At 39.7% G+C, this 72,089-nt stretch overlaps 1 protein-coding gene across 1 annotated transcript; it reads right to left on the bottom strand.

Annotated features, from left to right (window-relative positions):
• Window positions 1-58,279: 58,279 nt before the first annotated feature.
• GPR50 (G protein-coupled receptor 50) lies at window positions 58,280-64,745 on the bottom strand. The gene is made up of 4 exons (XM_087813377.1): window positions 64,559-64,745; window positions 63,835-64,089; window positions 61,203-61,816; window positions 58,280-60,644 (listed from the first exon to the last, which is right to left on the bottom strand). Exons 1-4 carry the CDS (start codon window positions 64,743-64,745, stop codon window positions 60,153-60,155), a joined length of 1,548 nt encoding a protein of 515 aa, XP_087669503.1. The 3' UTR covers window positions 58,280-60,152.
• Window positions 64,746-72,089: the final 7,344 nt, after the last annotated feature.

Raw genomic sequence — 72,089 nt, 5'->3', positions numbered from 1 at the left:
GGGACCCCTTCCTCCTCCAGGAAACCTCCGCCACCGAGATTCCCTTCCAGGTTTCAACCGCGGCACCAGGTGTGGGCCCGCAGCACATCTTTGAGATTCAGCCCCGATCCGCCCGCGTCTGCGCACCTCCTACTGGTCTCGGTGCTTCTTCAGGTCCCTGGTTGTGGGGCTTCTGTTCAGCCAGATTTCAGGAGGCTCAAAGTGATGGTGGTTCTGTATTTTAGTTGTAATTTTGATATGGCTGCGGGAGGCAGAAGGTGCAGCTGTTACCTACGCCGCCATCTTGTTGTTCCTCCTCTTCTTTATTGATTTCAAAGAGAGCACATATGTATCTTTGTTGATGTCTTTTTAACCATTTAAATTATTTCATGGCTATCTGTTCATCAAAACAATCCTAGATTGAGACATTATTAGAAAAAAAACACCTTTTATATGCCAAATTTCAAGTAAGTAAAGGAACCAGCTCATGCTTGATTAATTCAACCAGGCCGATTAAGGCAGACAGAAACCCTTACTCTAGAAACTGATGGTTCAGCTAGTATTTTTTTCTGGCTGGAGCTCAAGCCACACCAATGACCAGTGGTTCCTGGCCCCTGAGATATCAGTGGAAGCATGTGCTACAGAGCACAATACAGGTCTGGTTCCCTGCCTGAAATCATCCCAGCTTCCCAAGCCCCTCATGACCAACTTTGAAGCTCTTAAAGGAAGGGCATAGGCCCTCCATGCCCTAGTTTTCCTGCACACACCACAGTGTTTTCTATATCCAATATCTTACTAACGCTGCTCCATCTATCTGAAATGCTTTCCTCCTGGATTCTCCTGGCTTGCATCATTTTTTGACTCAGCTCAAGCTTCTGGTAAAGATGGTGGTATGGTCATGTACCTCTAATTTAACACTGTCTTTTAAACATGGAGACTTACAATGGCAGGAAGAATAGAAATGGAGACAAATACAGCAACATTGTAAAATCTGAGGGATGAACCAGTGGTAGCTTACTTAGCAGACATAAAGCTGAATCCAGTTTAGCAGTGGGGACTGCTAAGAACCAATCTAGCCTACATCACAGAATCCTTAATAGGCAGTCCCAGATATTTCTGGAACTGGGTTGTGGATAAGTTAAGCCCTGGAGAGAACTGAACAGAGGATCTCTGGACTGGAGGACACCATGAATAGTTGAGGACAGTGGATTTTGTAAATATATGTGACCTGAATGTTGAAAGCAGAGGTATCTGCCACCTTTGTCCAGATTGTCTCCCAGAACACCGGCACCTAAGCTCTTACCTTCTGAGGCAGGAGACTGGAGAAGTCAGATTGGCTGTAGCATGGCATGCACAAAAGGGAAAAGAGGTGAGTAAGTGCAGACTGAGCTCAGAAGTATGGCTTTTATTTTCCATGAAGAGAGTTGGTACTAAAGGTTTTGAACAGGGAGGAGACAGAATGAATGAAAAAGAGAAGAGATGTGGACACTCAGGTATATTTTAAGTTCAGTGGCATTAAGTACATTCACACTATTGTGCAACCGCCCCTACTATTGATCTTCAGAACTCTTTTCATCTTCCTAAGCTGAAATCTGTCCCTATTAAACACCAACATCCCATCCCCCTTTCCTTCAGCCCATGACAGTGACCATTCTACTTTCTGTCTCTGCTAATTTGAGTCTCTAGGGACCTCATATAAGTGAGATTATACAGTATTTGTCCTTTGTGACTGGCTTGCTTCGCTTAGGATAATATCCTTAAGGTGCATCTATGTTGTAGCATTTGTCAGAATTTCCTTCCTTTGTAAGGCTGAATAGTATTTCATTATATGGATGGATCAGTTTTTGTTTGTCTGTTCCTCTTTCAATAAACACGTGTTGCTTTTACCTTCATGTTATTGTGAATTATGCTGCTATGAATATGGGTGTCCAAATATCAAGGTATTCTTTTACCATGGAGTATTTGTACCCTGTGATTCCAGTGAAGACTTGATCACAGCAACAATAACAAAATACAAGTTTTTTGGAATCTCTAGGAGGGCCCAGAATTCCTGAGGATGCAGGATGCAGCAGGGAGGCAGAGAGCATGGCCTAGAAGTCTTAGTTTTGTAAACTGATGCTCATGAGTCAGGCTCTGCCATCCACCCAGGGCTGTTGAGAGGTCACAGGGCTAACATGTATATGACTCTTATAAATCCAAAAGTGTGGCCCAGCTGGGCGTGGCTCAGTAGTTGAGCGTCGACCTGGGATCCAGGTGATCGGGGTTTGATTCCTGGTCAGGGCACATGCCCGGCTTGTGGGCTCGATCAATGACTCTCTCATCATTGATGTTTCTGTCTCTCTCTCTCCCTCTCCTTCCCTTTCTCTGAAATCAATAAAGATATATTTAAAAAAAAAAAAAGTGTGGGACATGGGGACTCTAGTACTGCTGCTGCCTAAGGGAGGTAGCAAGGGAGCTCCAGTGAAGCATGAGAGTAGCAGCGCTGGGAGTAGGTGTGAACAGGTGATGCAAGCTTACAAATAGCTCTGGGAATCTTTCTGGGAGTAGGACTCTGGGACACAGCAAGTTTTGAGATCAGGGTACAATTTGAGAAAGTTGTGTGGAATGACATGTCAAAAGCAATTGATTATCTTAATTGCTCCATAGTTAGCTTGTTCTTTTACTTCTTAAATAAAAGAAACTAGTACATATGCACTTACTATAATTTGGACCAAAATCAATGGTACCCAGAGGACAAATGGAAATATGGACCTCACAGAAGGGAGGTCTTCATGACATGGTGACATTCCCCTTTTAGGGCACAGACTCAGGAAATAATAGCTTTGTGGCTGAGCTGCCTTTACCCGTGGTCTGCTGCAAGATGCTGTCATCTGAGATGTCCTCTCTCCTGGATGGAGGACATGGACTTAAGGCTATGGAGTAAGATATGTTCTTGACCATGTCCTGAACACTTTCCTTCAATTAAAAAAAATTAGTGGCTCCTTTACTGCCTAAAAACCGTCAAAAGTTTTGGAACCTAAAATAGGTAAATGAAGCCCAGTTCTCTCCTTTCCTTTCCTGTCAGGGAAAGGAAGGGTGTTGGCAGACATTCTTTATTTCTTGAGAGCAGCTGTCCAGGCAACACACCAGCTCCCCAGCCAGGCCCTGGCTATAGACTCTCAGTTCTGCTCAGAGGCCTTCAGAACTTAGGGCTCTGACAATACCAGCTTTACCAGGTGTGGGACATCCAGCCTGGACTCAGGCCATGCATCCATGTCCAGCACATGTCTCTGATTTCCTTGGTGAACTTGAGCAAGCAGCTCCCTCTCTGAGTCTCACTTTTCCCATCTCCTTGGAGCCAGGGATCTCTAAGGCCCTTGTCCGCTCACCTGCCCCAACAGCCTTTTAGCCCAATGGAAATTCAACTTGTTTTCTATTATCCTTATAATAACTTTAAGGAGTAGACATGACTATCTCATTTGAAGAGAAGAAAAGGGAAGCTCAGAGGTGTTAGGCCATGATGTCACCCAAAAGTTAAGTGGTTGGAGTGGTATTGGACTGCAGGGCTCTGGCCTTCTGTTACTGGCTTAGGTCCCTCTTGCACCACTCTTTTGCTTCCCTGGGAATGAAAACAGCAGGTGAAAGCTGTTGAGGCATGGTTGTTCCACAAATGTTTTTAAACTAAGATTAGAAAAGAGTTTGCTTTCTTGTCCCCAAAGCCATATGTCCCATATGTTCAGATTGTTTGTAGTCTCAGACAATGGATGTTCTTTGGATGGAAACTGGTCCTGCCCCTCTCCCTACATTTACCTTAGATGTGACGTCCCTATGGCCTATATCTCCAAACAAGGCTTTTCCTTTCTCTACAAATTAGTGAAAGGATCAAGTCTGCAATCAGTACTTCCCTCTCCTATGTAAACACAGAGAAGAGACTTGGAAACCCTGCCCCAGGCCTCTCTGCTCAGACTAGCTTTTCAGGTCATCAAATGTTATATGAGGTCCTCTGCCCACATTTATCCCTAAGGCAAGGAGCTCAGAGCAGTCTTTCAGTGTTAGAGGCATCGTGCTTTCTATCTGAGGGACACACATCATTACTGGAACCTTAGTTCCAATAATATGTGTATTTGTGTGTGTGTGTGTGTGTGTGTGTGTGTGTGTGTGTGTGTGTAGAGGTGGGGTGGGTGTAGAGTAAGGGGAGTAGTAAATTCCCTCACTGCACTGTGCTGTGGTGAGTGGTTAATTACCTGGGTGCTGTACAGCCCCTCTCAGGGTCAATTTACTTTGAGATAAATGAGTGCAGGGAAAGGGCTGCCACACTAAAGGACAGATTTTTGTCCAGTCTAGCCATTGCATGATCATGGAGAAGCCAATTTACTGCTCTCATTTTGTCCACCTGTAAAAGTGGAGGCAGAGGGTATCCTAACCACCTCATGGATAGTTAAGAGGGTCTAAAAAACTCACATGAGAAAATGCTCGACGTCGCTAATCATCAGAGAGATGCAAATTAAAACCACAATGAGGTATCACTTCACACCTGCCAGAATGGCTGCCATCACCAAATCAACAAACAACATGTGCTGGCGAGGGTGTGGAGAAAGGGGAACCCTAGTACACTGCTGGTGGGAATGCAGACTGGTGCAGCCACTATGGAAAGCAGTATGAAAGTTCCTCAAAAAATTAAAAATGGAGCTGCCGTTCGACCCAGTGATTCCACTCCTAGGAATGTATCCTAAGAATCCTGAAACATTCATCAGAAAGGATATATGTACCCCGATGTTCATAGCAGCACAGTTTACAATAGCTAAGATCTGGAAACAGCCCAAGTGCCCATCAGTAGATGAGTGGATAAAAAAGCTATGGGACATTTACACCATGGAATACTACGCAGCTGTAAAGAAGAAGAATCTCGTACCCTTTGGGACAGTATGGATGGACCTGGAGAATATTATGCTAAGTGAAATAAGCCAGACAGCGAAAGACAAATTTCACATGATCTCACTTATACATGGAATCTAAAGAACTTAATAAACTGATGAACAGAATAGATTCAATGGCATGGAAGCATAGATGAGACTGATGAATGTCAGAGGGATGGAGGAGGGTGGGTGGGTGGAGGGGGAGAGAGTAACCAAAGAATTTATGTGCATATATACACAACCCAAGGGCGTGGACAATGGTGGGGAGAGGGACTGGGGAGGGGGAAGGAACGGGGTGGAACAGGTCATTGGGGAGAAAAAGGGACATCTGTAATACTTTAAACGATAATAAAACTTAAAATAAATAAATAAATAAAAAACTACTGACCTAGTGGATGTGAATCCATTTTGAAACTCCTAGACCTTATCCCAATGTTTACCCTCCTCCCTGGTGCCCTTCACAGTAGCTTGCACTTTCCATCCCTGGGCTTAATGACAAGTTAATTATTCAACCATCATTATCATCAAGAGGCAAGTATGGGGCTCAATTCCTTTTCCCTGCTACATCTCAATGCTTCAGCGGGTTGCCTTGGAGTTGCCTCTCTTTTCCATTAAGTTCTTGATCTTTCTTGATATCTTTCCAAACACTGAAGTTAGCTAATTGGCTTTGACCCACACTTTTTCTCATTAAATACACACTCTGGCACCATTTTCTTTTTAAAGGGTAATGCAAGATTATATTTTTTATGTATTATTAAGAAGAAAGCAGATAACACATATATACAATATTCTTGGTATGAGAGGCAAGAGGGATCACTGCTTTTGCACCATTCCAGAAGCGTCATTCACATTGTATTACACGTGAATGGTGTCCTGGTGAACATCTGTATTACCGGGACAGATTAGAGTTAAAGGAAAGGCTCTGAGCCCAGATTTGTTGGATTCCTTTATTTCCTATCCCTTTTCTCCATGTCTGAGTTATGTAAACCTGGGCAAGTTATTTTTACCTCACATGGTTGATGTGGAGATTAAATGAGCTCCTTCAAACAAATGCATATCAAAATCTCATGCTTGACACCCCTATGTGTTAGTTAGCTATTATTTTTATTCTTCATTGTAAGTCCATTTTCAATCCTCAGGGTTCTAACATGCCTGTTTGCAAGCTTTCATTGCATCTACTTCTAAATGTTAGTATTTCTTAGCCCATCTTTACCCCCCTTCCCTCCTTGCTCTTTTCCCATTTACTTATTTTCCTGTTCTTTGGGGATCTTTGATTTTTCTATGCAATGATTTCTTCTCATTTCTTCATCTTATATTCTTTGTCATTCCTATTTCTAAAATAGTTATAATGACTACTTTTCTTCTAATTCTTTTCTTGTTAGGAGAAAAAAAGACAAAATGTTTTTCTTATACATTTGATAGTGGGGTGCTTTTCATACAATTTTTCTGAACTTCTATTTTTCATGAGTTGTTCACAGGAGTCCATATTTCGATACAGTTTTAAAGGTGTATTTCTAATTGCCTTTTACTTTTCCATAGTAACTAAAAACCACAGGCTGGAAACTGGGAATTTACGAATGGCACTGGCTCAGGCTATAACAACAAATCAAGCTTCTAAGATCAAAATGACCTGTTTTGGTGTATAACTGCAAAATGTGTGGGTCAATTTTATCCTATTTTATGTTTTAAATTTTAATAAAGTTTATTTTTCTATAGTTAAAGTAACAAATGCTCATTACAGAAAATTTGAAAAACACAGAAACATAGGACCAAAACAACTCTAGTTTAACCTCTCAAAAGTAACCACAGTTATTAACACTTTGTATTTTCCCTGTGTGTCACTATTTAAAAGAACTTGTGACAAATTCACAAGGCTGTAAACTTTGTGAGGTAGAAATCATGTCTTCATGTCTTATTCATCTAGAATACTGCATAGAACAAAAAAAGGAAACTCTACAAATGTCTATTGAACAGCCAAGTATCAATCCTGGGTCCCTGACCTAGGTAACTGAGGTGGTGTGTCATTAGCCATGGTAGGAAATATGAGAGAATCAGTTATGGGACAAGATGAGGCTGAAAAGATAGGCAAGGGCCTAGTTGGGGAAAGCCATGTTAATAGAAGCAAGACTGGAACATGAAAGTCCCTGAAAGTCAGATTATTGGGGAATGTGAACAGTTTTAATCAAGAGTGTGATATTATATTTTATTTTGGACTATTCTCCCTGACTGCTGTATTAAAGTGGAATCTGCAGAGCAAGTGCTGAAGTGAGGGGGATGGAGGAGTCAGATGACTCTCAAGTTTCTGACTTGGGCACCTGAGTAGTTAGTGGAATTATTCACTGATACTAGGAACACAAGAAAAAAGGGCACATTGGGAGGGGAAAACATTGAGTTCAGTTTGGAATATGTTGAGTCTACAAAGACTAAGATCAAAAAAGAGATTTCAGTAGGTGATTGGATCTATGGGTCTGGATCTCAGGATAGAGGCCTGGGGTTTTATATAGATTTATATCATAGAGTTGTTGATGCCATGGACTTGATTAGATCTCCCATGATCAAGGAGACAAATATTCAGAAAGTTAAGTATAAGGACTTATAAAGGAGACTGATAACAAGTTGGAGGACAACCAGGAACATGGTTTTATGACATAAAGGAGGAAAAAGTTTTTTCAAGAATATGGAGGTCACCTCGGCTGGCATGGCTCAGTGGTTGAGCATCTACCTATGACCCAGGAGATTGCAGCTTGATTCCCGGTCAGGACACATGCCCAGGTTTTGGGCTCGATCGCCAGTGGGGAGACGTGCAGGAAGCAGTTGATCAATGACTCTCATCATTGATGTTTATATCTCTCTCTCTCCCTCTCCCTTCCTCTCTCTGAAATCAATTAAGATATATACATACACACATATATATATATATATATACATTTTTTAAAAGATTATGGAAGTGGTCAATAATATTCAATGCCACAAAAATTAAGACCTGGAATTTGTCCATTTGACTTTTTCACTTGGGAGCTATAAATAAGACTAGTGTTAGTAGAATAATAAGGTAAGAGCCTAATTACAATGGGTTAGAAGGCAAATGATGGCAACACACATTTAAAAAATATAATTTAAAAATATACCATTTATAATAGTAACAGAAATTATAAGATATTTATTTATAAATAAAATTCTACAATTTTGTTTAAGAAACCATAAAAAATGACCTAAGTAATGTGAAGATACATTATGCTGATGAACACAAAAACTCAATATCATAAAGATGTCAATTCTCCAGGTTACTCTATATATTTAGTCAAAGTCTTAACTTTTTTTCTCATGGAACTTGAGGAGGTAATTTTAAAAATTCATACAAAAGAACAAAGGGCCAAAAATAAACAGCAAAATATTGAAGAAAGAAACAAGGTGGGAGATTTTCCTTACTAGATATCAAGTCTTATTATGAACAATGTAATATTACACAGGCAATGAACAGTATAATGAGCTCAGACACAGATCCACACATGTATGGGAACTTGATATACAATAGAGGTAGCACTACAAATTATTGAAGAAAAGAAAAAATTTCAATAAATAATAATGTGAAAATTGGTTATCTACATAAAAGCAAATATAAATGTATATATCCTTATATCAAACCAAGTACAGAAACAAATCCAAGCAAGATAGAGTGCTAAATATGAAAAGCAAATTTTAAACTTTTATGAGAAAATATAAGGGGATATCATTATGGCATTAAATTAAGGAAGGGGTTCTTAATCAAGTCACAAAAACACAAACTATAAAGAAAAAGAATGATAACTTTTACCATATTACAATGTAAAATATCTACTCAACAGACTACACCATTAACAGAATGAAAAAGAAAAGCCACAAACTTGAAGAACATATGTATAATGCATATAACTTGTAAATATTAATATTCTGAATTAATAAATAACTCATAATATCAACAAGAAAAAGATGAACAGCTAAATATGGGTAACAAATAGTAACAGAAATAATAGTAGATGCTTAATGGCTACTGCACTTAAGAGAATATGCTCAACCTCACAAGTAATCAGAGAAATGCAAAGTAAAACAACCATAAAACACCATTCTACACTTGTATAATTAACACATATTTAAAAGTCTTATTATACTAAGTATTTCAAGGAAGTGGAGGAATAGCAACTCATAAACAGCTGGTAAAAGGATAAAATATACAATCTAGAAGAGCAGTATGAAAATGTTTGGTAAAGCTGAAAATAAACACATAGCAATTCCAGATCTAAGAAAGAAATATCCTATAAAAACACTTTCCCACAGTGCAAAAGGAGACATACATGAATTTTCATTACAACCTTTTCTGTAATAGCAAAAGAAATTGAAATAAGAAACAGGATAATAGACAAATACATTAAGGCACATTCATAAAACAGAATATGATAGAACAATAAAAATAAATGAATTATAAGCTATATGTATCAACATGAAAAAAAATCACAAGAACATAACATTGAGTGAGGAAAGCACATTGTGAAAGCTAGAGTGTATTACCATTTACATAAAGTTGAAAAGTATACAATAAAATATTATATATAGCTTATAGAAATATAATCTTGTAGAAAGGTTAGAAAACAACAGATGGGGATAGTAAAAACCAACTAGGTCTTAATTATTCCCACCACAAAAAAAGAAATGATAAATATGTAACATAATGCAGGTAGTAACTGCTACAATGGCAATGATATTACAACATATAAATGTATCAAATCAACATGCTGTATATCTTAAATTTACAATGTTACATGTCAAATATATTTCAATAAAAAAATAAGATAGTAGCCCTGGCCAGGTGGCTCCATTGGTTGGAGTGTCATCCCGTATAACAAAAGGTTGCGGGTTCGATTTCTGGTCAGGGCACATACCTAGGTTGAGTGTTCTATCCTCAGTCAGGCACATAAGAGAGGCAACCAATTGATGTTTCTCTCTCACATTGATGTTTCTCTCCCTTTCTCTCTAAAAGAATCAATAAACATATCCTCGGGTGAGGATTGATAAAAAAAGAAGACAGTGGTTAACTCTTGAGACAAAGGAGAAGTGAGGAGAGGATTCCCAATACTTCAACTGGATCTTCAACATTTTGTGTCTTTAACAAAAAGATCTGAAGTAAATATGTTAAGTTCTTAGGATCTCAAAAAGCCATGGGCACATGGATATTTTCTATGTATTTCTCCATATTTTCTATATACCTGAAATATTTTATAATTTTAAAAAAGAATTAAGAAAGTTGAATAGTGGAAGATAATTTACAAAAATAGTTGGGAATGAAATATAAAAGAATTTAGACTTAATTCAGTAGGAAATGGGGTGTCATAGAAGGTTTCTAGGATCAGAGTTATGCTATAGAAAGAGTCGCATAAGAAGAGTAGTTAGAAACCTACTGCAATGGTCTAAATATGAAATGATAAAGGTGTGAGCATGAGCAGAGGCATTGAGATTGGAGAAGAGAAAATGATGAATTTGGGAGACATTACAGAGATAAGAAGAAATGGGATTTGGTTTTCGAATCCAAGCTAAGAGAGCCTGCCAAATTATTTTGTATCTTGAAAACCTTAGCAGAAAGTAAAAGAGCAAACACCATCATAAATTATGGAACCAAGCTTTGGGGCTCTGATAGTTGCAGTAATAAAAAGAAATATTTATTGAACAGCTCAGTTTTAGTCTGACAACTTATACAGAATCAGGAAGAAAAACACATGTTTTCTTTGCTGCCCGGTAAGAGGGACTGCAAGCAGCCTAACAACACAGTTAGCTAAAAAATCTTTTCCTGGGTAAGATTCCAGGCTGAACACACCCCAGAGATCACTTCCACGTGAGTAGCTCTTTTCTTGTTACTTACCTACCCTAATTTTTCACCACTACCCCCATTGGCCTAATGGAGATACCAAGGCTTAGAAGTACTATGGTCTCTCCTAGATCACAGAGTGAGTTAATGGCCATACCAGGACTAGAAATTGGCTATTCCAACATTCAGTTTGAAGGTCATTTCACCAAGCACACTGTCTCCCCTTTATGTCTTTCACCATAATTCTTTAAGCGACAACAATATATTCAAATGTACAGCATGACTCATCTAATAACAAGTCACCAAATCAAACATTTAAAAAGTTAAAAACAAAATTTAAACATCATCTCACTGCTTAAAAGATTTACTGAGTTATCTCACTTACCATAATGTTCTGAGAGTTTATCTATGTTGCTGCAAATGGCAGGATTTCTTTCTTTCTTAAGGCTAAACAATATTCCATTGTGTATATATACCACACCTTCTTTATCTACTCATCTGTGGATAGACAGTTGGGATGCTTCCAAATTTTGGCTACTTTGTGATATCACTTATATGGGGAATGTAAGAAAACTGAACTTGTAAAAACAGGGTAGAATGGTGGTTACCAGGGGCTTGGGAGGGGTGTTGTTTAAGGGTACAAACTTGCAACTAGTAGATAAATAAATTCTGAAGATCTAATGTACAACATAGTGATTACTGTCAACAATACTATATTATAAACTTCAAAGTTGCTAAGAGACTAGATCAAAATTGTTCTCAACATAAAAAAGAAAGATAATTATGCGTTGTGATAAAGATGTTAACTAACATTACTGTAGTAATTATATTGCAATATATAAATATATCAAAACAACACACTGTACACCTCAAACTTACCCAATGTTATATATCAATTATATCTCAATTTCAAACACACACACTTGACTGAGGAACTGAAAGGAAATGATGGCAGAGCAACAGGGACCTCATAACATAACAAGGGAATATGTAACAAGGGAAGACTTGAGAAGATCCATTGAGTCAGTAGCTAAGCAACTTTTCAAGCAGTTCTCCTGGTGGTGGAGACAGGAAAGTAGGGGACACCAAGGGGGTCTAGAAATAATATTGCCCCTCCCTGGGAAGGACCTTCAAAGAATATATGAAACTTGTTCAACCACAATTAAAATTTCAAGTGGCTTTTCCTATTTCTTCATTCCTTCCTCCCTCCTTCCACTCAGTGATGGTTTGGTAGGCAGCTACAGAAAGTAACTTTTGTATGACTTGAAATGTGGTGTCTTTGGAAGATCTAAGTTTGATCACTCCTTTTATTGTACTTATTGGCAAATTGCAATAATTTTATGTATTTTACTAGGTATTTGCTTTTGTCCATTTTCTCATTACCATCCTCACCCCACCTTCATAGCTGCCCTGCAGTATATACATGCCTGGCTGTAGGCTTAATAACAACAGGTACTGTGATCTGCCTTGTCTGCAACTGTAGCCTCAGAACATAGAACAACATCTGGCACATGATAAGTACTCCTTATATGATGTAACTAAACAATAAAAAAGACCCCCAGAATCATATTTTTAAAAATGTTTTTAGGGAGAGGAAACAAGCCTAGGTAACAGCTGTACCCACCACCTCCCACAACCACAGCAAAATTATAACTAAAATATAGAACAACCATCACTCAAAACCTCCTGAAATCTGGCTGAACAGAAGTCCTACAACAAGAACACTGAAAAAGCATCGAGACTGGTAGGAGGTGCAGAAACGCAGGCAGATAGGGGCTGAATCTCGAAGACATGGTTGCAGGCCCACACCTGGTGTCGCGGTTTAAACCTGGGAGGGATATCTCAGCGGTGGAGGTTTCCTGGAGAAATCAGGGGTCCCAAGCCCACAGCAGGCCCTCAGCCCAGGGCTCCAGGGCCAGGAAGAGAAATTCCCACAATCTCAGGCTGTGAAAACCAGCGGGGGCTGTGGCTGAGGGTGGAGGAGGCTTCAGGAGTCCCAGGCAGCTCCTCTTAAAGGGCCGGTGCACAGACTCACTCAGATGCACTCCCTATGAGCACCAGCACCGAGAAGCAGCTAGAAAGGAATCTGGGACACTTGGGGAGGAACTAACCTCCCTGAAACTGAGGTGAGAGCTGGAGGGGCAGCTTTCTCCCAGGGAGAAGAGCTGGCAGAGGCCATTGCTCCTACGGCAAGCCCTTCCCCCATACAGCCATCAGGCAGGTGCCATATTTGAATCACCAGCACATGACTCACACCTTTCACCCTGCCCCGGTGATCCCAGAGGCCCCTACCTGCAAGCTCATCCAAGCCATTTCCAGTGGCTTTTCTGACCAAGTGGTCTCTCAAACCTTATGCTTAGGACTTTCCTAAAATCTCTCAAACAAGCAGCAGCATGCCCCGTGCATCTTGATAAGTGGCCCCAGGCCTGGCACTAAGTGGCAGCTGCATTGATTCATAGCTTGGCCTCTCCTGGACACCTCCAAGTCCAGCACAAGTAGCAGCCAACTACGGTTTGCTGTGTAGCTCATGCTGGGTGGCTCTGGGCAAGGCACTGGCACAGGCTGACTTTGCACCTCCCTGGAGGCCCCAGAGGCAATGCGCCTGGTGGTTAGACTCAACCATGCTGGATTACAACCCTACCACATCCATGAGTGACACACTCAAGGGTGCACTTAGTGAACACCAAAGTTCCACTGAAGTAAATCCTGATTCATAAGGGTGTCTCCAGCACAGCAGCTCTTTGGCTGTAGTTGCAGCTGGTCCTCACAGCTGATTGCCCTGGGGAGTCAATTCCTCCCAGGGATGCCAACAGCAACCAAGGTTCAATTACAACAGGGCAGTGCACACAGCCCACACAGGGGAGCACCTAGAAGGCCCAGTTCAGGTGAGTGGGGAGGCTGAGCCACTGGACCCTACAGGACACCTACTACACAAAGCCATTCTACCAATTCCAGGAGATGTAGCAGCTCTTCCTAATACATAGAAACAAACACCAGGAAGCAGCCAAAATGTGGAGGCAAATAAATACTGTCACAAAGGAAATAACAGAAGAAATCTCCAGGAAAAGAACCAAATGAAATGGAGCCAAGCAAGCTACTAGATACAGAGTTCAAAACAATGGTTATAAGGATTCTCAGGGATCTTAAGAAGACCATTAAGGAAACTAGTGAGATTATCAATGACATAATAAAGTACCAGTCAGAAATAAAGGCTACATGAACTGAATAGAATGATAATTTACAGGGAATCACAGTAGAGTAGAGGATGCTGAGAATCAAATCAGCAATTTGGAATATGAGGAAGTAAAAAACACCCAATCAGAAGAGCAAAAAGAAAATAATTCAGAAATATGAAGATAATGTAAGGAGTGTCTGGGACAACTTTAAGTGGCCCAACATTTGCATTATGGGGTACCAGAAGGAGAAGAAGGAGAGCAAGAAATTGAAAACCTATTTGAAAAAATGACAGAAAGCTTCACCTACCTGGTGAAAGAAATAGACTTACAAGTCCAGGAAGCACAGAGAACCTCAAACAAGGGGAACTCAAAGAGGCCCGCAGCAAGACACATCATAATTAAAATGCCAAAGGTTAAAGACAAAGAGAGAATCTTAAACTCAGCAAAAGAAAAGCAATTAGTTATCTACAAGAGAGCACCCATACAACTGTCAGCTGATTTCTCAACAGAAACTTTGAAGGCCGGAAGGGAGTGGGAAGAAATATTTAAAGTGATGAAAAACATGGAACTACAACCAAGGGTATTCTACCCAGCAAGGCTATCATTTAGAATTGAAGGTCAGACAAAGACCTTCACAAATAAGAAAAAGCTAAAGGAGTTAATCACCACCAAACCAGTATTACATGAAATGTTGAAGGGTGAAAGCCTGGGGAGGGGGTGGGAATGAATGGAGGGGGTCAATGGGGGGAAAATGGGACACTGTAATACTTTCAACAATAAAGATAAATTAAAAAAAAAAAAACTTTATTAAGCGTTTCCTTTGAATAACTAGTTTTTATTATATTAAATATATAATGAGAATTGAGGCTAGAGGCATTCTTGAGTATCAACTATTGCCTTAGTGTGTTAAAATCATTGAAGAGCAACTACTAACCTTATTCACTGACTGTGGTCCTCTGTGGCAAAATCTTGCAAAGTATTGAAGGTGGGTGATAAGGATATGGGGATTTCTTATATTACCCTCTATTTTTATGCATGTTTGAAAATTTTCATATAAAATGAATGTGTGCATATGCATTTCAGACTGATTAAAATTTTGTTAACACTCTCTAATGATGCAGAATAGCTTTTTTCCAAAAACTATTGGGGTATTAAAAGTAAAATATTTTCCACTTTGGATATTAAAAGCAAGTGTGTTTTTTTTTATAGAGTAGGAGTGAATGTGTCCTTAGAGGAGGAATAGAAAATGTATCAGCTCCTTAAATTAAAATTGTTGAAGCACTAAGTCAATAGGAAATTTGAGGATGGGACGGTATGAGACTATTGGCATCCTATGTCTTGGGTATTGGATCATAGTTTCCTTACTGTTTTATGTATGTCCTCCTTTGAATGTCTCTAATTTTTGTGATGGTTTCACTTTGGTTGTTTTTCAATCAAGATACCATAATATTTCAATGATCATCTCTAAAGACATTTGGAGAGTCTCAATGGAGAAGTTTGCTTTAACTCTGAGATGATTGTGGCCCTATTCTCTGCTTATTTCCATAAAATCTACATCCACTAAGCAGCATGAGAGTAAATAAAGATAAGAGTTTAATTTTGTGATTGAGAAATTGGGTTTTACGACTGAAATCATCAGAGGCGTTTACCCCCAAAATATATCCTGAGCCTTTAAACAATTGCTCTGAGTATGTTTGCTAAAGTTATTTAACAATGGTTTTATTTTCAGGAAATACCTTTTTTCTTACAGTAGTGGTGTGCTTGCATATAAAGATATAATAATTATACAATTTAATTAAATTATAAACAATATTTATATATAATTTTTAAATTTACTGATATAAACAATGCATAGCATGTAATTTTCAAATAATAGTAAAATATACAGCACACTTCTTTGTAAATTCCACATATTCAGCTGATTCTCCCAGAATACTTTCAGTGATTTTTGCCAAGGTCTTGTATCCATAGCCAAGCTATGTCTGAAATCATAATCAACCACAATTTGACAAATATAACTGCATGCCAATCAACTGTTTTCCCAATAATTTTGTCACTAAATCTTGATACATTATTACAAATAAACTATATTTAACAATTGTACAAACTATATTCATTAAACTGAAACCTCTTTTGTCTAACCATTGTAGCTCAGTGGTTGAGCATCACCCATGAATCTAGAGGTCACGGTTTGATTCCCAGGCAGGGCACAGGCCCAGGTTGCTGGCTCGATCCCCAGGAGGGGACATGCAGGAGGCAACATTTCGGTGAATCTCTATCATCATTTATGTTTCTATCTCTCTCTCCCTCTCCCTTCATCTCTGAAATCAATAAAAACATCTTTCTTAAATAGACAGGGTTAAATCTATGTTTAAAAAAAATCCTGAAACCTCTTTCAGTTTCAGCATTATGTATTTCAGAAATTCACTTATAAAAGAGGTGAATGACTTTCTGTTGAATCAGATGATAGTTTTCTTAGCATAGTCGTCTCCAGGTCCATCCATGCTGTCACAAAGGGTAAGAGCTCCTTCTTTTTTACAGCTGCATAGTATTCCATTGTGTTAATTCACCACTCATCTACTCATTTACTGATGGGTACTTGGGCTGTTTCCAGATCTCAGCTATTGTAAATTGGGCTGCTATGAACATAAGGGTGCATATATTCTTTCTGATTAGTGTTTCAGGATTCTTAAGATATATTCCCAGAAGTGGGATAGCTGGGTGAAATGTCAGGTTCATTTTTAATTGATTAAGGAACCTCCATACTGTTTTCTACAGTAGCTGCACCAGTCTACATTCCCATCAACAGTTTACTAGGGTACCCTTTTCTCACATCCTCGACAGCACTTGTTTGTTGAATTATTGATGGTAGCCATTCTGGCAGGTATGAAGTGATACCTCATTCTACTTTTAATTTGCATCTGTCTGTTAAGCATTTTTTCATATGTCTATTGGCCATTTGTATGTCCTCTTTGGAGAAGTATCTATTCAGGTCCTTTGCCCATATTTTAATTGGATTGTTTGTCTTCCTGGTGTTGAGTTGTAAACTTTTCTTATTTTATTTTTTTCAATTACAGTTTACATTCAATATTATTTTTATTATTTTCAATGGTTATATAATCATATACTTCCAATATTTCAAATACCCGCCTGGCACCATACAGTTATTACAATATTATTGACTATATTCGTATTCTATTATTTACATCACTGTGATTATTCTGTAACTACAAATTTGACCTTCGTAATCCCTTCACCTTTTTCACCCAGTCTCCTAACACCCCTCCTCTCTGGCAACCATCAGTCTGTTTTCTGTGAGTCTGTATTTTATTAGTTTATTTTATCCTTTAGATTCCACATATAAGTGAAATCATATGGTATTTGTTTTCTCTGTCTGACTTATTTCACTTAGCATAATACACTCTTGGTCTATCCATGTTGTCACAAATGATAAGATTTCATTTTTATAGCCAAATAATATTCCATTTTGTATATCTACACCATTCTTTTTGTCCACTCATCTATTGATGAGCACTTGGGTTGCTTCCATAGCTTGGCTATTGTAAATAACATTGCAATGAATGCAGGGGTGAATATGTTTTTTGGAATTAGTGTTTTGGGTTTCTTCAGATATATACCCCAAAGTGAAATTAATGAGTCTTAAGGCAATTCAATTTTTAATTTTTTGAGGTCTCCACACTATTTTCCATAGTAGTTGCATTCCCATCAACAGTGCATGAAGGTCCACTTTTCTCCACATTCTCGCCAACACTTGTTTCTTGATTTATTGAAAATAGCCATTCTGACAGGTGAACAGTGACATCTCATTGTGGTTTTAATTTGCAATTCTCTGATGATTACTGACACTGAGTATCTTTTCATGTCTATTGGGAATCTGTATGTCTTCTTTGGAGATGTGTGTGTCTATTCACGTCCTTTGCCCATTTTTTAAAATTTATCTTTATTGTTGAAAGTTCTACAGATGTCTCCCTTTTCCCTCCATTGACTCCTTCAACCCTACACCTGCCCCCCACGACAGGCCCTTGCCACACAATTGTCTGTGTCCATGGGTTATGCATATATGCATACAAGTTCTTTGGTTAATCTCTTCTCATCAACACACCCACCCCTGACATCCTTCTGAGATTTGTCAGCCTGTTCTGTGCTTCTATGTCTCTGGATCTATTTTGTTCATCAGTTTCTTCATTTTTCTTTTGATTCCACATATAAGTGAGATCATGTGATACTTGTCTTTTTCTGACTGGCTTTTTTTGCTTAACATAAAATTCTCAGGGTTCCTCCGTGCTGTCTTAAAGGGTAAGAGATCCTTCTTTTTTACAGCTGTATAATATTCCATGGTGAAATGAACCACAGCTTTTTTATCCACTTATCTACTGATGGGCACTTGGGCTGTTTCCAGGTCTTAGTTATTGTAAATTGCATTGCTATGAACATAGGGGTGCATACGTTTTTTCTGATTGGCGTTTCTGGTTTCTTAGGATATATTACTAGAAGTGGGATCACTGGGTCAAATGGCAGGTCAATTTTTAATTTTTTGAGGAAACTCCATACTGCTTTCCATAGTGGCTGCACCAGTCTGCATCCCCACCAGCAGTGTAGTAGGGTTATCCTTGCTCCACATCCTAACCAGCAGTTGTCATTTGTTGATTTGTTGATAGTAGCCATTCTGAAAGGTGTGAGGGGATACCTCATTGTCATTTTAATTTGCATCTCTCTGATGATTAGTGACTTTGAGCATTTTTTCATTTGTCTCTTGGCCATCTGAATGTCCACTTTGGAGAACTGCTTATTTAGGTCCTGTGCTCAATTTTTAATGGGATTGTTTGCTTTTTGGTGTTGAGTTGTACAAGTTCTTTATAAATCTTGGATATTAACCCCTTGTTAGATGTGTCATTGGCAAATATGTTCCCCCATTCAGTGGGTTGTCTTTCATTTTGATGATGGTTTTCTTTGCTGTGCAAAAAATTTTTAGTTCTATGCAGTCTCATTTGATATTTTTTTCATATCCCTTATTTGAGGAGATACATCAGAAACATTATTACTAAGAGAAACGTCCATGATTTTACTGCCTATGTTTTCTTCTAGAATTTTTATGGTTTCACGTCTTACATTTAAGTCTTTTTTTTTTAAATTTTATTTTTGTTTAAAATATTACAGATGTCCCTTTTTCTCCCAAATGACCCATTCCACCCCTTTCCTTCCCCTTCCCCAGTCCCTCTCCCCACCATTGTCCATGTCCTTGGGTTGTGCATATATGCATATAAATTCTTTGGTTACTCTCTCCCTCTCCACCCACCCGCCCTCCTCCATCCCTCTGAATTCATCAGTCTCATCTATGCTTCCATGCCATTGAATCTATTCTGTTCATCAGTTTATTAAGTTCTTTAGATTCCATGTATAAGAGAGATCATGTGATATTTGTCTTTCGCTGTCTGGCTTATTTCACTTAGCATAATATTCTCCAGGTCCATCCATACTGTCCCAAAGGGTACGAGATTCTTCTTCTTTACAGCTGCAAAGTATTCCATGGTGTAAATATCCCACAGCTCTTTTACCCACTCATCTACTGATGGGCACTTGGGCTGTTTCCAGATCTTAGCTATTGTAAACTTGCTGCTATGAACATCGGGGTACATATATTCTTTCTAATGAATGTTTCAGGATTATTAGGATACATTCCTAGGAGTGGAATCACTGGATCAAACGACAGCTCCATTTCCAATTTTTTGAGGACCCTCCATGCTGTTTTCCATAGTGGTTGCACCAGTCTGCATTCCCACCAGCAGTGTACTAGGGTTCCCCTTTCTCCACACCCTAGTCAGCACATGTCGTTTGTTGATTTGGTGATGGCAGCCATTCTGGCAGGTGTGAAGTGATACCTCATTGGGGTTTTAATTTGCATCTCTCTGATGATTAGCGACGTCGAGCATTTTCTCATGTGTCTCTTGGACATCCGTATGTCCTCTTTGGAGAAGTGTCTATTCAAGTCCTTTGACCATTTCGTAATTGGATTGTCTGTCTTCCTCTTGCTGAGTGCTATGAGTTCTTCGTACACTTTGGAAATTAGCCCCTTATCAGGTACATCCTTGGCAAATATGTTTTCCCAGACCATGGGGTTCCTTTGTATTTTGAGGCTGTTTTCTTTTGTTGTGCAGAAGCTCTTTAGTTTGATGTAGTCCCATATGTTTATTTTTTTCCTTTGTTTCTCTTGCCCTAATAGAGGTATCAGTGAAAAGTCTACTACGTGGGATGTCTGTGACTTTACTGTGTATGTTTTCTTCCAGGATTTTTATGGTTTTGTGACTTACATTTAAGTCTTTTATCCATTTTGAGTTTATTTTTGTGTATGGTGAAAGTTGGTGGTCTAGTTTCACTCTTTTGCATGTATTTGTCCAATTTTCCCAGCACCACTTATTGAAGAGACTGTCTTTACTCCATTGGATACTCTTGCCTCCTTTGTCAAATATTAACTGACCATAATGGCGTGGATCTATTTCTGGGGTCTTTGTTCTGTTCCACTGATCTATATGCCTATTGTTGTACCAATACCAGGCCATTTTGATTACAGTGGCTATGTAATATAGCTTGACGTCTGGTAATGTGATCCCTCCCACTCTGTTCTTTTTTCTTAAGATCCCTGCAGCTCTTTGGGGTCTTTTTTGGTTCCATATAAATTTTGAAAATGTTTGTTCTAGGTTTGTGAAATATGCTGTTGGTATTTTTATAGGAATTGCTTTAAATTTATAAATTGCTTTGGGTAGTATGGACATTTTAATGATATTAATTCTTCCAATCCATGAGCATGGTATCTTCTTCCACTTGTTGAAATCTTCCTCTATTTCTTTTTTCAGTCTCACGTAGTTTTCTGAGTATATTTAAGTCTTTAATCCACTTTGAGTTTATTCTTGTATACAGTGTATGAAGATAGTCTTGTTTCATACATTTGCATATGTTTGTTCAATTTTTCAAACACCATTTATTGAACAGACTGCTTTTACCCCCATGTTTGTTCACCCTTTTTTTGTCATAAATTGACTATATAAGTGTGGGTTTGTTTCTGGGCTCTGTATTCAGTTCCATTGATTGATGTGTTGTTTTTTTGCTGGTACCAATGTGTTTTGATTAGCATAGACTTTTAGTACAGTTTCATATCAGTTAGTGTTATTCTTCCAACTTTGTTCTTCTTTCTCAAGATTGTTGTGGCCATTCCGGGTCTTTTGTGGTTTCATATTAATTCTGAATTATTTGTTCTAGTTCTATGAAAAATACCATTGGTATTTTGTTAAGAATTGCTCTGAATCTATAGATTGCTTTGGATAGTATGGACATTTCAACAATATTAATTCTTCCTATCCATGAGTATGGTATATTCTTCCATTTATTTGTATCTTCTTCAGTTACTTTCTTCAATGTCTTACAATTTTGCAAGTATAGGTCTTTTACCTCCTTGGTTAAATTTATTCCTGGGTATTTTAATTTTCTTGATGCAAATGTAAGTGGGATTGTTCTCTTAGCTTCCCTTCTGATTGTTCATTATTGGTGTATAAAAATTCAACTGATTTATGAATATTTATTTTGTATCCTTCTACTTTACTGAATTCATTGATCAATTTTAGTAGTTTTTTTGGTGGAATCTTTAGGGTTCTCTATATACAGTAGCATACCATCTGCAAATAATTACAGTTTTTATTCTTTTTTTCCAGTTAGGATGACTTTTATGTATTTCTTCTACTTGTCTGATTGCTATGGTTAACGCTTCCAGTTCTATGTTGACTAAGAGAGGTGAAAGTGGACATCCCTGTCTTGTTTCTGATCTTAAGGGAAATACTTTTAGTTTTCCCTTTTGAGTATGATATGGATTTGTCATATATGGCTTTAATTATGTTGAAGTATGATCCCTCTATTCCAAATTTGCTGAGGGTTTTTATCATAAACTGGTGCTGGATTTTGTCAAATGTCTTTCCTCTATCTATTGATATGCTCATATGATTTTTCAGCCTTTATTTTATGTGGTGTATCATTTTAATTGATTTGCAGATGTTAAACCATCTTTGCATCCCAGGAATAAATCCCACTTGATCATGGTGTATGATCTTTTTAATGTATTGCTGAATTTGATTTGTTAATATTTTTTGAGGATTTTAGCATCTATGTTCACCAGGGATATTGCCTGTAATTCTCTTTCTTTGGAATCAGAATAATGCTCGTCTCATAAAGTGTTTTAGAAGTATAAGTGTTGGTTCTTCTTTAAATATTTTGTAAAATTCATTTGTGAAGGCATCTGATCTCTTTGTTTGTTGGGATTTTTTTTTTTTATTACCGCTTTGATTTCGTTGGATGTAATTTGCCTGTTGAGATTTTCTGATTCATCTTTTTTTTTCTTTTTCTTTTTTTTAATATATCTTCATTGATTTCAGAGAGAGGAAAGGATTGGGAGAGAGAGAGATAGAAACATCAATGATGAGAAAGTCATGATTTGAGCCCGCAACCCAGGAATGTGCCCTGACTGGGAATCAAACCCCTATCGCCTGGATCCTAGGTTGACGCTCAACCACTGAGCCACACCCGGCCGGGCTGATTCATCTTGACTCAGTCTTGGAAGCTCTTATATTTTTTTCAGATGATAGTTTTCAAATACTTGAAGAATATTTCCATTTGTTGTGCTGTTTACAAATACAATGGCCACACACACATTTTTAAGTTTCATCTAACTTTTTAATATGTCCACCATAGTTTTTTTTTTTTTTAAGTATTGACAACAAATCAAGCCCTGATTTATATTGTTTTCTGATTTCCATAGTGTGAATACTCCCACTATGTGTGATTTCAAACTACCAACAAGGTTGTCAGAGGGAAGGAGGTGGGGATGAAGGAAGTCTTAATATATGGTGAAGGGAGAAGATATGACTTTGGGTGGTTGGCACACAGAGCAATAAACAGATCTTGTAACACAGAAACACACACCTGAAATCTATATGTTCATATTAATCATAGTCACACCAATAAAGTTAATAAAATGTTTAAAAAAGCAGAGGTGCCTTAAATTAAACCAAACTACCAACAAGTTGTCACTGAATGTAGAGTTGGGAAGAGATGTGCAGTGGCACACTGTTGTATAGCATTTCCATCATATAGATAAAATAGAAGTAAATAACATGAAAACCATACATAATAATAAAATGAAAAATAAATAAGCAATGATGAATTTAGAAGAACTATTCCTTTGATTTTAATATAATTTATTCAATTGTAATCTTATATGTCTGAATTTTTAATAATGACTGTGTTTAACAACCAGCTTACACTTGCCTGAATATTTAACAATTGACTCTTGTGAGTAAGTATGAGCTGGTTCTAGTACACCAATTTCTTACATTCACATAATCTCTATTTGTAAGAAATCAGAATTCTGGGTGGATAATATGACTTCTTTTTTATTATCTAACTTGCAAATATATGCAAAAGTAGATAAAATAGTATAATAAACCTCCATTCACCCACCACTTAGCTCTGACAATCACCAATATTTTACAAACTCATTTCATCTATCCCCTCTTTATTTTGAAATAAAGGTAATACTTCAGCACAGAGTAGAAGGGAATTTGACCCTCTTATTGGAACAAGAGAGCTGTTTGGGGATTTAATAGCTGTTGAGATGAATGGAGATGTATGGACAGAGACCAAGTAGAAGAGCAAAAGAAGATGGATATCTAGGCTAGTAATTGACCCCAAGTGCAAGATGAAGTACTGGGTGGGATGTCTCAGCAGTGGGGAAAGAATCTTAGAATTAAGATTAGGATTAAGATTAGGATCTTAATATTAGGATTAATATCTTGGGGGAGGTTTACTTTGGGAAAGCTGGCAGATGAGTTTCAGTGCCTAGTTGGGCCCCAATCCCAATTTTGAGAAGGTTAAGCCTAACATGGGACAAACCACTCTCAAGAGAAACAAAGTTGCAAAAACCAATACATTCTCTAAAGCAGCTATTATGAGACTTGAGTGTACAGAAAAGTCACCTGAGGACCTTCCTAATGCAGATTCCTGGGCTGCACCTCAGGAGGTCTGCTTCTGTAGACACAAGAGTGGGCCCAGGAGTCTTTGCTTTGAACCAGTAACCCAGATTATTCTGGGGTAGGTAGTCCCAGAATTGCCCCTTGAGAAAATTGTCTCTGAATCTCAAAAGAGGGGAGGGCTTTCCTTCCCTTCAGTCACCACCTTACTTGTTATATAATTGATTACAATTTTTATCATAACATGACAAGAAAAAGTATTGTCTTTCACTTGATATGACTGATGAGAGAATGAATATGACATACTTTATGAACTTAAAAGCTGAAAGGACACTAAATTTTACTATGTATTTTGTGCTAGGTACTGTGCCTGGTGCTTCACATTAACCGGTTCTCAAGTTAAGAGTTTATTATTGGAAAGCAGCTGTGAGACAGTGACGGGAGCTCACAGTTATTGAGTGTTTCTTCTGTGCCAGTACATAAGCATTAACTCAATTTCTTTGACAACCCTTTGAGTAGATACTATTATTATTATTATGACAATTTTACAGATAAGAAATCCTCTCATCTGAGGTCACACAGGGAATAAGTAGAGCTGGGATTAAACCCAGGCTTTCTGGGTTCAAAGACCGGACTTGACCGTCAGATGTCCTAGGTTCTGCTAGCCCTTTGTCTTATCTTTGGTCAGTAATAGCATTTCTTCAAATAGTGATTTCTATATAGTTCTTGGAATTTGTCCAGACTAATTTTTTATTGTGGTAAAATACAAATAACATAAAATTGACCATCTTAGCCATTTTTAAGCCTACAATTCAGTAGCATTCAGTGCATTCAAATTGCTGTGCAACCATCACAACCATCCATCTCCAGGACTTTTTATCTTCCCAAACTGAAACTCTGTACCTCTTATTCAGTCTAATGTTGACTAATGAGTAAGGAGGACCACTCTCCAGTTGCTTTCAGCTCATTTTTGTAAGGTAAGTAGAGTGGAAATACCCTTTTACTCATATTTCTTTTTACTTGAGGGAAACATGTGGCTTGCTTAAGTAACTTTTCCCTTTAATATTTTTCTTGTTTTTTATGTTCACAATGCTGCTTTCTCTTTCCCTAATTCACCTTCACAATCATATATCTTGAAATCTGCATCTCACAGGTCTTAGAAAATGCAAGCTTTGTGAGAAACCCAGCCTGTTCTCCTCACTCTCCTCTCTGCTCCCTTGTGAAGAGCCCCCAGTCCCTTTGGCCTCCCCCAACAATACGCTGTCCTTTTTGTATTCAGCCTTGTCCTTATACTGAAGTGACATCTCTTTTCTCTTCTCCCAGGGCCCCACCAGCTACCTTTCTGGTGTCCTTCATTATTAGCCCCACTTGTACATGTCTCAATGTTAAGTTGCAGTTTCTGTTTGTGTCATTTTAATGAGTCATTTGAGGTTGCCTTTGAACTCCCTGCACTTCCCCTCTTCCTCCCTTAAACTTCTTTTGATTTCCCCTATCTCAAACCCGAGGCGACCTCCCATATTTTGATTACATCTAGTCTAGGTCTGCTGAACTTATTTTCTTTGCTCTTTCCTTTCAGTGAACCCTGGAAGTCCTCTTCCCTACATCTGCCATCCCCTTCATCTTATCTTTTCCTGCTCAGTGGATTCCTACAAAGTGATCAGTTCTTGAGGAGATGAGGCTCCTGCTTTCTTGTCCTTTGTCTTTGGCCCAGTTATCATTTCCTGAGACCTCTCTGTCCTCTCAGCTCCTTTTCCAGTTGAATTCTGTTTCTTTCCTGCTGAAATTGAGATACAGCCTCCTTTTTGTCTCCCCCCTCTCAGAAATTCTTGTGTCACTCAGTTCTTCCCTTTCTCCTTTCCCTCTGGCATTCAAGGCTGGCCTTGTTGTCCTGCCTCCCTCCCAAGACAAAGTTTATGCTTAATGCCCTTTTGCCATTAGCACAGCTGAGTCACTAAAGCCCCCTGTCCTACCACTGATTTCTTGTACAACACCAATGTTCTGTCTTTGGGTCTCCACAACACCTGCACTGAAAACAGTTTCCAAACTAAAAATGGAACAACTACTTTTTCCTGACTTGAGCTTTGCAATTATGAAGTGTGCCCCAGTGCAACAGAGACTTAAGTCCCACTGAGTTATCATGATGTGTTCTATGTGTATTTTCTGAGAAATAACCCCCCAAAAAGAAGTACTCCTTCTCCAGACCCAACTCTTCCCAGACTCAAGCTGGAGAGCACCCACTTGCTCCTCCAGCTCTTTGGGTCATGTTTGCATGCTCAAGTGAGCTCCCAGAGCTGTCTGTTTCTTTTCTTGTGACTGTGAATAAGTTTACAATAGCTCCCTAAGCAAGTCAGGATTTCATTCCTGCAGAGCATGAGCAGATTCCTTACCTATGGCCTACCAAGTGGAATCATCTTGCTGCTACTCTGGCCCCTTTTCTTCTGACATGATCACCACAATCACATTTCTCTGCTCATCTAAAGTCTCCATCAAACCTCTTAATCTTCAGGATGTGAATTACTGTTAATTGGTCTCATGGGTCAGTTGCAATCAAATTAATAAGCAAGGTCTCCACTAGATTGTCTCTGATTGAGCAGTTGCTCTAGTTCTCCAAACAAATCTTCCCTTGCAGGGGTCTCCAACTTGTCTCACCCATCCAGAGGAAACTGGAGAGTTACTTTTCACTTCCCCTTGCCCTTCCCTCCTCTCAATGCCTATAGCCAGGACACTGCAGACACAACAATATCGTCCTCCTTTTCCTTTTTCCTTCATCCTTGAAAGTCTTCACATTTATTTATCTCCCTCTGATCTGCCCCAGTTCTTAGAATTTTTCTTGTCTTACCTCTTCTAAAGGGTTCCTGCTTGCAGCTGGCTCTAATGCAGGTTGTGTAGTCGAGTTTTCTTCCTTACCATGATTTATGCTTACCCTGTCATCCTCTTCTTCTACCCCTAAACTACTTCTTCAGAGCTATTTACATGACTTGTCAGAGTGGCCATGTTGTCTTCTTCCTTGCATTCACCATTTACTTACAAGTGACACTTGTTCTAACCTCCCAGTGCCTCTTTAAGTAAATAGGGACAAGAATCAGGTAGCATCTCAATTTTACATTTGGAAAAGTTGAAGCCCTGAGAGATTTCATGATTGGCCCAAAGTCCCTTGGTGAGTTGGTGTTAGCAGCAAAACTATGACTCAAGCTTCCTGACTCTTAGCTGGACGTTCTGTCTGGTTGATGCTGCCATGATATGCTTTATCCAAATAACTTCTGACTTAGACCAATGATTCATGAATAACCCTCATTTCCCAGACCATGCTTGCCACTGAGAAATTGAGGGTCTGGTTACAGTTAAGAGTCTCTAAATGACTTGAGCTCCCACACAAAGTTTCTGAGCTCTTAATAACAAGCCTACTGTGGATAACTGTGTGTTAACTAAGCACACTATCCATGTTCTGTACTCCCTTTACAGTAAGTTTTGTGTTGGGGCATTACAGCTCCCTCTCTTCTTCCTTACCACTCCTTCCATCCACTTTGTTAGTTTATCACATTTCTTCCCTTTGCAAAGATTGTTTATTTTCTGTTCAAAATATCTTTGTTTTTTTCCTTCTCTCTATGAGTCTCTCTTTCCCATAACCCTAACCCTGACATTAATTCACTGTGTGACCCTGGCCCAATCATTCCATCTCCAGTCCCTCATTAATAAAATAATATATATTCTATCTGGAGGGATCCAAACACTAGAGCAGAAATTTGATGAACAACAAACCAAGGAGGACTGAGAGAGAGAAGAATCCAAATTTTACCAAAGGACCCACAAGACCTGAACAAATAGAGTGACATACCTGGTACCTGGGTAGATATTTTGTAAATGAATATAAATATGAAATTCCAACCAAAGTGTCAGTGGTGACTTTTTTTTGAATTTAACAAATTGATTCTGATGTCTTTTGGGAGATTTAATGTAATTATAAATATATTTTTTAAAAAGAATAATAAGGAAGGATATGTTTTAAATATCAAAATGAATTATAAAATAAAGAAAATAATCCATTGTAAAGTCTTAGTAATTAAAACAGCATGATACCAGCACAGAAATAATTGAGTAGATCAATGAAATAGAATGAGTATTCTAGAAACAGAAACACACACACACACACACATATATAGCTAAGAATGTAATATATGATAAAATTGACATTTCAAGTCAATAGGGAAAGTAAGGCTTATTCAACAAAGTACATGGACTATTATTTGAGATAAAACAAATATAGAGCCCTATTTCACACGTTATACAAAAATATGCAGGTGAGTTGGAAAATCAATATATAAAACCTATGCAGTTTTAGGAAAAAATACAAAATAATATTTTTTTACCCTGAAGTAAAATGTTAAAACCCAGAAGCTATAAAGTGAAATATTGACAATATGACTACATACAAAAATTTAATCTATATAGTAAAATATATATAAACAATGTTAAAAGACAAACAATAGAAGAGGAAAAATATTTGCAACATATTTAACAAAGGGTTAATGGTTTTTTCTATGCAAAAAATTTCTACAATTTAGTAAAAAAATGGATGAAGAATACCAAGAAGTCATTTAAAGTGTTTTTAAATAATCCAAATAGTCAATAAACACACAAAAACATATTTAGTTTTGTCAAATAATAACAAAATAATATACCATTTTCCCAGTCAGATGAATAAGCATTAAAAATATTGATAATATTCAACTATTGGTGAGTTTTAAAGGGATTGAGTATTCATGGATTTTTAAACAGAGTATATATATATGTATATATAAGATATATGTGTATATATATATATATATATATATATATATATGCACAAATATATGTGTGTATGGGAAACTAGGTAGGGTCTACTAAAATTCTCTATATATGTGGTTCACAACACTAAACTTCCATTTCTAGGAATACATACTCCATTCTACAAAAATATCACTAATATGTAAATAAAGGTATATGTATGAAAATGTTTATTTCAACCTTGTTTTTTAAAAAAATATGTTTTTATTGATTTTAGAGAGAGAGGAAGGGAGAAGGAAGAAGAGAGATGGAAAGATCAATAAGAAAGAAATACTGATCGTCTTCCTCCTGTACACTCCCTACTGTGAATTAAGCCTGCAACCTGGGCATGTACCCTGACCGAGAATTGAACCAGTGACCTCTTGGTGCATGGGACGACACTCAATCCACTGAGCCACACTAGTCAGGCTCAGTCTTGTTTTTAATAGTTCAAAAAGGGAGGTAAATCACCTAAGTGTCTGTAAAAAAAGAATGCATCCGTATATTACAATACATCTACACAATGGAATACTAGGCAGCTATAAAAAAGCAGGGCATTGGGGTGTCTTATAAAGACATCTTGATATCTTGTTAGGTGAAAATATAAATTGTATCTCATATGTCTAACATGATTGCAGTATTATTTTTTAAAACAGCATACTTACGTTTATTTAATATAGCTATGTTCTTATGAGCAATAGGACAAAGTAAAGAAGTTTATGCACCAAAATGTTTTAGAGCTTAGTCTTACCCCTTTGGGGTGATTGGAGGGGTCCAAGTGGGAATCTCATTTTTTTCCTTGATATTATTCCTTCAAAAGGTGGCAGAATGGCACTGGTCAGTGTGGGTCAGTGGTTAGGGTGTCAGCCCTTGAACCAAAGGGTTATGGGTTCAATTTCCAGTCAAGGGCACTTACTTGGGTTGTAGGTTTTGATCCCCAGATCGGTAGGGGAGGCAACCAAATGATGTGTCTCTTTCACATTGATGTTTCTCTCTATGCCTCTGCCTCTGTCTCTACTTCTGTCTCTATCTCTCACTCTCTTCCTTCCTCTCCCTCCCTCCCTTCTACTCTCTCTAAGAAAAAAAAAATCAGTGGAAAAATGTCCTCAGGTGAAGATTAACAAAACAAAGAAGATGGCAGAATGAAGGCAGTATTTATATTTTCCTGTGTGGTTTAAAAATGCAAACAAATCATTAAAAGAGTTAAAATAATTAATATGAATAAAGAATTTTATTCATTCATTTCATCAACATTTAAGCACCTACTTGGGCACCAAGTTTTATGCAAGTTGCTGGGGATATATTGGTGACTCAACCATGGTGCTTGCATGTGCATGAGTGGGGAGGGAGAAAGAGAGAGAATGAGAAAGAGAAGTTAAGTAGACAATGACAACCCAACTGGAAGAGTGGTGACATAATGAACTGAAACATCAAATATAGAGGAAATTTTTGAATGCTAGAGGTGATGATAAATTTGTTTTGGTCATCTGGAGTGGGAATGTACCTATGGGACTTCCAGGTGGAAATATCCAACAGACTGATAGATAGTTCTGGGGTTTGAAAGAAGAGATTAGGGCTAAAGATGGGAATCTGAAAGTACTCTGACAGAGGTAATAATGGAACTCTTGAGGGTGGGCAAATAATCTAATCAGAGCCCCATTTGGGAACCCAACCTTGAAAGGGCACACACAGAGGAAGAGGGACCAGCCCTTACCAGCATGAAGACCTACCGTGAATCTTCCACACTTAGTAAAAGACGTCTTTAGTGGCATTGATAAAAGCAGGTCCAGGAGTAGAATCTAGATTTGATGCAATAGGAATGATAGAGAAATGAGTTTGTGGACTACTCTTGTGAAAAGTTTGGATGGGAATAGAAGGAAAGGAATTTCGGGCAGGTAGTTAGAAAATGATAAGGTGTCAAGGGAGAGTTGGTTAGTGTGTGTGTTTTTGAGTGCAATTACCCAGAAGAGAGAGTAATCTTTATTCTTATTTTGTATCCTTTATTCCCCCCACTTTCTATAGTGTGAACATTTTCTCATATCCGTAGTATTTTCACATATTATTTTTGAATTTTTATATAGTATTCATATATCAATAACATAATTAATTAACTAATAATAGACATAATAATATTTTGTACTTAATGGAAATTGGTAGACACTTAAGTTATTCTCAATTTGAGTCTATTATGAGTAACACCTTTATACACATTTTTAAAAAATATATCTTTATTGATTTCACAGAGAGGAAGGGAGAGGGAGAGAGAGAGAAACATCAATGGTGAGAGAATCATTGATCGGCTGCCTCCTGCATGCCTGCTACTGGGGACGGAGCCTGGAACCCGGGCACGTGTCTTGACCGGGAATCAAACCTCAATCTCCTGGATCTTAGGTCGATGCTCAACCGCTGAGCCACACTGGACCTGGCTATACACAAATTTTTGAACTTATCTCTAATGTAGCTTAGAATGTGTGCCAATGAAAGTAGAATTCCTGGGCCAAAGTCTATGAAATGTTTTAAGGTTCTTTATACATACTGCCAATTGCCTTCTAGTAGTGCAGGTGAAAGCCCTTCTCACATGTCTGCCACAACTGGGAGTTAGCACTGAAAAAAAAGCTTCCCATTTGATAGACAATAATCATAGTACTTTTTAATTTGTGGATTTTACTACTAATAAGGTTCTCATGTTTATTGGCTTTTTGTATTTTTTCATTGTCAATTGTCTCTTTATGTCTGTTGCTTATGTTTCTAGTAAGTGAGTTCATCTTTTCCTTACTGAATTGTCTGAATATTGATATATATGTGTTGCAAATATTGTTCTAAGTCTATCATTTGCCTTTTAACTTTCTTTTTGGTGATTTTCTTTACTTGTAGTCCTTTTTATAATCAAGTTTATCACATTTTCTTTATGATTTCTTCCTTTGTTTTCACACTGAAAATATTTTCTTTGTCTCCAAATTACATTATTATTTATCTTCATTTCCTCTTCCTTTTATTATTTTTTTTGTACATATAACACTTTGCTTTTTTATTTTTTAAATTAAAAGTGTATTTCATGCTTATTCCAAACAGATTCTATGGGATTTTTTTGTTTGTTTTTATGGACATCTGTCAAAATATCATTGCAATATGCCACACAAGGGAACAGACCTCCGATAAACTAATCAATTACTTTTAATTTGTTTTAATTTAATTTTATATAGAGTTTTCTCAAAGAGACCTTACTAAACATATTATTCTGCAACTGGATTTTTTAACTCAACATCTTAAGTCTAGCCTTTCAGGTTTATACATACATAAGTATCTCATTTTTTTTAATGGTCACACATCAAACTCTTTAAACAATCAGAATTTGTTTAAGAGTATCCTGGGAAGTCTATCTTTAATAAGAGAATTTTATACCAAATAGTTAACCAATTATTCCAGGGCCATTTATGGAATAAGTAATTTTTTCCATATCAGAAATGACACCCTTGCTGGCCGGGCCTGGCTCAGTGGTTGAGCATCGACCTAGGATCCAAGAGATCTTAGTTCGATTCCTGGTCAGGGCACATGCCCCGGTTGCAGACTTGATCCCCAGTCCAGGGCTTGCAGGAGGCAGCCGATCAATGACAACTCTCTCATCATTGATGTTTCTCTCTCTCTCTCCCCCTCCCTTTATCTCTCTGAAATCAATAAAGATATATTTAAAAAAACAATAACAAATGACACCCTTAATGCATAATAAATTCTTAAATACTGGGGCTGTTTCTAGACTTTTTATTTTGTTCCATTAATCTATGTCTATCTCTTACACTGATGCTTCACTTGCTTTTGGTTTATTTTTTACAATACCTTTGATTTTCTAGTAGCACAAATAGTAGAGGGAAGGAGAGAAGAGGAGGAAAATGAAATCTTCACCTTAGGCACAACCCAGTGAACCTCTGACTATGCCAGAGATTTAGTAATATCAGCTCAGCTATTTTTAACTGCAGGATTTTGTTTGTTTGTTGTTTTGTTTGGATTGGTGTTTTGGGTTTGTTTTGATTCAATGGACTTCCTGGTAGAACTTAAAGGCAAAAATCTATGCTTACTCAGTCTCCAAATGTCAGCTCTGTCAGGATCAAGACATGCTGACTGGCTACCCATGGTGCTGTGCAGGTAGAGACCAGATATACTCAGTTTGGTTGCACTGCCAAGGCCTTAAGCTGACTCCTGGAAAGTAGTGACTCTTCTTGCATGAGCAAGAATTAACTACAGCAACCACTGAGTTTTACTCTATTAGGGAAAGGTGGTGGTGGGGGCGGTAATCCCTGGACACTTGCTCATGTGCAACGCTCAGCACATAACATGTTCAAGAAGGCACCAGTGGAGTTTTCAAGAACTTCAGATCAAAGAAGCCTAAACTAGATTTTGTAAAATCCAGGGAATTTCACTTCCCACAAATTCAAATCAGGGCTGTCCTCTTCTCAATGCACTAAATCCATATCATGCTTCCCAGGCTCCCCATCATTATTAGTTTATAAAGGTTCATTGATATTCAATTAAGTAATTCTAATGTCCTCAATGTAGCTAGAGACAGCACTTTATAGAAGAATAAATACATCCACCTTCTGGAGATAGCTGAGGAAGCCAAATAGTTAAGATAAATTTACAAATCAATCCAGCTGTGGAATGAAGTCAGCATTGTTCCCCAGTCACAATGTGAAGAGGAAAAGGAGGAATCCAAGTGCTCGCTTGTCCTTTATTCCCTCACCTCAAGTGAGCCACAGCCTTTATTAAAAGGAGAGAAAATCCATAAATGCTCCCATTCCCTGCTAAGTATGCACTATCACTTAGAAGCAGTTATTAATAAGGAATGTTTAATGCCCTCGCAAAAGGTGGTACTAATTCACATAAATATTGTATCACTTCATAAAGGAGTTTTGTTTTAGTGGTTGAAAAATTGGATAGTAATTCAATTGTCAAATTAAACTTCAACATAATGAGGTTCAGTTTTCTAATGATTCCATTATCTAGCAAGGATTCAATTCAATTCAACAAACATATAATGAGTCACTACTATGCTAAGGCCCTGCTCAAAGTACCAGAATATGAAGAAGCACTTTGATAAGGCACAAACAGCAACTTTTAATGATCGTGAATTCATAGACTATGAAAGCTGGAAGGGACAGTCCCTAAGCTTACTGAGCCAAATCCTACCTAAATACTTTCACAAGCTCTGCCACTAGAAGCTTGCCAAGACAGTTTTGAAGAACTCAGAGGCTCCCCTGGTTTCTCCCCTGGTTTCTTCTTTTCTAAGCTAAGCTGAAGCTCTTCCACACTTGGCAGGAGCTCAGATGGTGAATAAAGAAAAATTGAATTTATTTAAGGAAAAGGGGATGGGAGATGGAGATATCCAAAGAGAAGGGCTACACAGCGCTGAGTCCAAGGGTATTGGGTCCATGATGGCAACCAAAATATACTTGGGACAGTGAAACAAGGAAGAGCATAGAAGACGTAACAGCAGAACCTAGCTGGGCTGCTTTGGCTAACTGAGAAGCTAGAGAGAGAAGGGGGCCATGGAGACAGATTCAGGGAGTAAGCCCGGGATGAGCTGCTACTACCCATTGCCCCCTGGTTGCAAGTCTCATGGGGTCCCTGCAGAGGGAGGAAGGGAGAAAGAGATTCTGTTGACTTGCTGCCTTAGTGGGGAGCATGTGCTGGTCCCATGTCCTGATCATATTTAATCTCTTTCAAGTGGATATCTTAAGGGAGGTTTCAGGGGAGTCTGTCAATAGAATATTCATCAGCTTTCCAGGTGTTCTCTTTCAAGTCTCCACTGACTGGTGAGTGCCAGGGCAGGGGGCCATTAATCAATGTAGCTGGTCATGAGACAGCCACTGCATCACTTGACTGTTTTTGCTGCTTTTGTGGGCCTGGAGCTGAAGTACAACCGAGGCTTAGATGTTATCTTTTTTTCTTAATATGTCTTTATTGATTTCAGAGAGAGGAAGGGAGAGGGAAAGAGATAGAAACATCAGTGATGAGACAGTCATTAATTGGCTGGCTCCTGCATCCCTCCTATTGAGGACCAAGCCTGAAAGCTGGGCATATTCCCTGACTGGGAATTGAACCGTGATCTGGATCATAGGTTGATGCTCAACTGCTGCAACAGACCAGCAGGGCTAGATGTTATCTTAAGAAGGAAACACTCAGGGGGTCTAAAATGCATTACCAGCGATATGCTAGTGGAAGATAAGTTACCCTGGGGGCAAGGTTCTTGTTTTCCCAGTTTTGCCTCTTGTTAAGCATCCAGGGCTTTCTGCCCTGGGGAGTCTCTGTACCTGAGTTTTCTGTACCTGTCCTCTGCTTATGTCTAACGCTTTCCCTCTCATCTTCTAAATTCCTCTAGGCTGGTCTAATAATCAAATTAACAGATACAGATTAACAAGAGAAAATTGTCAATGTAAGAAACATTCAAACCTGTGAAGAATTTTTGTGAGTTTATTTGATCCAAACTATCGATGAATGCCAGGAAGCAGAATCTCAACCGATTGAGATAATGCTCCAGAAAAATGTCAGTTTGCACTTTGTTTTATATATTACAATCAAAGAGGAGATGTAAGTGCATTACATGAAATCCATTGGTGATAGATTAGGGAGGCAGAAGAAAGCAAAGTGGGGAAACCTCTGGGATTGGATAAAAAGTAGAATAGTAGACACACACTTCTTTTACTTAGGTGAGTGCAGGATAGTTAACAGTGAACAATTAACTCAATAACAATGAAGACATTTGTGGTCTCTGCAGAGTGGTACCTGTATTCTAGGGGTTCAGAAAAAGGAAAATTACTTTGACATTCCAATGATATGTTATCATAGATGCCCAAAGGACAATAGATAGGCTCGGCTAAGGTAAATATTGACCTTTGTCAGGGAAGATACAGGCCTAAGACATAACTACACACCATAAACTGCTTTTAGTTAAAAAAATTTAAATTCAGACTGTCCTTTTTGGTTACTTTAGGTTTCTGAGTTTGCAAGGCCACCATGTAGGCCTTCCCTGAGCTAGTCAGGTTAGCATGTGACCCCTTTTTGTCCACAAAATCACAGTTTTAATACATGCATATGGAGAATTCACATAGGCATAAAAATTTCAAAGACAGTGGGGCAACATTGGGTATATAAGACATTTTGGACAAAGAAGAAAATGGGAGAAATGGGGTATTAGATTTTAGAAGTGAGGATAGCTGATTTACAAATAGTTGAGGAGGAGCAGAACATACATGACAGGAAAATTCTTGCTAGGTAACTCAAAAACAATGGGACACAGATTATCTAGCTAACAGGCACCTGCTTGAAGCCACCTTATTTACCATATTTAATTAAAATTAGGCTAAAGCAAACATCCTACATTCTTCTTCCTGAATCAGGTTTCTCTGCCTGAATCTCTTGGGGAACAAAAAGAGGAGGAGAGTTCAAAAGTGCTTCCTGAGTTTTGTTTCTTTTTTTTTTTTTAACAAGTGCTTAATATTTGCCATATTTTATTTTAAGAGCTTTAAATTGTACTTATTTATTTTTAAGTTTTTAATTAAAAAAAAATTTAAGTTAAAGTTTACATTCAATATTATTTTGTATTAGTTTCAGGTGCCATAGCATAGAGGTTGGGCAGTCACATACTTTGCAAAGTGTTGGCATCATACATAGTTATCACAGTATTATTGACTAAATTCCTCATGCTGTACTTTATATCCCCATGACTATTTTGTAACTATCAATTTATACTTCTTAATCCCTTCACCTCTTTCACCCAGTTCCCCAACACCCCTCCCTCCTGGCAACCATCAGTCTGTTCTCTATATCTATGAGTCTGTTTCCATTTTGTTTGTTTATTTATCTTGTTATTTAGATTCCACATATAAGTAAAATATGGTATTTGTGTTTCTCTGACTGACTTATTTCACTTAGTATAATATCCTCCAGGTTCATCCATGCTGTCACAAATGGTAATATTTCATTCTTTTTTTGTGGTTGAGTAATATTTCATTGTACATATTTACCACCACTTTTTCATCCACTTGTCTATTGATGAGCACTTGGGTTGCTTCCATATTTTGGTTATTGTAAATAATGCTGCAATGAACATAGGGGTGCATATATTCTTTTGAATTCATGTTTTGGGTATCTTCAGATATATACCCAGAAGTTTAATTGCTGGCTCATAAGGCAGTTTCATTTTTAATTTTTTGAGGACCCTCCATACTATTTTCCACAGTGGCTGCACCAATCTGTATTTCCGCTAACAGTGCATGAGGGTTTCCTTTTCTCCACATCCTTGTCAACATTGTTTGTTGATTTACTGATAACTATTTTGACAAGTATGAGCTGATATCTCATTGTGATTTTAATTTGCATCTCTCTGATGGTTAGTGGTATCTTTTCATATGTCTATTGGCCATCTGAATGTCCTCTTTGGAGAAATGTTTATTCAAGTTCTTTGCCCATTTTTTTATTGGGTTATTTGGGGGGTTTTGGTGTTGAGTTTTATAAGTTCTTTATAATTTTTGGATATTAACCCCTTAACTGATTCCCCTATCTTGTTCTAGCTATAGTTATGCTTCCTCCCTCCTCAATATTTCTGGGGGGAAAATACCTCCCTGTCACTGCTTCCTTTCTATTATCTCCTCCCATTCATGGTTCAGTCCATTGCAATTCTGAACACAATCTCTTCTTCCGGAAACTGTTCGTAAGGCCAAATTCAATGGATAAATGTCAATTCTAATTTACTGACCATGGCAGCAGTGTTTAGTCAAGTCAACAATCCCTTAATTCTTTTTTTTTTTTTTATTTATCTTTATTGTTGAGAGTATTACAGGTATCCCATTTCCCCCCCCAATTGATCTCCTCCACTTCACCCCCACCCCCTTCCCAGGCCTTCACCCCATTGTTAACTGTGTCCATGGGTTATGCATATATGCATATAACTTCTTTGGTTAATCTCTTCCCACCCTCCACCCCTCTTCCCTCTTTCCTCTGAAATATGATCGCCTGTTGCATGTGTCAATGTCTCTGGATCGCTTTAGTTCCTCAGATTCTTTTGTTCATTAGCTTCTTCGTAAAGAAGACCCTTCAACTTTTCTTGTAGTGCTGGTCTGGTGGTGATGAACTCCTTTAGCTTTCTCTTATCTGTGAAGCTCTTTATTTGACCTTCAATTCTAAATGATAGCTTTGCTGCGTAGAGCAATCTTGGTTGTAGTTCCATGTTTTTCACCACTTTGAATATTTCTTGCCACTCCCTTCTGCCTGCAAAGTTTCTATTGAGAAATCAGCTGACAGTAGTATGGGTGCTCCCTTGTAGGTAACTAGCTGCTTTTCTCTTGCTGCTTTTAAGATTCTTTCTTTGTCTTTAACATTTGGCATTTTAATTATGATGTGTCTTGCTGTGGGCCTCTTTGGGTTCCTCTTCTTTGGGACCCTCTGTGCTTCCTGGCCTTGTAAGTTGATTTCTTTTCCCAGGTAGGGGAAGTTTTCTGTAATTATTTTTTCAAATAGGTTTTCAATTCCTTGGTCTCTTTCTGCCTCTTCTGGCACCCCAATAATATGAATGTTGGGCTTCTTGAAGTTGTCCCAGAGGCTCCTTATACTATTTTCATATTTCTGGATTCTTTTTTCTTTTTGTTCTTCTGGTTAGGTGTTTTTTGTTTCCTCATGTTCCAAATTGCTGATTTGATTCTCAGTGTCCTCTACTCTGCTGTTGATTCCCTGTAAATTATTCTTCATTTCAGTTCCTGCAGTCTTCATTTCAAATTGGTACTTTATTATGTTATCGATTTTCTCAGTTATTTCCCTAACAGTCTGCTTAAACATTCTTATAACCAAAATTCTGAACTTTCTATCTGTTAGCTTGCTTGGATCTATTTCATTTAGTTCCTCTTCTAGAGATTTCTTCTGTTCTTTCCTTTGTGACATCTTTCTTTGCCTCTGCATTTTGGCTGCTTCCAGGTGTTTGTTTCTATGTATTAGGTAGAGCTGCTATGTCTTCTGGAATTGGTAGAGTGGCTTTGTGTAGTAGGTGTCCTGTAGGGTCCAGTGGCTCAGCCTCCCCACTCACCTGAACTGGGCCTTCTAGGTGCTCCCCTGTGTGGGCTGTGTGCACTGCCCTGTTGTAATTGAACCTTGGTTGCTGTTGGCATCCCTGAGAGGAATTGACTCCCCAGGGCAATCAGCTGTGAGGACCAGCTGCAACTACAGCCAAAGAGCTGCTGTGCTGGAGACACCCTTATGAATCAGGATTTACTTCAGTGGAACTTTGGTGTTCACTAAGTGCACCCTTGAGTGTGTCACTCGTGGATGTGGTAGGGTTGTAATCCAGCATGGTCAAGTCTAACCACCAGGCGCATTGCCTCTGGGGCCTCCAGGGAGGTGCAAAGTCAGCCTGTGCCAGTGCCTTGCCCAGAGCCACCCAGCATGAGCTACACAGCAAACCGTAGTTGGCTGCTACATGTGCTGGGCTTTGGGTTGTCCAGGAGAGACCAAGTTATGAGCCAGTGCAGGCTGCCACTAGTGCCAGGCCTGGGGCCACTTATCAAGCTGTATGGGGCCTGCTGCTCCTTGTTTGAGAGATTTTAGGAAAGTCCTAAGCATGAGGCTGGAGAGGCCACTTGCACAGAAAAGCCCCTGGAAATGGCTTGGATGAGCCTGCAGGTGGGGAGGGGCTGGGCCTCCGGGAAGCATGGGGTGGGGCCAATTCATGAATCAGCTGCTGGCAATTCAAATATGGTGCCTGCCTGCCGGCTGTGTGTGGGGAAGACTCCCCAAAGGAGCCACGGCCTCTGCCAGCTCTTCTGCCTGGGAGGAAGCTGCCCCTCCACCTCTCACCCCAATTTCAGGCAGGTTACCTCCTCCTCAAGTGTCCCAGGTCTTTTCAGGCTGCTGCCCGACGCTGGGCTCAGAGGGAGCGTGTTCAAGTGAGTCCAAGCCCAGGCCCTCAAGAGGAGCTGCTGGAGCTCCCACATCCTCCACGACCCTCAGGGGCAGTCCCCACTGGCTTCACAGCCCGGAGTTGTGGGAATATTTCTTCCCGGCCCTGGAGCCCTGGGCTGGGGGCCTGTTGTGGGGCTGGGACCCCTCACAGCTCCAGAAAACCCCCATCACCGAGATTACCTCCCAGGTTTCAACCGTGGCACATCTCTGATTCAGCCCCCATTCAGCCCTGATCCGACGGTATCTGTGCCCCTCCTACCGGTCTCGGTGCTGCTTCAGCTCCATGATTGTAGGGCTTCTGTTCAGCCAGGTTTCAGGAAGTTCTGAGTGCTGGTGGTTTTGTATTTTAGTTGTAATTTTGATGTGGCTATGGGAGGCAGCGGGTGTAGCTGTTACCTACGCCGCCATCTTTTTTCTCCCCCTTAATTCTTGAAACTCTCTTTTTTCCCAAATGTTAGTCTCTCCTCATTTCCTTCTACTTTTCTGGTAGATCTTTCTTAGTCTCCTGATAAGATTTGCCCCCTGCACACTCCAAGAAAATATGTAACTATCCACCTATGGAGAAACCTTAATCAGTAGAGAGTTCCTCATCACTAGGAGTGTTCAACCAGAAGCTCATAAGTATCTGCAAGAGACATTGAAGAAGAAATCCTTACATTGAGTATTAAGTTTAACTAGGTGACTTTTTCCAGCTCTATAATTTTATGAGTCTGTTTACCAAGTGTCAAATAAAAAGTTCAGTCAAACAAATGTTATAGGAATTCAGTGGCATAAGAAAGCCTCCCTAGTTTGAAGCTAATTGAGTTTGAGGAAAAGCTGGTGAATCCTAAAAGACATAACAATTAAATAAAGAGGGTCAATTTCACTTTATCCCAACATAAAAGCTTTCAAAAAATATTGGTTAAGACTTATACAATTGCTTTATATTATGAGCCAAATAATGAATTGGATTTTACAGTTGAATTATATAAGTGATAAAATACCCATTTAGGCCTTTGTCAGTAGCTCTGGAAAGTCTCTGGGTTAGAAGTAGTGGACTGAGTGAGTTCCAGAATGAAGACATTTCTTTCTACTATTCTGCTATCTTTATGCCTCATTCAAACTGAGCAACTCAGGATTATATGGCCTGCCATGCATCTTCCCACCTCTTAGACTTTGCCTAAGCTGTGCCCTCTGCCCGAAATGTCCTTTTCCTTCACAAGTTAATAAAATCTTGCCCATTCATTAACAAATACCTGTATAAATATGAATTACTCCACTTTAATATGTTTGGATAATACTATTGCCATAAAACTTCACCCAGACCAATGGCTATAATATTACTCATGATTCCAATCTGAGACTTATTTGTCTTGGTACTAAGATATCACTGTCCCCATGTGGGTCTGTCTGAAGGGGAAGAGGGCAGAAATGAAGAGAATTCTCCCACCCTTTAACCTATATTCGCAATTCTGAAGTCTCTCCGACACTACCCCTTCCATGACCCTCCACTGCGACATGGAATATTTTGTTTCTGGGAACCCTAGAAAGAACTACAGGTTCCCTATAAAGCTCTAAATCCCACCTTAAAAAAAATTGTTGTAGCCTAAATGTCTATCTCCTTCTATCTTTAAAGAGTAGATTTCTCTTTGGTATCAGACTGCTTTTTGCTATTATTTAAGGGTTGGCGTAGAGTTTATATTCAAAATTTGGGTCAGTTTTCTTAATTTGGGTCAATTTCTGCAGTTTTCTTAATAACAGGATTGCAATTTCAAATTTTCAATCATGCTTCTAGAATTTCCCCTTTAAATTTCAAGTTGTTTTTATATCACCTAATTCTGAATTCTGGAACCCTGTGCTGGTAAGGCTGTCATTTTCAGCCATTATTTTCAATAGTCATAGCTGTGGGGTTTGTAAATGATTCTCAGGCCAAAAAGCAACAAAATCACAATCTTACAACTGCATTATTTAGAATAAATTATAATCTGCCTTCTGGCTGGTCTTTGAGTGGTTTTAGTGCCTTTCAGTAATTGTCTTTAACCATGTATCCAATTTCTATCATTGTTATCTGTGGGAGAATTTACATTCCCCTGTCCTCTTTACCATCTCTAAGCCTTTTAGGGATGAGGAAAGAAAAACCACTATCATTCACTGGACAGGTACATGCAAAAAAGTGAAACTAGTCCACCAACTTACACCATACACAAGAATAAACTCAAAACGGATAAAAGACTTAAATGTAAGTCGCAAAATGGTAAAAATTGTAGAAGAAACCACAGGCAGCAAAATCTCAGAAATCTAACATAGTGGAATTTTTACTAATACATCTCCTAGGACAAGAGAAACAAAAGAAAAAATAAACAAATGGGACTACATCAAACTAAAAAACTTCTGCACAGCAAAAGAAATCAGCCTCAAAATACAAAGGAACCCCATGGTTTGGGAGAACATATTTGCCAAGGCTGTATCTGATAAGAGGCTAATTTCCAAAGTGTACAAAGAACTCATACAACTCAACAAGAGGAAGACAATCAATTTAAAACATGGGCAAAAGACCTGAATAGACACTTCTCCAAAGAGGATATACAGATGGACAAGGGACATATGAAAAAATGTTCAACGTTGCTAATCATCAGAGAGATTTAAATTAAAACCATAATGAAGTATCACTTCACATCTGTAAGAATGGCTACCATCAACAAATGACATGTGCCCGTGAGGATGTTGAGAAAGGGGAACCCTAGTACACTGCTGGTGGGAATGCAGACCGGTGCAACCACTATGGAAAACAGTATGGAGGGTCCTCAAAAAAGTTAAAAATGGAGCTGCCTTTTGACCCAGTGATCCCACTTCTAGGAATATATCCTAAGAATCCTCAAACACTAATTAGAAAGAATATATGCACCCCTATGTTCACAGCAGTGCTATTTACAATAACTAAGGTATGGGAACAGCCCAAGTGCCCACCAGTAGATGAGTGGATAAAAAAGAAAAAAAGCTGTGGGACATTTACATCATAGAATACTATGCAGCTGTAAAGAAGAAGGATCTCGTACTCTTTTGGACAGTATGGATGGACCTGGGGAATATTTTGCTAGGTGAAATAAGCCAGGCAGAGAAAGGCAAACATCTCATGATCTCACTTACATGTGGAATCTAAGGAACTTAATAAACTGATGAACAGAATAGATTCAATGACATGGAAGCATGGATCATACTGACGAATGTCAGAGGGATGACGAGGTGTGGAGGGAGAGAGATTAACCAAAGAACTAATATGCATATATGCATAACCCAAGGACACAGACAATGGTGTGGTGAGGGACTGTGGAGGGGAGTGGGAAGGGGTAGAATGGGTCAATAGGGAGAAAAAGGGATATCTGTAATATTTTGAACAAAAAATTTAAAAAAGAATATGAAAAAAAATAAAACAGTATGGAGTTTCCTCAAAAAATTAAATATGATGCTCCCATTTGTCTCAGTGATCCCGCTTCTAGGAACATATCCTAAGAAACTCAAAAAAACAATCAGAAAAAATATATCTACCCATATATTCATAGCAGGGCAATTTAAAACAGCTACAATCTGAAAAAAGCCCAGTATCCCATTAGTAGATGAATATATAAAAAAGCTCTAATATATTTACACCATGGGATATTATGCAGGTATAAAAAAGAAGGATCTCTTACCTTTTGAGATAGAGATGGAGAGACCAGGAGAATACCATGCTAAGCATAATAAGCCAGTCAGAGAAAGACAAGTATCACATGATCTCACTCATATGTGGCATCTAATGAACTCAATAAACTTATGAACAAATGGATCCAGAGACATAGAAGCATGGAACAGACTGACGAATCTCAGAGGGAAGGCTGGGGAAGGTGAGTGGATCAGGAAAGATCAACCAAACAACTTATAACCCACGGACAAAGACAGTAGTATGATGAAGGCCTGGGCAGGGGCAGAGGTGGGGGTAGGGTGGAGGGGTTCAGTGTGGAAAAAAAAGGTACATCTGTAATACTTTCAACAATTTAGTTAAATTAAAAACAAACTGAGCCCTGCCAGGCGTGGCTCAGCAGTTGAGCTTTGACCTAGGATCCAGGCGATCAGGGTTCTATTCCCGGTCAGTGCACATGCCTGGGTTGTGGGCTTGATCTCCAGTTGGGGGTGTTTGGGAGGCAGCCAATCAATGACTCTCATCACTGATGTTTTTATCTCTCTCTCTCTCTCCCCTTTCCTCTCTCTGAAATCAATAAAGATATATATTTTTTAAATTAAATAAAAGTATTATCAACAGAAAAAAAGAAAATGGAATAACCCTGCCTGGTGGTGCTCAGTGGTTAAAGCATGGTCTGGGGACCAAAGGGTCAGGGGTTTGATTCCCCATCAAGGTCAGGTACCTGGATTGCAGGTTTAATCCCCAGCCCTTGTCAGGACACTTGTGGGAGACAGTCTCTCTCACATCAATGTTTCTCTCTCTCTGTTTTTCTCTCTCTCTTTCCCCCTCCCTCCCTCTCTTCTACTCTCTCTGAAAATTAATGGAAAAAATATCCCCTTTCCTCTCTCTGAAATCAATAAAGTTATATTTTTAAAAAATGAAATAAAAGTATTATCAACAGAAAAAAAGAAAACGGAATAAATCTGCCTGGTGGTGCTCAGTGGTTAGAGCATGGTCTGGGGACCAAAGGGTCAGGGGTTTGATTCCCCGTCAAGGTCAGGTACCTGGATTGCAGGTTTAATCCCCAGCCCTTGTCAGGACATGTGTGGGAGACAATCTCTCTCACATCAGTGTTTTTCTCTCTGTCTTTCTCTCTCTCTTTCCCCCTCCCTCCCTCTCTTCTACTCCCTCTGAAAATTAATGGAAAAAATATCCTCAGGTGAGGATTATCCAAAGAGAGAGAGAGAGAGAGAGAGAGAGAGAATGGCAATGGCGTATTACATGGTTTTCTTATGTACTAGAAATGAGAAGAGGTAGAAACTGCAGAGAATGCAAGGAGACAGAGACATTCACTAATAAGAGACTTTATTACACCATTTTCAGTACAATACAAATAGAGGAAACAAAATATATATGGAGATAAGATGTGCATATTGATTAGGAAACAATAAGCAATTAGATATTTTGAATATATTTTGAAGTCTCCATCATAATAATAGGAAATACACACATTCTTTTGTTGTTCTTGTTGCCTCTATTACAGCTGTTCCCCATCTGTTCCTCATTTTCACCCCTACCCCCGCCATTACCTCCCTCCACCTTGCCCACACATTGACCTATGATCCAGGTGATTGAAATTGGATTCCCAGTGGGAGCACATGCCCAGTTTAGGGCTCTATTCCCAGTGGGGGGTGAGCAGGAGGCAGCCAATCAATGATTTTCTCATCATTGATATTTTTATTTCTCTCTCTCCCTCTTCCTTCCTCTCTCTGAAATTAAGAAAGATATATATATATATATATTTTTTTTTAAAAAAGCAAGCTAAAAGAAAGTACAAAGAAGGAAATAATAAAGATAAAAGCAGAGCTCTGGCCAGTGGTGCTCAGTGGTTAGAGCCTCGGCCTGAGTTCCGAAGGGTCTCAGGTTCAATTTCTGGTCAAAGGCACATACCTCAGTTGTAGGTTTCATCCCTGACCCCAGTCAGGGCACGTGCGGAAGGCAACCAATCTCTCTCTCTCGCTCTCCTCCCCTCTCTCGTTTCCACTCTTCCTAAAAATCAATGGAAAATCATCCTCAGGTGAAGATTAAAAACAATAAAAATAATAAATAAAAATACTTTTAAAAATGATAAAAGTGGAAATTAATGAAGAAAAGAATGGAAAAACAGAGGATCTAAAAAATAAAAGTACAATTTTGTAAATATTAATAACATACACAAAGTAATAGCTGACTTTATCAAGAAAAGAAATTGAGGAAAGAAGCACAAATATATGAAAAGACATGACAAGGGGGAAGTAACCACTGAAACAAAAGAAATTTTAAAAATTATGAGACTTGATACAAATAAATTTGAAGAAATTTGAAAGCCTAGAGGAAATGGATAATTTCCTAGGAAATTCAAGTTACCAAAATTGGCCCTATCAGAGTTAGAAAGCTTAAATAGGTAAATTTCTTTCTTTTTTTTTTTTTTTTTTTTAATCCTAACCCGAGGATATTTTTCCTATTGCTTTTCAGAGATAGTGGAAAAAAGAGAGAGAGAGAGGGAGAGAGAGAGAGGCATTGATGTGAGAGAGACACATCAATTGGTTGCCTCCTGGGTATGGAGCTTGCAACCAAGGTACATGCCCTTGGCCAGAATTGAACCTGGGACCCTTCAGTCTTCAGGCGGACACTCTAACCACTGAACAAAACCTGCTAGGGCTAGGCCAATTTCTATAGAAGGATAAAGGAAGTTATTAAGGGACCACACCACAAAAGAGCACCACACCCAGGTGATTTCACAGGGAAAAGGATAAGATTACATCCATATTTCACATCATAGACAAAAAAATAGATTCAAAATGGATTAAAGATCTAAAAATAAAAACCATGCAGGTTATGTAAGAAAACATAAGGAATCCCTTTTTAAGTTTGGTGTAGGGAAAGGCTTTCTAACTATGACTCAAAATCCAGAGGCAATAAAAGAAGTCAAATATGGGGGACATCTGAATTTGTTGATGAATCTATGGGGAAACAAGTATGCCCATGTATTGCTGCTGAGAATGCCAACCAGTACAACTTTTCCAGAGGGAAATTGGCAATACCTTACATAACCTTTCAACCCAGAAATCCCAATTCTAAGAATCTATCATTGAAGATGAACTTCCAACAATACAAACATATAAATGCACAAGGATGCTTGCCACAATAAAATATTGCAAAATATTGGCAACAACCTAAATGCCCATACCTAAGAAAATGTTTAAATAAATTATGCCACATTAGTACAATGGAGTCCTATACTGCTGTAAAAGAAAGAATGAAGATCTCTGTGAGCTGATGAGCAGTGATTTCTATGGCATACTGCCCAAGTGGAAAAAAATCACATTCAGAATGACAAAGTATGGGCTTCCAAAATGTGTTTCTCTATAAAAGCAAGGAGAACACTGCAAAAACTATCAAAAATCAAATGTTTTCAGAACTCTGAAAATTAACCTAAGTCTTGCAACAATCCAAGGAATGTTTATTCAAGAAAAATCTTAGCAAGAATAGTGAGTTTGGCCCTAGCCAGTTTTGCTCAGTGGTTAGAGAGTCAGCCTTAGGAACGAAAGGTCCCAGGTTAGATTTCGGCCAAGGGCCCATACCTCTGTTTCAGGCTGACCGGGTCCAGGCTCCAGTGAGAAGCAACCACTAGCTGTTTTTCCCTCTTCCTCTCCCTTCCACTCCCTCTGAAAAGGCAATGGAAAAAAATATCCTCAGGTGAGGATTTAAAAATAATAATAATAATAATAATGATAATAATAATAATAGTGAGTTTGTTGGTGCTTTAACTTGCACTAATGCCATTATTCTCTCTTAGCTCCACAACAGCTTTGAAAATCAATAGCCTCACAACTACAGTAGTTGTGAAAAACAGATAACAGGTTTGGAGTTATGCAAAACTCTTGGTGTGAGTTTAATAAGTTGTGTCCATTTTATCTAATTATCAAATTTACAGGCATAGAGGTGTTCATAGTACTCTTGTATTATTCTGTTTATGTCTATGGGATCAGTAGTGATGACTGGTCTTTCATTTCTGATATTAGCAATTTGTGTCCTCTATTTCTTTCTTTTTAATTGGAGAATAATTGTCATATAGCATTATATTAGTTTCAGATGTACAATAAAATTATTTGATTTTATATATATTGCAAAATCAACATAATAAGTCTAGTTAACATTTATCACCATACATAGTTATAATTTTTTTTTCTTGTGGTGAGGACTTTTAAGACTTATTCTCTTAACAACTTTCAATTATGCAATACAGTAGTATTAACTATAGTCATCATGCTGTACATTACATCCCTGGGACTGACTGATCTTTCATTCTTTCTTTCCCTCTCTTTCTTTCTTCTTTCTTTTTCTTCCTTTCTTCTTTCTTCCTTTCTTTCTTTTTTCTTTCTCTTTCTTTCCTTTTCTTCTTTCTTTCTTTCTTCTTTTCTTTCTTTTTTCTTTCTTTTTTCTTTCTCTTTCTTTCCTTTTCTTCTTTCTTTCTTTCTTTCTTTCTTTCTTTCTTTCTTTCTTTCTTTCTTTCTTTCTTTCTTTCTTCTTTTTCTTTCTTTCTTTCTTTCTGCTCTCTCTCTCTCTCTCTCTCTCTCTCTCTCTCTCTCTCTCTCTCTTCTCTTTCTTTCTTTCCTTCTTAGTAAACCTGAATAGAGGTTCTCCATTTTTCTTTTTTATCATTTCAAAGAACCAGCTTTTAGTTTCATCGATTTTATCTATCAATTTTCTGTTTCCAGTGTTCTTAATTGCTGCTCTAATCTTTATTGTTTCTTTTCTTCAGCCTGTTTTAAGCTCATATTGCTCTTCTACTTCTAGTTCCCCTCATCCACAAACATGTATTTGTATACCAGTGTTCATAGGAATATCATAACAATAGTCAAAAGGTAGAAACAATCCACAGTTTCACTGGTAGATGAATGGATAAACATGTGGTGTATACATATAAAAGAATATTATTCAGCCTTAAAAATGAATGAAATTCTGATATACACTACAACATGGATGCACCTTGAAAACTATGCTAAATAAAAGAAACCAAACACAAAAGAGCACATATTATATAATGCCATTTATATGAAATGTCCAGAATGTATAAATCCATAGGCACAAAAAAATAGAATAATGATTGTCATAAGGGAAGTGGTAATGCAGAATGAATATAAGTATAGAGTTTTTTTAGGGGAGTGATAAAAAATATTCAAGAATTAGATTACAGTGATAGTGGCACACTTTTGTGAATATACCAAAAATACTGCATTGAATAATTTTAAATGATGAGATTTATGGTATCTGAATTATATCTAAATAAAAGAAAAATATGTATTTACTATAGAAAATATTAAAAATTAAAACATATGTGTATTTTTATATACTCATTTTGGTTTTGTTAACAAAATTACATAGTAATTCATTGCATGCTTTTTGAACTTAAAAATGGACTGAAGATATTCCACATCATTAACTATTTCTATGAAAAATTTTTTAAAGAACTGCTGATACATCCAGCAACTTAAATGGCCCTCAAAAGCACGTTTTCCAAAATTAGCCATACTCAAAAGCACACATGTTATTCCTTTTAATGAAATTAAAAGATAAGCAAAACTGGTCTGTGATAATTGAGATTAAACTAGTGGTTAACTCTAAGGAAGGTATTGACTGAGTTTTTGTATGAAAGTGCTTTTTGAGATTCTAGAAATGTTCTATAGCTTCATCTGGACTATGGTGCTATCAAAGTATGCATGTGTGTATTCATAAAATATATATTTATATAAATATATGGTTATGTAATAATTATATAAAAAACATCTACTGCCAATAATAACCGAGAAACATCGAATTTAAAATAGTCAAAAGATTTGTTCAGACAACTCTCCACTTGTTCATAAGCTCTATTACTTGGTCCCAGCAGCCTCTGGGGTTGTGACATTATTGGTCTTGGCTTCACTCCTCCCATGGGAGGGAAAAGGCACCTGTTTTCAGAAGACATTGGAGGCAAGATCCAGAAGTCAAAGAGCAGCAGTTCAGGTCATCCATTGTCAGTGCACTGGTGGAAACACACTAAACCAAGTGAGTCTTCCACCACCAACCCCATCCTGACCTCACCAGAGTTTGCTATGTACAGAAACTGAAGAGAGAAGGGTCATGTGACTTCTTTGGGGTGTAGCAAGATGGTAGCAGGGATGGAACTTGCACCCAAGTATTCTGGTCCCCTAAGGCCAATGCTTTTCCATCCACCCCTGAACCTTTCTCACAAGTAAGTCTGATGGAAGAAGTGAACTTATCAACAAACCGCACACCAAAGCCACAAAAATACTTTTATTTAATTGCTACCACAATACAGAATCAAATTAAGGGAGTATAATACATTTCCACTTATCCTTACAAGCTTTTGTACAGTAAACTTTGTTATAAGTGTCCATTTGAATCAATAATTGAAATTTTTATTAAACAACTTTTTCTTGAACCTTAGGAAAAAACTTTTTCTTGGGCTGTCAAGTGTGCTGATGCAAGATGTTTATGACTAAACATTGTTTATCACTGCACCCCAACCAAGGGGGGTAGGATTGGTTGATGTTGTCATCTCTTCCTCTCCACTGCTCACCTCAGCTAGGGACAAGAGGGGAGAAAAAGGCTTTTGGAGAAACAATCATTTACAACCTCCATGGAAGGACTCTATGGACTTCTGGTTACCAGTTATTACCTCGAATTCCCTTTTGAATGAAAAAGGAAAACATAAAAACTAATTGTTTAAAAACATCAGGTTGTTTAAATGATCCTAAGTGACACACTAGATCTGATGGATTTAATTGACATTTACAGAACATTCTTTCCGAAAGTTGCAGAATATACATTCTTCTCAAGTGCACAGGGGGCATTCTCAAAGATAGACCACATGTTAGGACACAAAACAAGTCTCTACAAGTTCAAAGAGATTAAAATCATATTAAGCATCTTCTCGGACCACAGTGCCATGAAATTAGAAATCAACTACAATAAAAACACTAAAAGACATTTAAACACATAGAGACTGAAAAGCATGTTTTTAAACAATGAATGGATTACCAAAGAGATCAAGAAAGAAATAAAAAAATTCCTGGAAACAAATATAAATGAAACACACAACTCCAAACCTATGGGACACAATGAAAGCAATCCTGAGAGGGAAGTTCATAGCACTACAATCCTACCTCTAAAAACAAGAAAAACTTCTAATAGACTCTTTAACCCTACAAGTTAAAACCTTAGAAAGGGAACAACAAGAAAAACCCAGAGTAAGTAGAAGGAAATAAATAATAAAGATTGGAGCAAAATAAATGACATAGAGACTAAAAAAACAATATGAAAGATCAATGAAACCAAGAGCTGGTTCTTTGAAAAGATAAACCAGATTGATGAATCTTTAGCCAGACTCATCAAGAAACAAAGAGAGAAGACTCAAATAAACAAAATCAGAAATGAAAAAGGTGAAATAACAACTGACCCAACAAAAATACAAAGGATTGTAAGAAACAACTATATTCCACCAAGCTGGACAACTTGAATGAAATGGATAGATTCCTAGAAAAATACAACCTTCCAAAACTCAATCAGGTACAGTGTGCCTTGTCTTCTGTGAAGGGAGGAAGGCAAATGAGTTGAGTGGGGCTGGAGGAAACATTGCTCAGCCCAGGATGGAAGCCTTTAGAGATAAACTCAAATGATTGTCTTTTCTAGGAAGTTTTATATTGAAAATCTACATAGCTATTAATAGGTATATTGCTATTTTGTAATTTAAATTAGGTAACATTGGTAGGAGATCAGGGAGGGGAAGATGGCGGCACTGTGAGAAGCAGCAGAGTGCCCCCGCTCCCAGCCATGGACTCAATTTACTCCTAAAATTCTACGTAGCCAGCTTGGTAAAAACAGAGAAACATACCTGAGTGGACAGAGTGTAAGTGGGGAGCACTGAAGAAACATCACAAAGTCCGGTAAGAGAGGGGGGGGTGTGGGAAGGGAGAGTCTCCACTGAAGCCTGTGCTGGGATCCAAGCCCTGAGGCTTGGAGGCTGCAAAGCTCCCTCCCCTAGGGAGTGCGGATCGGCCTCCAAAAATGGGGATCTCACACCCAGAGCGACGAGAGGGGAAGAAGCGCCTGGCACACAGGGCAGAGGGACCCAGGGAAGTGGTGAGACCCAGAGGGGTTGGTGCCTTCCTAGGAAACAAAGCCTCTAATGGTGAATGGCGCCTTCCTAGTGAAACAAAGCTTCTAGTGGTGGCTAGGACTGACCTCTAATGCTCGGGGTGCTGACCATAAGGAAGGCTGTCCCAAGGTCTGTGGCATGCAAGTGGTAAGGGACCAGAGGATTGCGTTGAGCAGCCGCACACAGGGACCCTCTGCCTCCCTGTGGGGCATTGTGCTGAGCCCAAGAAAGCACTGAATCTGCGTGGTGCAGGGGAGGGGAGGAGCCCTCCCTCCTTGAGCTCCTGGTGCCCAGAGGCTCGGGTCTATGACCAACCCTGAGGGGCACCATGGCGGAGTGTGGAGCCCCCCAGCTTTGCTGAGACCAGCGGTGCAGGGAGCTGCATGGAGCTGACTTGGGGGTCTCCTACAGCTGGGTGCCACGGTCTGTAGGCAGTGGGACTTTGCTGGGTGGACTCTCTGCCTGTGTGTTGCTTTGTGCATTTCTGACTTTGATAGTGGAACTGGTTCCCACCTTCCCGGCATGCTCTGTGCCAACAGACCAGTGGAGGCTGGGATTGGCATCTGCACAGTAGAGGGTCTGAGGGGTGGGCTGGATGCAACCAGCTAACCAGAGCTGAGCAGGGAGGGGCAGAGCCCCCCCTGCCTCTCCTGCTACCAGGAGCACTGACCCCAACGGGAAAGGGGCGAGTCCCACTCACTGAAGACCCAGACACACCCGCAGGGTATAGTCCTGAGGGGGAAGGGAGAGCAGCTCACAGGAGGACTTTACAAGAATAAGACTCTCAGGGACTGTTGTTTGGGAACTGGAGGAAATGCTGAAACCGCTGCTGGGGGCTGGGCAGGCAAAGGGCTCACCAGAAGTTGTTTTTAATTCAACCCACTGAGCCCAGGTTGCTGAAACAGCCCATACAGAAAAGGCAACAGGCTGAAATCAATCTGAACCTGCAGCAGGCCAGGGCATGGGGAACTAGAATCAGAGGACAAGGTAGGGAATGAGGAGCTGGAGGTGAAGCAGAGACTAACTCCTGCAGAGTGAGTGCCTGACAGTGAAACCTCTAAGGGGAGTGATACCCTGAGCTACACTAGCCACCCTGCACCCTAAAGAATCTACAGAAGACTCTAGAGTAATAGCAGGCAACTACAAGGCTGCAAAATAGCTGACAAGAGGAGGTGGTCCACAAAGAGCATCAGATCAACCATCTACCTAAGGACACCAGAGCCAAACCTAGATGACTCCTCACTTTGGTTGATACACAAGTACCTCCCAGGACAACGGAAATTAGCATAAAAAACGGTGACCCTCAGACAACATAAGTTGCCCAGAAAAAACTCACCTGATTGACTATCTTTTTCCTTCTGTTTTTTTGTTTTGTTTTGTTTTGGTTTTGGTTTGGTTTTGTGTTTGTTTTTTGTTTGTGTGTTTGTTTGTTTTTTCTCTTTTTTCCTTAGGGAGAAGAGAAAGGGGAGTAAATTTGTTTTTTCTTCTTTTTTAAGTTTTATAATTTTTTTTTTAAACTTTTTAACTAAATTTTTTTCACTTTTTTATAAAAGAATTTTGTCTTGCTTAGCTTGTTTTTAGTTTTGTTTTGGTTATTTGCTTTGTTTTGTTTTATCCTTGCTTCTACTATCAACACTTTCTTGATATTCCCTGCTTAACGACTGGGACTTTATTATTATAACCAAGTTTACTGCTTTCCTCTATAGTTTACTAACAAATCTCTTACCGGACTCTCTCCCTGCCTGGGCTATCTTTCTCTCTCTCTGTCCTCTCGATCCACTAGCATAACTTTCTTTTCTTTTTCTTTTTTCTCTTTCTACTTTTCTTTCCTTCTTTTGTTATCCTCCCTTCTGTCTTCCTGTCTTCTTGTTTGATTGTAAGTTTCTCTTATTCTCTTTATTGTATTTTTGTTTTCTCATTTTCAACTATTATCTTATTCCTATTCTCTCCCTTAATTTTTTGCTGGCCCTTCTTTCAGAAACTTTTCTCTGCTTCTGTTATCTCCCAATAGCTTCTCTATTTTTTACATTTTAGTTTATTATTATTTTCTAAGTTTACACCACTATTAACAACAATATACATCTCTCTCTCTCTAACCGTTACTTTTCTTTCTCTCTTTCTTTCTTTAAGCATTTTTTTTTTTCTGTGTGTGTGTTCTCCCTTCACTCTCCCAGTTCTATTTTCACATGGGTTGTTTTCATTGTGACTGTTAAGATATTTTGTAAGGTACCTCTTGTTTCCTGGAAGTTTAGTTGTATATTGTCCTGCCTTAACAGCACCCATACAACAGCTTACATGACGAGGTTGGGGCTGAGACACAGCTAGCCAACCTGAGAGGAGGGTCCTCCCAAGGACTGATCAACCACAATCTAGACCCAACCACAACAGGAGAACATAAAGAAACTACAAAAGGGACACCCACAAGAGGGACACACCTAGAGCAAAGAGCTCAGAAGTAACACACCTCTGGGCTCCACTGGACCCACAAGACAAAATCCCATTGCGCAAAACTGGGAGACAACAAATATATCTAATATATAGATACAAACACTAAGACCTACCAAAATGGGGAGACAAAGAAAGAATCCCCAAATTAAAGAAAAGGAAAAATCTCCAGAAAAAGAATTTGATGAAATGGAGTTAAGCAAGTTATCAGAAACGGAGTTCAAAGTATTGATGATGAAGATGTTCAAGGAACTTAAGGAGACACTAGATGATAAGATCGAGGATCTAAGTGAAAACATAAAAAAAGAGATACAAACCATAAACAAAACTCAGACAGAGATAAAAAATGCTGTATCTCATATCAGGAATGCACTGGAAGGAATTAAAAGCAGGCCCAATGAAGCACAGAAAAGGATAAGTGACTTAGAAGACAAGGTAGAACAAATCACACAATCAGAGCAGCAAAAAGAAAAAAACACTTAAAAAGCATGAGGACAGTCTAAGGGAGCTTTGGGACAACATGAAGTGAAACAACATTCACAATTATAGGAGTGCCAGAAGGAAGGGGAGGAAAGAGAGCAAGGGATAGAGAACTTAGTGGAGGAGATAATGATGGAAAACTTCCCTATGCTGGCGAAGGAGAAAGCCACACAAGTTCAGGAAGCACAGAGGGTTCCAAACAAGAGGGACCCAAAGAGACCCACTCCAAGACACATCATAATTAAAATGGCAAATGTCAAGAACAAAGAGAAAAATATTAAGGGCTGCAAGAGAGAGACAAGCAGTGATCTACAAGGGAACCCCCATAAGGCTGACAGCTGATTTCTCAACAGAGACTCTTGAGGCCAGAAGGGAGTGGCATGAACTTCTCCAAGTAATGAAGAGCAAGAACATGCAACCAAGATTGCTTTATCCAGCAAGGCTATCATTTAAAATTGAAGGTGAAATAAAAAGCTTTACAGACGAAAAAAGCCTAAAGGAGTAGAGTAGCACGAAACCAGCATTGCAAGAAAAGCTAAGAGGACTGCATTAAGAAAAAGAAGGAATAGTGAGAGAAAGGTACATCAGTATAAAGAGGAAAAATGGCATTAAATAAGTTGATATTAATAGTAACCTTAAATGTAAACGGAATAAATGTTCCAATCAAAAGTCATAGGGTAGCAGAATAGATAAAAAAAAACAGGACCCAAACATATGCTGTCTACAAGAGACCCACCTGAGAGCAAAAGACTCACATAGGCTAAAAGTGAAGGGATGGAGTAAAATATTCCATGCAAACGGAAAGGAAAAGAAAGCTGGAGTTGCAATTCTTATTTCTGACATAACAGACTTCAAAATAAAGACCATAACAAGAGACAAAGATGGTCACTATATTTACTAAAGGGATCAATCCAACAGGAGGAAATAACCCTTATAAACATTTATGCAGCCAATATAGGAGCACCTAAATATATAAAAAATTTCTTGGGGGACTTTAAAGGGGAGATTGACAGCAACACAATCATAGTGGGGGACTTTAACTCCCCACTGTCAGCATTGGACAGATCATCATGACAAAAAATCAACAAGGAAATGCAAACCTTAAATGACTCACTAGTCCTAATGGATTTAATTGACACTTACAGGACATTTCACCACAAAGCAGCAGAATACACATTCTTCTCAAGTGCACATGGAACATTCTCAAAAATAGACCACATGTTAAGGCATGAGGCAAGTCTCTACAAATATAAGAAGACTGAAATCACATCAAGCATCTTCTCGGATCACAATGCCATGAAACTAGAAAACAACCACTATAAAAAAAACTCAAAAATATTCAAACACATGGAGGCTAAATAGCATGTTATTAAACAATGAATGGGTTACCAAGGAGATCAAGGAAGAAATCAAACACTTCATGGAAAGCAACTAAAATGAACAGACAACAACACAAAACCTATGTGACATGGCGAAAGCAGTCCTGAGAGGAAAATTCATAGCATTACAGACCTATTTCAAGAAACAAGAAAAAGATCTAATGAAGCATCTAACACAACAACTAAAATAACTAGAATGAGAACAGCAAGAAAAGCCCGGAGGAAGTGGAAGGAAAGAATAAAAATCAAAGCAGAAATTAATGACATAGAGACTAAAAAAATATATAAAAAAAGCAATGAAACCAAGAGCTAGTTCTTTGAAAAGGTAAATAAGATTGATGCACTGTTAGCCAGACTCACCAAGAAACAAAGAGAGAAAACCCAAATAAATAATATCAGAAATGAAAGAGGCAATATAACAACTGACCCAACAGAAATACAAAGGATTGTAAGAAAATATTATGAGCAACTATATGCCAACAAATTGGGCAACCTGGGGGAAATGGACAAATTCCTAGAAGCATACAACCTTCCAAAGCTGAATCAAGAAGAGGTAGAAAACCTGAATAGGCTGATAACAACTAATGAAATTCAAGCAATAATGAAAAAACTCCCAGAAAACAAAAGTCCTGGATCAGATGGATTTACAGGCAAGTTTTACCAAACATTCAAAGAAGAATTAACACCTATTCTATTCAGAGTATTCCAGAAAATTCAAGAGGAGGGAAAATTCCCAAACTCTTTTTATGAGGCCAGCATCATCCTAATCCCAAAACCAGATAAAGGTACTACAAAAAAAGAAAATTACAGGCCAATATCCCTAATGAACATAGATGCTACAATCCTCACTAAAATGCTAGCAAACCGGATCCAGCAATACATTAAAATGTCATACATCATGACCAGGTGGGATTTATTCTGGGGATGCAAGGCTGGTACAACATCCACAAATCAATAAATGTGATACATCTCATAAACAAAATGAAGGACAAAAATCATATGAACATATCAATAGATGCAGAAAAAAACATTCGACAAAATCCAGCACCCATTTCTGATGAAAACTCTCAGCAAAGTGGGAATAGAGGGATCATACCTCAACATAATAAAGGCCAAATATCACAGACCTACAGCCAACATCATACTCAATGGGCAAAAACTAAAACCATTTCCATTAAAAACAGGAACAAGACAGAGATGTCCACTTTCACCACTCTTATTCAACATAGTGCTGGAAGTCCTTGCCACAGCTATCAGAGATGAAGCAAACATAAAAGGTATCCAAATTGGAAAGGAGAAAGTAAAACTGTCATTATTTGCAGATGACATGATCTTGTAGATAGGAAAACCTAAAGATTTCATCAAAGTACTACTAGATTTGATAAATGAATTTGGCAAGGTAGCTGGATACAATATCAACATCCAGAAATCAATGGCATACTTATACACCTACAATGAACTTTCAGAGGGAGAAACTAAAAAAGCAATACCATTTACCATTGCAACTAAAAAAATAAGATACCTAGGAATAAACCAAGGACATAAAAGACCTGTACTCAGAAAACTACAGGACACTGAAAAAAGAAATAGAGGAAGATTTCAACAAGTGGAAGAATATACCATGCTCATGGATTGGAAGAATTAATATCATTAAAGTATCCGTACTACCCAAAGCAATTTATAAATTCAATGCAATTCCTATTAAAATACCAACAGCATATTTTACAGACCTAGAACAAACATTTCGAAAATTTATATGGAACCAAAAAAGACCCCGAATAGCTGCAGCTATCTTCAGAAAAAAGAACAGAGTGGGAGGGATCACTTTACCGGACTTCAAACTATAGTACAAAGCCACTGTAATCAAAACCGCCTGGTATTGGTACAACAACAGGCATATAGATCAATGGAACAGAACAGAGACCCCAGAAATAGACCCACACCATTATGGTCAGTTAATATTTGACAAAGGAGGCAAGAGTATCCAATGGTGTAAGGACAGTCTCTTCAATAAGTGGTGCTGGGAAAATTGGACAGATACATGCAAAAGAATGAAACTAGACCACCAACTTTCACCATACACAAAAACAAACTCAAAATGGATAAAAGACTTAAATGCAAGTCAAGAAAGCATAAATATCCTAGAAGAAAACATAGGCAGTAAAGTCACAGACATCCCACCTAGTGGAATTTTCACTGATACATCTCCTAGGGCAAGAGAAACAAAAGAAGAAATAAACATATGGGACTACATCAAACTAAAAAGCTTCTGCACAGCAAAAGAAAACAGCCTCAAAATTCAAAGGAACCCCATGGTCTGGGAAAACATATTTGCCAAGGATGTATCTGATAAGAGGCTAATATTCGAAGTGTACAAAGAACTCACATTACTCAGCAAGAGGAAGACAAACCCAATTACGAAATGGGCAAAGGACTTGAATAGACACTTCTCCAAAGAGGACATACAAATGGCCAAGAGACACATGAGAAAATGCTCAACGTCGCTAATCATCAGGGAGATACAAATTAAAACCACAATGAGGTATCACTTCACAGCTGTCAGAATGGCAACCATCAACAAATCAATGAACTACAAGTGCTGGTGAGGGTGTGGAGAAAGGGGAACCATAGTACACTGCTGGTGGGAATGCAGACTGGTGCAGCCACTATGGAAAGCAGTATGGAGTTTCCTCAAAAGATCAAAAATTGATCTGCCATTTGACCCATTGATCCCACTTTTAGGAATATATGCTAAGGAACCCAAAACCCCATTCAGAAAGAACTTATGCACCCCTATGTTCATAGCAGTGCAATTTACAATAGCTACGGTCTGGAAACAGCCTAAGTGCCCATCAATAGATGAGTAGATAAAAAAGCTGTGGAACATTTACACCATGGAATACTATGCAGCTGTAAAAAAGAAGTAGCTTTTATCTTTTGAGACAGCATGGAGGGAACTAGAAAGTATTATGCTAAGTGAAATAAGTCAGTCAGAGAAAGATAAGAACCACATGACCTCACTTATATGTGGAATATAACAAACAAAATAAACTGATGAACAAAGTGGATCCAGAGACATAGAAGCATGGAACAGACTGAGGGATCTCGGAAGGAAGGCGGGTAGTGGGGAGTGGGTAGGGAGAGATTAATCAAAGAACTTATATGTTTATAAGCATAACCAGTGGACACAGACATTGGTATGGGGAAAGCCTGGGGGTAGTTTGGAGGGTTCAATGGGATAAAAAGGGGACATCTGTAATATTCTCAGTCATAAAGATAAAGAAACTTTAAAAAAAGAGAGAATATTGGAACCACACACACACACACAAAAAAAAACAGAAAGAACCACACTGCAGTGTTACCTCAAACAAACAAACAAAAAAAGAAAACAAACAAACAAAAAAACACATCAGGCTGTTTAAAAACTTCTCTGAGGTAAAGTATAGTTATGAATTACAGTATTAAAAACATGACTATAATTGATCCTAGCAACCATATATTTAAATTTTAGAAGAAATCGGTTTATGAATGGATTTGTTTTTCTGAATATAAATGAAAAAAAAAATTCTGGCAGATACTAAAAAAGGTGACTACAAATAGGTAAAAACATGTAATTCTTTGCATTCATGTTGGACTCTGAAGATCAGCACTGATGTTTGAATTTTCACAAAATAAAAATAATTCAGTGTGGTCATAGCTTTCATTTTGCCATTTGATTTCATAGGCATAAAAATGTACTTTAATAAGAACTTGTCAAATTATTTATTTAGATATGGGTCATATTTTGTTGCTGGAATTTAGAAACAAAACTGTTTCAACTACTTGTACTTTACCACAACTGCCTTTCTGATTGCCATTAAATGTACAATATAGAGTTACACACTTAGGCACATAAAGCTCTGTGGTCACATTAACTTTATAGGGCACACCTTCACCAGTGTACATGTCCCCCCATCCCTCCCTCAGGGAATGGGAGAAGAAAGCAGGAACAGAAAGGAGGAAATGAGAGAAGGTGAGAAAGGGAAACAGAGAAGTGGGAAAAAAATCAAAGTCTAAAATATCAAAGATCACTTTGGGCTCAAGGTCAGCAGTAAGAAGAAAGGTAGGCTCAGAACAGATGTCAAACTAGACTGCAATTTGGTCTCTAAAATAGCACACACACACACACACTTTTGAAAGTATGTGATGTAATGGAGTTACCTGAATGATGGAATTAGCTTACACCATGGCCGTCAGTGTCTGCGAATCTTTCTGTGTTTAAATGTAGTGAGGTGCCTCCCTTAGGATTACATATTCTAGACAAACTTGAAAGTCGACCACTGCTTGGCCACCCACTAAAAGCATTTTTCACACAGCCATTTCATCAGAATCAACTTCAGCATCAATAACCACAACCTCATGGTAATCATTGCTGTCATTGGTGACCACAGTGGAGTCAAGAGGGTCAGTGGCAGCAGGGGGCTCCAGTGGACTGGCAGGGTTGGAGGAAAGTTCAGGGAGGTCAGTAACATCACACTCCAGGTGTCCAGTAGCAGTGGTCTCAGAGTGACAAGACGCAGTGAGCTCATAGTGTCCAGCAGTAGAGGGCTCAGGGTAACCAGTGATGGCAGGCTTGGGGTAACTGGTGGCAGCAGGCTCAGGATAGCTGGCAGTAGAGGGCTCGGGGTAGCTGGTAGCAGGCTTGACATGGCCAATGGTGGGTTTAGGGTGGCTGGTGACAGGGCTGAAGGCACTCTTACAGGGGCTGCCAGTAGGGATGTGGTAGTCAGTGACAGGCTTGTGGTGGTTGGAGGCAGGCTTGAAATGGACAGAGGGAGGCTTGAAATGGTCAGAGTCACCCTTGAAATGAACAGAGGCAGGCTTAGTGTAGACAGTGGCAGGCTTGGTGTGACCAGAAGCAGACTTGGAGTGACCAGAGGCAAGCTTGGAGTGGCTAATGATAGACTTGTGGTGGTCAGAAACAGATTTGTGGTAGGTAGAAGCAGGCCTGGAATGGCCAGAGGCCAGCTTGGGGTGGCCAGAGGCAAGCTCGGGTTGGTCAGCTACAGCATTACTAGGTAGTGGAACATGCCGGATGTTCATTGGTATTTCCTCCAGAGCAGGACAGGCATAGGCATGGTCTTGTTCATGGGCTTGTTCTGGAATTTGGTCACAGGCATGGGCATGGGCATGAGTACAGGCACGGGTACAGGCTAGGGCCCCGGCCTTCCACATCTCACGCATATCAGTGATGATGCCAGAGAGGAAGAGAATAGGGTGCCTAATAGCATGGAAGATGGTCCAGTATTCTCTTTGGAAATTCTCATTGAGGAGCCCATAAAGAACAGCGTTGAGGGAGCTAATGAAATAGGCTATGAAATGGGCTGTAAGATAAAGCCATTTAAGGATCTTGCTTACCATCTCTTTTGGACTCACAGACACCAAGTCAGCGAGCACGTTGATAGGGCACCAGCATACTGCAAAAAGGAGGAAGACCACGAACATGGTTAGAAAATTGCAAACCTCAGTAAGTTGGTTGTCAGGATTTTGCCCAGCAGGGTCACGCGCTACCAGCACTTTCATCCAGATCCTCACATAGCAAAAATCCACTATGAGCACAGGGATGACAAAGTGGATACAGACCATGGTCACAGCAAAGATGGGGTTGTTCAGATAGTTGAAGATGCAGGTATAGGTGCAAGGATCATACTTGATGGTGCCAATGTACATGTTGGGCAGGACATCCAGGATGGTCATGATCCAGGTGGCAACCAGGTAAATGCATGTATTGCGCAAGCTGAATATCCGCTCGTACTGGAGGCTGTGACAGATGTAGCAGTAATGATTGATGGCAATTGCCACGATATTGAAGATAGAGCCGACCACGCTCAGCCCTGTGATAAATCTGACCACCTGGCACCGGAACTTGCTCAGATACCAGCCCCCGATGGCCATGGCATGCAGCATCAGAGGGTAGGGGTAGATGGCCACCAGCATATCAGCCACGGAGAGGCTAACCACAAAGATGTTGCCTGAAAATCACATCCGGGGAAAGAGAGGGGGAAAGACAGAGAAGAATAAATGGGTAAGTATAAAAAACTACAAATTTAAGCTGGAGGAAAAGGCCAATTGGTGTCTTGATAATTTAGAATTCTAGAATTCTTTCAAAGAAATACACCTTTTTAAAAATATTTATTTACAAACATATCCCAAGTGATTCTGATGCACAGCCAGTTTTGGGAGACCCGTCCTTTGTCCACATTATTTCTTCAATAAGCAGTAAGTCCAAAAGCCCCTTTAGGAGCCCTTCACACTCACACAGGGACAGGATGCCACCATTTTCAACAAAAACAAAATGCAAACTTTTTTCCCACGGTGGTGAGAGAGGGGAGATGACCCTAGAGGTGAGCTAGATCAAGCTGTTGTAGGGAGCAGGATGGAGAGTGGGGCAGGGGAGAGGTTGGAAGAATGTCAAGAAGCTTCCATAACCTGCACCCCCAAAATTAGGCCTTTGCCTTCTCAAGCCTAGCATTGCATTCATAACGCAAACAAGTCTACAGAGAACTGTAGTGTTCTTAAGCAGTCTTTCCCAGCAAAATTAGACAAGAACCTAAGACTTAGCCTAGTAAAATTTACCATTTCCAAGGAAACCTAAGAATAAAAACTGAGGGGAAGACAGGGAACCCTGTAAAATTTAGTGTGAGACCAAAGAAATAGTGAGCAGGGATTTTTTTTTTTTTTTTAATCTTGAAAATCCTGGAAGGATTAGCAGAAATGCAGGTTCAGTCCAGGCTCTGAACCGCATGGGCACATTTGCCGCCCTGCACCAGGATCCAGCCCCTGGCACTGAGTATTCTGGAGCTGCTAAACAGGAAAGTGAAAGGAAAGTGTGTGTGTGTGTGTGGGGGGGGGGTTCTACTCCCACTCTAGTTTTGTAAGGCAGCGGTAGGAACAGTTTTCCTAAAACTTTTCAAAACAAAAAGAAAAGTAGATGCAAGCACAGAGCCCTCTTTCTTTGGAAACACCTGGTTGCTAATTAGCACTGGTTTGGCAAAATATTGCACTTCATCTGGGACTGGGAGAAAATGAGTACTTTTGAAAACAGTAAAGGAATGGCTCCTCTGCCTACGCTCCCAGGGTAGTAGCCTCAGTGCTTTCTACCCAAGAGGATTTTTCTAGGGTTTCCCTCAAAGTAATGGATTTCGCGAAGAAAAGCGAGAGGGCAAAGCCTTAAAAACAAAGCCACAACAACCATAAAAACCTGTACTTGAATTATAGAAGGAAAGGAAGAAGGAGAGAAGTAAGGTAAGAAGAAAATTAAAGAAAAGAAAATGGGCTTCTCAGATTGCCCCGGGGCTGCGTGGTTTTGTCCCTTGGGACCGAACTACTGAAGTGAAGGTGAGGTCGAAGTGTGCGGCCCATTTCCCCAGGGGATCAAAGAGAAACCAACACATCCACCAAAGTCTAGAAGAAAACTTAATGACTGCGTGCCGTCCAGGGCATTTTGAAATGTGTGGTGTTTGTGATTCCTCATCTCAGCAAAATAATCCTCCAGAGACTGGCCACCTCCTCCCCCGCGCCCGGACAGCCAGGGTCCAGTAGGTACCCGAACCCGTAAGACCCCGCCCCCTCTCCCTGTACTCCCGGGGGCCCCAGAAAGAACTTGGCCTGAGACCCTGAGCGCTGCCCCCTCCTTACCCCTCTTTTCCGCAGCCAAAACGCAGAGTTTGGGCCCCTTTGCCCTTCCCCCTTCCCTACTGAGCTCTCTCCCACACAACCTGCAAAACGGGCTCACCACTTCGCAGTGTCTGCTGCCCCTAGCCCCGGCCCAGGTCCCAGCACCCTAGGAAGCCCCGCCCGCAGCCGGCTCCCTTCCCTGAGCTCTGGCTGTTAGCGAGGGGAGTCTTGCTTGCCACTCCACCGCATCCCAGATCCCCCTCACTTTGCAGACTCTCTGAGCCTTCCCACCGCCCCTCTGAGCAGTCCTGCAGTCCTGCTGCAATTCTGTCTTCTATCCAACCGCACCCCCACCCCCGCTTCTGAACCTCACCTCCGCCCGGCACATCGACCCCGGTACCCAGCTTACGGTCTTCCGGATCTCCGCCGCTACAGCCTGCTGTGCCCAGCCTGCTTCTCGCCTCTGTCCACAGTGCGCCCTGGGACTGGCGGATGGAGCTCGGTTCCCGCGGGCTCAGACTAACCCGCTCCATACTCAGGCGCTGGGGTCTGTGCTCCGCCTCCAGCGCATCCCAGAAGCCAAGGCGAGCAGGGAATAGGCCCCCCAAAGGCGCGGCTGCTGCGCTGCCTCAGGAAAGCGCCACCGCAGCCGCCTAAACTTAACTTTCCCAGAGCGGGTCTCAGCCCCACTGCTCCTCTTGCGTCCATTCTGCCCTCGCTGCCTCTGCGCGGCCACCTCTGTGGTGTCTGGCTCCGCGTGCTGTTCCCGGGTGGCTGATGGACTTTCCGTTAGGGTGCAAGCTTCCCCTGCATCAGGTTCCCAACTGGCAAGAGTAGGCGGCCTGCCACACACTTCGGGAACCCGAACTTTGCATTTGGCCGCCCAAAGCTAAATCTCTGAGCTCCCCCAGCCTAGAGAAGCTCTACGTTTATGGGGCTCAGGCATAACATCACCACCCAGGTTCTCAGGGAATTGGGGAGCAGGGACATACAGTGTGAAGGCCTGTCCATGGATTCCCTATTACGGGTGCCCAAACTAACACCCTAAGGGTTTCGGCTGGCTGCTCGCTGGGTAAGGAGAAGGAACGATAGCTTACCAGAATTTCGGAGCTTCTTGTTCTTCCCCACAGCCAAAATGACCATGGAGTTGCTGGTGAGGTCTATGATGATGGTGATAACCATTGGGCAGAACATAAAGGTGATTAGAGCTGGTGGGTAGCCTGGCTGTGGCAGCTTACGGCCAATGAAGCCATATCGGGTGGGGACTGCCAGAGTAGGCACCATGTTGCTGCTGGAGACAGTTAGGATCTCCCAGCCAGTCCAGACAGCAAAACCTACTCTGTGATCAGGAGCTTCCGGAAAGTGGCTTCCCCTTTGAGAATCAGAGAGCAAATGACAGCATTCCGTCCCCTCTCGGATGAGCTTTTAAAGCCTCAAGAGGCAAATAGCCCCACCCCAAATCCCTCCCTCTGCCAATCAGACCTGCTTGACCACCCCTGCTTTAGTCACCAACTCTTTCTGGACAAATCCACATTGAGGTGTCGTCTTGCTTTGGATTGCTTTATTTGTGCTTCCTCTCTACCCCACCTCCCAACCTTCCCCTAGATACATCTGGTCTTGAGAAGCTCAGAGTCCACCTCCCTCCCCCACACACCCCAGCCATTGCGCATCCATTTCTAGCAAATTCTCCTTCCACTTCCAACACAAACACTGCGCAAAACGATGTAAATGGCAGAGCAGAATCCTTCTTGGGATCCAGTGTCAACCCAAGCCAGTCTGAAGCCCCCAGCAGAATGTGACAAGCGGCCAGTGGCCCTTTGAACCCTAGATATATGCCCCTACAGTCTCCTTAAGGGGCTCATCTTACTCCCGGCATTCTTGCCTGTTCAGAGCCTTCTGCACTCCCAGGGGGAGCAGGGAACAGCTGCTGGATGCTTACGTGCCAAATCTAAGACCCCGTATCCAGGGAACTCAACCCCTCTCCTGTGTCTGCCAGGACCAGGTTGGTTTCCTTAGCAGCAATGGCTGGTGGCCACTCAGTCCGGTCCCGGACTTGCACTCTCTATGAGGAGATGACCCCTGCGCCCGGCTCTAGCAGCAGGGATAGAACCTGTACTCTTGAAGCAGAGGAGGTGACCACTCCAACACAACTTTGGAGCGAGAGAGTTCTTCCCCTTCCCAGGTGACGGTCACCCTGGCTGTGGGAGCTCAGGTGTTGCTTTGGGGAAAAGGAAAACGCAAAGAAAGCCCTTCTTTTGGGCCGCTGCTCCTCAAAAGAAACCCAAGATGAGTAACTCTTGCTCCTATGCTCCCCAGGTGGCGCAAGGCGCTTCGGGAAGCTGGTGGAGTTGTGCCGCAGTGGTGGAACAGGCGCTGAGGTGGTTGCAGGCTTGGCCAAGAAGCCACAAGGAGACCAGCGCCTCCTGCCCCAGGCACAACTTACTTCGGTCATTCTTCCTTGTCATCTCATTTTGTCTTTCTCTAAGTCAGGCAGTCCCCTAGCCCTGCGGATCTCCCACCCCAGGCATCACGTTTCCCTGCGTGTGCCCAGGCAATCAGAGCTCTGGCCAGGAAATCCGAATGTTTCGGGCGAGATTCTCATACTCGCTCACTCAACAATCTTGGTCACCGGAGTGGATTTCTGCCTGCTACTAAAAGTTATGGCTCTTGTTGAGAAACTTCCCAGAAAATTTCAGCAAACATCTTGAAAATTTTCCTAGATTGGCCTACTTGGCCTCAGTAGGGGAGAGGGAATTGTTTGTCCCAGAGCGCCACCGTCTGGACATAGCCGCTCTCCTGCCCCACCCGGAGAGGGGCAGAAACCCGGTAGCGGCTGGGGGGGGATTCGGTGCGGGACTTCAACATTCAGGGACCTTTAACGGAAAAAACAGGTGGGACAAAAAACTAGATTGCATGCACTTTCTCTAGCTTAAAAGTCCAAGTAGGAATGTGTCCCTTGTTTGAAGATGAATCCCACCTCCCACCCAACCCTCACAGACACAACAATCCTGCACTCCTACAGAGAAGGGAATCGGCTGGAAAAATGATCTTTTGCTTGCAGCCTTTTCACATTATCTCACTGCTCCAGGTTGTCTGGAACTCGGGCTGCACGCTCTCAAGGCTGGACTTAGCCAGGATTTATCCTTAAACGCAGCCCAAGAATCGGCTCTGCTGTCCTCCCTAGGTAACTGTGAGCCTCTGAAAAGGGGCAGCAGCCAAAAGCCCAGCCACACCTTGGAGTAGTTCGTCCACATCAGGCTGTTGGCGCCGTTCCCCGAGGGTTTAGATACTTTAACTTGTGGCAAGGATAGATTTTTTAATTCAAATAAACAAAAATTTGAAGAAAAAAAGGAAGCAAGCATTCTAGTAGGTTAAGACACTGGAGTCTCGCCTGCCCCATCCTCCAAATCCTATTAAGAGAGCTGGCAAACTGTTATGTCAGGCATTGTTATATTTCAGTGCACTGTAATTCTGAGATGCGGCGGCCCCCTAGCCTGTGGAGGCCCAGGGCGCTGGGAATTCTCCTTGGATGTGGCCTGAACTTTCCTGGGACTGAGGAGTGAGCGGAGTGAACTGATCCCCTGGCCCCTGTTTTGACACTGCTTGACCAGGACACAGTGATAATTGGATTTTTCAATGCTAGACTGGAAGAGTCAACTATTTTAATATTCTAGGATGAGGGAGAACTCTGCATCTGGTTAAATTAATTTTCTTACTTTTATGAAATATCTTAATATCCTGAACTTTGTCCCAGTCCTAAGAAAAACATATGGAGTCAGTTATGTGGATACATAGGAGAGGAAAAACCAATCTGCATTTCCAAGGGTAAGAAAAGACTCCTGTTGCAGTAGTTCAATTACTTTGGGACAACAAAGGGGAGGTGCTTTCTGCAGTAGAATGCAGTGCAAGTGGTTTATTTCTTTCGAAAGATTTTTAATTTGTCTTTCTAAATGGCCTGCCAGGAAACTCTAATAACTGGATGGTGGAAACACTTTATGTGATATTTCAAAGCTATTAAGATATAGAATCAAAATAGAGGAGACATAGGACATTCTCTGGGAACCCCAGGAAAATTTGGAAACCCATAAGGAATTGAGAAGGAGAATAAAACGATGGATAGTGGACAGGAAATTGCATAGAAATTTGCAATCCTGGAGCCGAGCCATGTCCCAATGTGTTCCCTTCCCCTAAGTCACTCATTATGGGGTGAAAGAAACTACCCAGTCTCTCAAAGAACTCCCACCACTGAAATCTAGGGACATCCCAGGCAGAAGTGGTGCCAAGAAGAGTTCTGTATAGAAGGTAGGTATTAATAGATTTTTTTCCCCCTCTTCTTGCTGGTGTTGAAACCTTGATTTCATTTCAGCCTCCACATTTCTCATCCTCTGAAGAACTGAAGATCAGGGTGGGCCTGGAAGTAGGATGGCAGCTGGCAACTTGGCACTCTTTTTAAAGGTGAGTGAGAACAAGTGAGCAGTTTCTGCTCAGAAATGGGTGATTTTCTTACACACAAGAGAATAATGCTGCATCTTCAAAGCTCTGATTATGGTGGCAACAGTGGAAGGTCATCTTTCATCATGCCTTCTAGATTTTGTTCAATCCTCAAGTATTGTAATAATACTTTACCTATAATTAGTGCATTGACAATTTATTTATTTTTAATATTTTTTATTTTTCAATTACAGTTGACATACCATATTATATTAGTTTCAGGTGTAAAACCCTGTGGTTAAACTTTTATATAACTTATGAAGTGATCACTCTGATAAATCTAGTACTCATCTGACACCACACAGTTATTACACTATTATTGACTATATTCCCTATGCTGTACTTTACACTCTAATGACTATTCTGTAATCACCTATTGGTACTTCTTAATTCCTTCATATTTTTCACTCATCCCTCCCATCTGCCAACCATCAAAATGTTCTCTGTATCATGAGTGTTTCTGGTCTGCTTGCTCATTTACTGTTTGTGGGTTTTTCTAGATTCTACACCTAAATGAAATCACATGGCAGTTATCTTTCTCTGTCAGTCCCATTTCACTCAGCACAATACCCTATACATCCATCCATATTGGTGCAGATGGCAAGATTTCATTGCACTTTTTCTCTCTCTCTTTTTTTTTTTTTTTTTATGGCTGAGTAATATTACATTGTATATTTGTACCACTTCTTCATTATCCATTCATCTACTGATGAACACTATGTTGCCTCCATATCTTGGTTATAGTAAATAATGCCGCAATAAACATATGGATGTATATGTCTTTTTAAAATGTCTTTATTGATTTCAGAGACAGGAAGGGGGAGGGAAAGAAACATCAATGATGAGAGTCACTGATCTGCTGCCTCCTGCACGGTACCTATTGGGGATTAAGCCTACAACCCAGACATGTGCCCTGACCAGGAATTGAACCGTGACTTCCTGGTTCACAGGTCGATGCTCAACCACTGAGCCACACTGTCTGGGCTGTATATGTCCTTTTGATTAAGTGTTTTGAATTTCTTCAGATAAATAAACAGAAATGGAACTGCTGGGTCTTTTATGGTCTCTTGTTGTAGACTTTGTTTTAAAGTCTGTTTTGTTTGGTATAAGTATTGCTACTCCAGCTTTTTTTATTTTCTCATTTTCATGAAATGTATTTTCTGTGTGTCTTTTGATTTGAAGTGAATCTCTTGCAGGCAGCATAACTAAGGGTCTTGTTTTGCTTTCCATTCAGCTTCCATGTATCTTTTGATTGGAGCATTTAATCCATTTACATTTAAAGTAATTTTTGATAGATATGTATTTATTGGCATTTTATTACTCATATTTTTATCTTTTTTTTTTCTTCTTAAAGAAGACCTTTCAACATTTCTTTTTCTAAAATGTATATTGTTGGAAGTATTACAGATATCCCCCCTTTTTTCCCCATTGATCCCCTCCACCCCACGTCTGCTCCCCCCTCCAGGCCTACACCACACTATTATCTGTATACATGGGTTATGCATATATACATATAAGTTCTTTAATTAATCTCTCCTGACCCACTTCCTCACCCCTGCCTTCCCACTGAGATTCATCAGTCTGTTCCATGCTTCTGTGTCTCTGGATTTATTTTGTTCCTCAGTCTATTTTGTTTATTTGATTCCACATATGAGTGAGATCATGTAAATCTGAGTCAGGAAGAATCAGAAAACCTGAATAGGCTAATAACAACTGACAAAATAAAAGCAGTAATAAAAAAATCCCAGCAAACAAAAACTGTGGTCTGGACTGCTTCACTGAGGAGCTTTCTAATTCTTTAAGTTGTAGGGTTAGTTTACTAAAAAAATTTATTGCTTTTTGAGGTAAGCCCACAGTGCTATGAACTTCCCTCTTAGGACTGCTTTTGCTGTGTCCCATAGATTTTGGGTTGTTGTGCATTCATTTTCATTTGTTCCCAGAAAGTTTTTGATTTTTTTCTTGATCTTATTGTAACCCATTCATTGTTTAATAACATGTTATTTAGTCTCCATGTGTTTGCATGTTTTTGAGTGTTTTTACTGTAGCTGTTTCTAATTTCATGCTCTGTGATCTGAGATGCTTGATATGATTTCAATCTTCTTGAACTTCTAGAGACTGGTTTTATGTTCTAACATGTGGTCTATCTTTGAGGATGACCCATATGCACTTGAGAGGAATGTATATTCTGCAGCTTGGGGTGGAATGTTCTGTAAATATCAATTAAATCCATTCGATCTAGTGTGCCATTTAGTCCCTGTTTCTTTGTTGACTATTAGTCTTGAAGATCTATCCAGTGAAGTCAGTGGGGTGTTAAAGTCCAGGACTATGAATGTATTGCTGTTGATCTCTTCTTTAAAATCCTTAAAGTTATTGATAGGCCCTTATTTATTGCCATTTTAATTCTTTATGTCTATGTTTCTCTCTCTATTTCTTCTTATTACAACAGTCCCTTTACTACTTCTTGCAATGTTTCTATTTCTACTTCTAATTACAGCACTCCCTTTAACATTTCCTGCAATGCTGGCTTGGTGGTGATGAACTGCTTTAGCCTTTTTTTGTCTGGGAACCTCTTTATTTCACCATCTATTTTGAATGATAGCCTTGCTGGATAGAGTAGTCTTGATTTCAGATCTTTGCTTTTCATTACCTTGAATACTACATGTCATTCCTTTCTGGCCTCTAGACTTTCTGATGAGAAGTAAGCTGACAACCTTATGGGAGCTCATTTGTAGGTAACATATTGCTTTTCTCTTGCTGCATTTAAGATTCTCTCTTTGTCCTGAATTTTGGGCATTTTAATTATGTGTCTGGGTGTGGGCCTCTTTGGATATTTCTTGCTTGGGACTCTCTGTGGCTCCTGTACTGGTGTGACTTTTTCCTTGACCAGGTTAGGGAAGTTTTCTGCCATTATTTCTTCAAACAAGTTCTCTAACCCTTGCTTACTTTCAACCTCCTCTGGCAGTCCCATGATGTGAATATTGTTACATTTCATGTTGTCCCACATCTCCCTTAGACTGTCTTCCTGTTTTTCAATTGTTTTTTTCTTTTTGGATCTCTGATTGAGTGAATTTTTCTAACATGTTTTCTAATTAACTGTGCTGATCTTCAGTTTCCTCTAATCTGCTGTTTATTCCTTCCAACATATTCTTTATTTCTGCTATGTCATTCTTCATTTCCTTCATAGTTTCCATATCCTTTTTTATGCTGTTGAGCATCCTTATAATCAGTATTCTGAACTTTATACCTGATAAATTGCTTATCGCTGTTTCATTTAGGTCTTTTCTGGAGACTTTTCTTGTTCTTTCATTTGGGGCTTGTTTTTTTGTCTCCCCATTTTGGCTTGCTATTTGAGTTTGTTTCTATGTATTAGGTAGACCTGCTAGGACTCCCATTCTTTTTGGAGGGTCTCTGGTGCAGGCTGATGTCAGACGCAGTTTGTAACTGTCTGTGAGTACCCTATTTGGAGGTATCAACAACCCTCTGCTGGAGGTCCCCTCTGTTGGAGCTGGATGCACTTAGGACCAAGAAGCACACCAAAGTCTGCTTTTTCAAGGCCTGTGTCAAGAAGCAGTTCAAGCAAAGACTCAAAACACTCTGAAATCTGCCTCTGCCTGCAGGCTGATTAATCTGGTTCTCTTAATGAGCTTCAGGCTGTAGAAACTCCATGGGGTAGGGTGAGAGGTTTTCTTGCTGGATGGGGAAATTGCTTCCCCCTTAGACCAAAGCTGCTTGGAAGGTAAATGTCTACCTCTATAGTATAGGGGAATGATTTGGCACAGGAATCCAGAGCCCACAATCCTAGATTCTCCTCACACAGCTCCGGTCCACTCTGCCCTCCCTCTGATGGAGTCCAAGGTGAGTGGATGCACACAAAACTTTGTGTGTTGGCTCTTTAAGAGGGTCCCTGCATTTCCAGCCACCTCTCCCTGGCAGACAGAAACCTGGCTGCTTTTCACAGCCAGATGTTATGTGGGCACCTGTCTCAGTTCTGTTGCTCTTGGCTGGGAAGCCTCATCTGGGGTTTAGTTCCCAGAGTCCTCAGTAGGAACCCCTCACAGCTGAGATATCCCTCCGGACCTTCAACTGCTGCCTGTGGGAGCCCAGCCAGTCCTCTCGCACCTCTGCACTTCCTACAAG

This window comes from Miniopterus natalensis, chromosome X (assembly GCF_054644295.1).
Source record: "Miniopterus natalensis isolate mMinNat1 chromosome X, mMinNat1.hap1, whole genome shotgun sequence".
NCBI classification, from domain to species: domain Eukaryota; kingdom Metazoa; phylum Chordata; class Mammalia; order Chiroptera; family Miniopteridae; genus Miniopterus; species Miniopterus natalensis.
The sequence above is the reverse complement of the archived record's forward strand: the minus strand, read 5'-3'. Positions and strand labels throughout refer to the sequence as shown.

What these genes read in the sequence shown, in the direction of transcription:
- GPR50 (XM_087813377.1), bottom strand. Translation starts at nt 64,745, where the DNA reads ATGGTGCCTACTCTGGCAGTCCCCACCCGATATGGCTTCATTGGCCGT. An exon ending in GGTCGATGTGCCGGGCGGAG is followed by an intron (nt 61,817 to 63,834) that starts GTGAGGTTCAGA and finishes TGTGATTTTCAG; the next exon opens with GCAACATCTTTGTGGTTAGC. An exon ending in CTGTGAGTCCAAAAGAGATG is followed by an intron (nt 60,645 to 61,202) that starts GTAAGCAAGATC and finishes GTTCATTTCAAG; the next exon opens with GGTGACTCTGACCATTTCAA.